This window comes from Thamnophis elegans, chromosome 8 (genome assembly GCF_009769535.1).
Source record: "Thamnophis elegans isolate rThaEle1 chromosome 8, rThaEle1.pri, whole genome shotgun sequence".
NCBI lineage: Eukaryota > Metazoa > Chordata > Lepidosauria > Squamata > Colubridae > Thamnophis > Thamnophis elegans.
This window is the reverse complement of record NC_045548.1, coordinates 19297214-19369302: the sequence shown is the minus strand read 5'-3', so window position 1 is coordinate 19369302 and position 72089 is coordinate 19297214. Positions and strand designations below refer to the sequence as shown.

Here is a 72089-nt window from a genome sequence, read left to right as displayed (position 1 = left end):
CACTCTAGGCTGCGTTTTGAATCCAGGTTTGGTGGAGTTCTCAGATGCCATGTGGCAAGTTGGGTAAAAGGGCCAATATTATCATGCCTTAATCCCATCACTCTGGAGCTGAAGGGGAAAACTCTTTATTATGTAAAGTGAACTAGCTCAGGCTTTAATGGCTCATTGACAAAGGGGGATGGGCAGGGCTGGGTGATAACTTCCTACACTAAGGTGACCAGATTTTCAGATTGGAAAAGAGGGACACCCTTGACCGGGGGGGGGGGGGGGCTTGATTAAAAAAATTTTTTTGTCAAAAGGTCACCCCAGGACACTGAAACCAGCATAAATACGAATCTGTTGCCAAACAAAATTTTGATCACGTGACCATGAGGATGCTGCAACGGTCGCTAAGTGTGAAAAATGGTCGCAACGGTCGCTAAGTGTGAAAAATGGTCGCAACGGTCGCTAACTGTGAAAAATGGTCATCAGTCACTTTTTTCAATGCCATTGTAACTTTGGTCACTAAATGTTTTCCCCCTCCTCGAGACTCCTCACTTCTTCCTTCATTCCTCTTGCTTATCTACCTTCACCTTATCTGTCTTCTGCTCTTTCCCTCTCTTCCTTCCTTCCTCCCTCCTTCCATCCTCTTCTTTCCTCACTCACTCCCTTCCTCCTTTTTTCTCTTCCTTCCTCCTTCCATTCTTTATACGATATAAAATTCAATGAGGGTGAAACACACCAAATCTGGCAAAGCTGCCTTGCACCAACCTGGCCTGCCCATAGAATAGCAGCCCCTTTGAGACACATAAACCTGGTCTGAACATATTGCATCACAAAGATTTGCAAAGATCACATTTGCAAAAAGGAACATTTCTTGTAGTAAATACATTTTATAAATGTTAAGTATTACACCAGCAATAATTTATACTGTCACCATTTCAAACTATCATCAGAAATACGAATCTGTTGCCAAACATCAACATTTTGATCGCGTAACCATGAGGATGCCACAATGGTCGCTAAGTGTGAAAATGGTCGCTAAGTGTGAAAAATGGTCATCAGTCACTTTTTTCAATGCCATTGTAATTTTGGTCACTAAACAGCCGTGTTCCTGACTTAACAACCACCATGATTCACTTAACGTGGCAATAAAAGGTCGCAAAATGAGGCAAAAATCATTTAACAAACGTCTCCCTTAGCAACAGAAATTGGGGGATCAATCCTGGTCGTAAGTCGAGGATTACCGGTAGCCAATTGCAAAAGGCAACTTTACTTGGAAGAGGTGAGATTGTGCCCGGATCCCTTTCATGCCAACATCCCATCCTGTCCATGGGGAGAACTCCACAGGCGGACAAAAGCCCCAATCCCCTCTCAACCTCCAGCTGACTCTGCCATCTGCCATAACCACACATGCCCCTCAAAGGCAAAACTCAGGGGCTGAATTCTACAGGGGGAGGAGTAAAGGGGGGATTTGAGGGGCAGCCCAAAGCACCATCTGTCTAAATTTGCATCAGGCAGGCAGTAACATTTTCATAGACCATGATCAGAGGAGCAGCTGATCCTATGGAGAGACTCCTCCTGCATTCAGTCCCAGGCCTACAAGTGGAAGTACCCTTCCTTCCTTCCTCCTTTCACCTTCCTTCCCTCCCTCCCTCCCTCCCTCCCTCCCTCTTTCTTCCTTCTAGCCTTCCTTCCTTTCCATTCTTTCTCCTTCCTTCCTTCCTCTTGCCTATCTGCCTTCTGTCTTTCTGCACTTTAGATCTCTCTTCCTCCTTCCTTCCTCTTTCCATCCTTTCACCAAAAATCAGGATGTTTTATTAGCATCAGCATCATTCTGCTGAAAATGCCAGATTCTGTGGTACTTCTGGATGAGATTTAGAAAATTACAGAGACATGAGGAACCATTATATAATTTCACTTGGCAAAACTCTGATTAAAATAATAGCAACAAAATGTAAGGTTTTTTAATTTTAAAACTCTAGCAAAACATAGATTTATTTCCAGTTTAGTTAATTAATGCCATTATAAACAGGAATACAATTGATTAAATAAAAATGACTATTTCTTTTATTAAGAATACTTATTCTACACTAAACTAGAAAATATTTCATAGGCCCTTCAACAAGTTTGTTACAAATTTTCAGGATTGCATGCATTCTTGAAACTGATACCATGTAATGTTAAAAAGCAGATCGCTAACTAAGTACACTAAAAACCATGTTTAATTATTTGCTACTTGAGGCCAATAGCAATGATGAAGAAATTTCTGTCATCCTCAGTGACAATATTTTTAGGGCCAAAAAATAAAACTCTGTATATTGGATCTGTTGAATGGAGAAAGGCCTGCCCCCCCTCCCCCAAATGAGACACCTTCCACGATAATAGGAGAGGAGAGCCTGGAGACAGCAATCACAAGGCAGAACGTAGCTAAGAGAACGGGGCGGGGGTTGGGAGAAGGCATGGGACGGGCTCCCAGCAGCGGCTGCTCGGATTTGCCATTTGAGAGAGAGAGAGAGGGAAGGAGGGAGGGAGGGAGGGAGGGGAGAACATGAGTAGGTGTATCCCTCCTTCCTTCAGCCCAACACTCTTGCTGGCATTCTGGCCAGACGAGAGGGACTGCAGAGGGTCTAGGGCAGCGAGTCATTCAATGGGAAACTTGCCTCTTGGAAGGAATGACCCGGTTTGGCTCCCACTTTCAACAATCGAACAGAGAAGCGAAGAGGCAGGAGAGACGAAGCGGGAGCCAAGCTGGGCTAGAGTGTTGGGCTGAAGGAAGGAGGGATACACACACTCGCGTTCTCCCCCTCCCTCCCTCCCTCCCTCTCTCTCTCTCTCTCTCAAATGGCAAATCCGAGCAGCCGCTGCTGGGAGCCCGGTCTCATTTGGGGGAGGGGGAGGAAGCAAGCCTTTTTCCATTTCAAGGAGCTGCCGCTCCTCCCCGCCAAGCTCTCCACGGAGACTCACCCAGAGTTTTCACCGCGATTTGCCTGGTGAGGGGAGGCGGCAGGTTGATGCAGACCAAATCCACAGTATAATAAATACAAGTATAATAAATACCTTCCTCCTCCTTCTCCTCGCTGCGATCTGGATGCCCGACGCGCCTTCCTTTCCTCCGCGTTCAGCCCTTTCGCGTGGAGCCTCAAGATTACGAGCAATGCAGGGTTGCTAAGTTAAGGGCGTCCGGTCCCAACTGGGAGCAGTGGCTGGCTCTGCTCACGGCCGCGGGCCCCTGCCCTGCTGCGTCCAGCGCGTCTTCAACAGCATGACCCGGCATCCCAAGCGGAGTCCCCCACCCCCCTGCATAGCTGCATTGCCCACACGCGCGGGGATTCAAAGTATCCAGCCGGATTTCTTGAATCCCCGCGTGTGTGGGCAACGCAGCTAGGCGGGCTCTGCTTGGGAGGACCAGGCTATGGAGGGCATAGCATGGTCATCTCAAGCGAAGCTCCCCTCCCCTGCCTAGCTGCGTTGCCCACACAGACGGGGATTCAAAGTATCCAGCCGGATTTCTTGAATCCCCGCGTGTGTGGGCAACACAGCTAGGCGGGCTCTGCTTGGGAGGACCAGGCTATGGAGGGCATAGCATGGTCATCTCAAGCGAAGCTCCCCTCCCCCGCCTAGCTGCGTTGCCCACACGCGCGGGGATTCAAAGTATCCAGCCGGATTTCTTGAATCCCCGCGCGTGTGGGCAATGCAGCTAGGCGGGTTCTGCTTGGGAGGACCAGGCTATGGAGGGCATAGCATGGTCATCTCAAGCGAAGCTCCCCTCCCCCGCCTAGCTGCATTGCCCACACGTGCGGGGATTCAAAGTATCCAGCCGGATTTCTTGAATCCCTGCGCGTGTGGGCAACGCAGCTAGGCGGGCTCTGCTTGGGAGGACCAGGCTATGGAGGGCATAGCATGGTCATCTCAAGTGAAGCTCCCCCCCCGCCTAGCTGCGTTGCCCACACGCGCGGGGATTCAAAGTATCCAGCCGGATTTCTTGAATCCCCGCGCGTGTGGGCAACGCAGCTAGGTGGGCTCTGCTTGGGAGGACCAGGCTATGGAGGGCATAGCATGGTCATCTCAAGTGAAGCTCCCCCCCCGCCTATCTGCGTTGCCCACACGCGCGGGGATTCAAAGTATCCAGCCGGATTTCTTGAATCCCCGCGCGTGTGGGCAACGCAGCTAGGCGGGCGGGCAACCTGCTTGCTGTTGAAGACACGCTGGACGCGGCAGGGCAGGGGCCCGCGGCCAGGAGCGGCTTCTGGCGGCTACCGGGCGGCGATCTCACACCATCCGCTCGCGGCTCTTAATACTCACCAGTCAGCGCAGCTGCAACCTCTTTCGTCTTTTGGCGAAAGGAAATGGAGACTCGCGCAGGCGTGCTGAAAATTTCCCATCCCAGCTAGCTCACTGATTGGCTGGAGTCCAGGCCAATCCAATCAGTGAGCGGCAGGCTGGGCTGGCTTAAATTTGTAGGTAGGTAAAAGCACGCTTTTTTTGGCGCTTGCAGCTCCCGCCCATCAGCTGCTAGCTTGCTGGGCTGGCTCATCGGTAGGATAGAGAACAGAACGATGAGCCAGCCCAGCAAGCTAGCAGCTGATGGGCGGGAGCTGCGAGCGCCAAAAAAAGCGTGCCTTTTAAAAAGGCGGGCGGGACGCGGGAAAATGCATTGAAAAGCGGGGTTGTCCCGCCAAAAGCGGGACGTCTGGTCACCTTATCCTACACAGAGAATATCAAACAGTTAACAATCTATCCATTTCAACTGCTGTGTTCATGCTGCACTTCCAGTTATACATAAAATAGCAAAAAGCTACTCATTTTCCTTAATAAAAGAATGTGAAAAAACATTTTCCTTAATAAAAGAAAAAACATTTTCCTTAATAAAAGAATGTGAAAAAGAAACCATGGTTCAGATAGCTGAATATACATTTTGATGTCTGTAGAGATTCTCAATCATCAAGGTCATGGTTGTCCCAAAGGTGCTTTTTCAGGAGACAACTGGACTTCTTTTTTCTTTTGAATATGTTTCACTTCTCATCCAAGAAGCTTCTGACAGGATAGGGAGAAATGGAAGGATTTATATTCTTTGCAGACAGCTGGTCATTTGCATCCTTTTAGAAGGTTGTTGAAGCACTTAGAGGCTTATCTGTGTCCTCAGGGTCACCTGAGTAGTGTTTCTGGTTCCTGTAGTCTGCAATCTTTTCCTCTGGAAATCCATTTCTATTCTCACATCATTCAAAGGGTGTTCATCCCAAATTGTATAGCTAAATGTCTGTACAAATTCTCAGTCATTCAGGTCATGGTTGTCCAAAGGTGCTTTTTCAGGAGGCAACTGGACTTTCTTGTTTTGTTTTCCTTTTGAAGACATTTTGCTTCTCATCCAAGAAGCTTCTTCAGCTTTGACAGGATAATGGGGAAGGATTTATAGTCCTTGCACACTGCTGGCTCATATTCACATGATCATCCACTAGGACTCCAAGGTCCCACAGTTACTGTTTTGAGCCAGGTTTCATCTAAATCTGTACTTGTACCTTTAGTTTTTCCTGCCTAAGTGTAAACCCTTGCTTTTCTCCACATTGAATTTCATTTTGTTGGATAGGGCTTTCCTTCTTTTTTGCTTCCCTTCTGATTAAATCAGGAGAAGGAAAGTTCCCCTGCAGTCATCATATGCACTCAAAATCTGCTGTGGGTGGGAGGTTGAGCATCTTGCTCAGAGTTAATGAGAGTGGAGTGAGTTGTAGCAGGATTCTCATGGCTATGTAACATCGTGGCACGACAAAACCGCGCTCGACTAAAGCGCGCCCGATTAAACCACGTCACTGACGTCATCAACAGGGCGACAACAGCGAGCGCGGAGAAAGAAGGGTGCTTTAAATAGTGCTTTGAAAGCAAGCCGATTCAACTTAAGGTAAGGGTTAGGTTTAGGATTAGCTTTAGGGTTAGGTTTAGGGTTAGGTTAAGGGTTAGGGTTAGGGTTAGGGTTAGGTTTAGGGTTAGGTTAAGGGTTAGGATTAAGTTTAGGGTTAGGGTTAGGTTAAGGGTTAGGTTTAGGGTTAGGTTTAAGGTTAGGTTAAGGGTTAGGTTTAGGGGGGTTAGGTTTAGGTTTAGGGGTTAATTTTAGGTTTAGCGTTTACAGCGTGCTTCTGTCTCCGCGCTGTTGTCTCCCTGTGATGACGTCAGCTACGCGGTTTCGTCGAGCGTGCTTTAGTCGAACACGGTTTTGTGGTGGAACCATATAACATTGGATTTCACAGAAATCCATAGAAATATGGCATTATTGCTATCCAGATACAGAAGGCAGAAAAATCTTAATGCAAAATTGTAAACACAAACAAATTGACTTTTCCTTTATTGTGTCAGAAAAAGAAATAGCAGTTGAATCAAATTTGTCATTATGTATGAAGATACTGTTTTCAAATTAATAAAACTGTGTACGGCTCTAATATGAAAAGAACTGCAGCTGCAGCTAATGATGAATTGTAAGAGCTTTGTTCAAACTAATTCGGGAGGAAATAGAAGGTTGTTATGAATCCAAGGTGTGCAAACTAAGCAGGCAGAGTGAAGCATTCATTTAATGCAGCATCATTTGATTCCTCCTGGGGCTCTTGACTGCAGCAAAAGGAGATGTTTTTAATTAAGAACATAAATTATAACCTCCCCCAGGAGAGTGATTGAAATGATCACCACTGTCAGAATATTAACATGTTCTGCATTTACTTCCTTTATATGCTCTCTCTTGCTGTTGGCTTTTGCCATTGTGAAGCTATACAGCCAACTGACCATCATTTTTTAAGGGCGAACGAATGGCAGTTACAAAGCAGATCATACTGTCCTCTTCTCCACTTTTTCATGCTTTCATATACATCTATTAAGTCACCATTGACGAGTGTTACTATATGTTTCAAGGGCCATAAGGGCAGAACAATGGCACAAAGAAGGTAAAACAACAGAAGCAGGATCAAGATTTTTGGGTGTCTTTTTTTCCAGTACTGTAGAGATTGAAAGTTTGAGTTTTCTTTTTTGCCTTTTTGATTCTATGATCAAAATTAAGCCTCTTTTGGGGGCTTAGAGTACATTTCATGCACTTCTCACTTGCCCAAAGTTTTTTTAAAAAAAAACCATGCCACAAAACAAATTTAGGAACTATATGAGTCTTTTAAGTTTCGGGTGATTACCCTGATTTAATCCCTGTTCAGGAATTACATTATGTGCAAGCGTGCGTGCATGCACGTGTGCGTGATCACATACACACACATGCACAAGGGTCAAATCTACCTTCAACATGTTGAGTGAAAAAGTCTTCAGGGAATTTCTGCTTATCTTTTATTTAACATGCTTAGAAACTGTTAGGAATATGATTCTAACGGTTGGGTTGGCAATATATAAATAATGTAACAATGTTGTACCTGTTGCTTTAAACATACTATAAAATGTGATTGGTTGCTGTATTTTTCTCAATCGGCCATAAGAGGGAGCCAGAATGTCTGTTAGCTCCCTCTGTTTCTTAGATGCTGGGCTGATCTGAACTGAGTGCCGTGAGCTATTGTAAATTTTGCAACTGTTAGCAAACCTTGATTACCGGACTGATTATATGTTACTGGACTATGTTATTTGGATTATCCCTTTACTGAGAGACGTTGATGACTGACTGAATTATCCATGTATGACTTGGACTGTTTGATGGACTCTGATACCTCTATTTCCATGAAAGTAAAAGCCTATTTAAACTGCAGTGTCTCTGTATGCTGGTTTGTGTGTTCTCCAACACAACTCTCACAACGCTTCGCTGAACATACTCGCTCTCCCAACAGGGAGCTTACCTAACAGAAACTTTCATATGAGCACAATCGTGCTTTAACTTGTTTTTGGTCCCTGAATAGATTATTTTGGTGTTTACGGAAATGCATATAGAAACTAGCCACTGTTGCTGTTTTTAGTATGGGAAGGACAGCAATTTAAGGAAATTTAAGACAGAGTGTTTTTGTTTAACTTTTCCTTTTGTGCCTTGGAGGCAGACAAATCCATTCAGCTTTCTGATCACAGTTTTGGAAGCAGTTTCCTTCCACTTACCTTCCTGCTGAGAAAGAGTAACTGAACAAAAGTCACCCAATTGTTTTCATGCCTAACACAGGACAACTATCTTCTGGTTTCTAGCCTGATGGCTATAACCACTACACCAAAGTTTCAGAATTTTTTAGAACCTATTCTGTAGGTGTGGCCTATTTTATCGGTGTGGCTTGGCAGTCATGTGACTGGGTGGGAGAGGGAGTGACCAACTTGTAAAATGTGGTGAAACTCATTTAACAATGCTCTTGCTTAGGAACCAAAATTTTGGGCTCAATTGTGATCATAAGTTCTCTTTCTTTTTCTTTTCTTTTCTTTCTTTTCTTTTCTTTCTTTTCTTTTCTTTCTTTTCTTTTCTTTCTTTTCTTTTCTTTCTTTCTGTCTCTTTTCTTTCTTGTCTGTCTCTCCTCTTTCTTTCCTTTCTTTTTCTTCCTTCCTTCCTTCTTTTCTTGTGTGTCTCTCTTTCTCCATCTCTTTCGTTCCTTCCTTTATCTTCCCCTTCCTTCCTTCCTTCCTCCCTTCCTTCTTTCTCTCTCTCTCCCTCTTTCTTTTTTCCTTCCTTCCTTCCTTCTTGTGTCTCTCTCTCCAATTTTCATTCTTTCTCTTTCCTTCTTTTTCCCTTTCTTTCTTTCTTTCTTTCTTTCTTTCTTTCTTTCTTTCTTTTTTTTCTTTCTTTCTTTCTCTTTCTTTTCTATCTTTCTCTCTCCTTTCTCTCTTCCTTTCTTCCTTTCTCTCTTACTCTTCCTTTCTCACTCTCCCCCTCCCTTACACACATACACATACCTTCCAGTTGGTGATAATTTATGTTTTGCCATAAAACATAAATTATGCCATATGTTTGTGCAGTGTGTGTGTGTGTGTGTGTGAGAGAGAGAGAGAGAGAGAGAGGGAGAGAGAGAGAGACAGCCGCCTCATGTCCAATGGGGGGGAATCGATGCAGACGGAGAAAAAATGCATGGATTCACCCCCCATTGGAAACGAGATGGCTGTCAAAGAGAAGGAAGCAGCGTGTGCCATGTGGGCTTGTCCAACAGCTGAAGAAGGAACAGGAGGTGAGGATTCGTCTGTAAAACAAGCCCATGTGGCATGTGCTGCTCCCTTCTCTTTGACAGCCACCTCATTTCCAATTGGGGGGCAGGGGAAATCCATGCAGAGGAAAGAAAAACACATGGATTCCCCCCATTGGAAATGAGGTGGCTGTCAAAGAGAAGAGAGCACGCGCCACGTGGACTTCTCCCAATCCTCTGCTCCGGCAAAGGAAGTGGGTGGGCAGGGCAAACCTGGTGCTGATAGGCAGTGCAAGTCGGTGGTGATTGGGCGGGCAAGTGGGCACAGGGAGTGAGTGAGCAGCAACTGGCCAGGCAGGGGGAGCGAGCCAGAGGGGCAGGCCAGGGAAGGGAGTGTTCTGGTATGGGGCCTCCAGAACAACAGGTATGGGAAGGCACGCTAAATTTCACCATCTGATATGGCCATACTGGTCCGTACTGGTTGAAACCCACCCCTGACCAAAGTGGCTCTTAGTTTCTAAAAGAGGACTTTAGAATTGCAGGCAAATGATCACAAGGATGCAAATTTTCCATGTATTAATTAGAATTAAAACATTTGTGTGGTTATTTCATATTGTGATATCATCATTTCCTTGCAAATTCAGTGTCATTGCATGTTCCTGGTAGACATGATAAAGTGATATAGCACCTTTCCCAGTGTATTTCTTTTCTTTTATGAAGACCTCCCCATGCTCATCATTTGGGTATTGATCTTAAGGATCAATAATTAAATGCTTCGGAAAAGATTTTTCCTAAACATTTATATAGAAATCTAAAGGAATCTGAGAGATGCTCAAGGTTGTTGGGGTTTTTTTTTACATTCAAAGGTAGATATTGATATTGCTATTCTTCACAGCCTTTTTAGAACAGGATCAGAACCAAAGAAAAACACACTGTTGTTTTAAAACCAAGACAAATTATCATTATGACAGATGAAAGAAGGCACAACCAAGCTGGTGAAGGAAGAAAAAAAATGGAAGTGTTCCAATATAAAATGAGAGATCGACTCTTCATCTAAATCTGCAGCAAAAACAATATATTGTGTCCTATTGTGAAAGCTTGATAGCTAAAGAGAGAAGATAAAATGCTTATAGTTAACAGTTTTATCAGCAAGCCCCAAGGCTAGTAATAGAAACTAAAAGCAGCCACTCCCCCTGCCAGCAATAATTGTGTTAGGTTTTTGTTAAGAAATAAACTATGGTGCAAATGCATAAATCACCTTGTTTAAATACCTGGAAAAAAATTGCCTTGAGCTTTAAATAAATAATACCTTTTTTTGCTTTTAAGGGGAGCCTTTATTTGGATAAAGCTTTGGAACCATTACTTCAAACTGCAGAATATCTGGATATTTAAAAAGACACACACACACACCACCAGACTCATTTTGACAGATTTGGTGGTACCACTTGGATATCAAACTGCTAGTAAACACAGATGCTTACTGTGCAAACATATTTATAACTTTTTTTAAATAGCGAAGTATGAGTTAGTTCAGAAACAAATTTGCACATATGTTTGCACAAATTTGCACAAATGCATATATGTGCAATTCACACAGTCTACCAATGAATATATTATTAATTTGCAACATCCGATTCATTTTATATACTCTGTATATTAATGATTTTGTATTTTCATCACTTTTGCATTTGTTCTAAGACTATTGAAGTTATATGTTTTAAGCCAATATTTTAAAAAATGAAAAAAAAACTTAAGTTGGAACCATACTATGGGAAATGACCAGAGAAGGCTTGACTAATCCTATTCTGACACAAACAAACATGAGTATTGAACTAATACAATAAAGACACTAACAGAATGCTGGCAACAAAAAGCATCACATCTAATTTCTACAAAAGATGAAAGAAAAAGTGGATAAAGATAAAAACTGGCAATGGCTTGCAACTAGAGCATTAAAAAAAGAAACTGAAGGCTCTTCTTTCAGCTGCACAAGAGCAAACTATTAGAACTAATGCAATCAAGGCCAGAACTGAAAATTTGTCAAATTATTCAAAGTACAGATGCTGCAAAAATCAGAAGAAAAAATACACCCTATAGTCAGCTTGTGCTAGAAGATTTCACAAATTGATTATAAACAATATAACACAGTTGGCAAAATGATTTGCTGGAGAATTTGTAAAAAATTATCATGTGTCAGTACACTAATGAAAAATTGATGGAAAGTTGAAGTTGAAAAAAATGAAGAGGTTAAAATATTGTGGAATTTCTGAATACAGAGTAATTAAGTCTTGGTTCATGGACAGTAGTTTAAACTGCAGTTGAAAAGAAAAACTATGGTGTTCCAATATTTGAGGAACTGCCACAAAGAAGTGTGGGTCAACCTGTTTTCCTAAGCACCAGAAAAAACAATGGATGGAAACTAATCAAGAAGAGAAGCAACCTAGAACTAAGGAGAAATTTTCTAACAGTGAGAAATTAACTAGTGGTTAGTTAATTGGGTGCTCTATCACCAGAGGCTTTTAAGAAGAGACTGGACAGTCAGGAATGGTATAGGCTCTCCTGCTTGAGTAGAGGGTTGGAATAGAAGGTCCCTTCCAGCTCTGTTATTCTGTTAAGAAAGTGTGGGTGATTGATATGGAAATATCAGGTGATAGTAAAACAAAAGAGAAAGAATTGGAGATCAGAAAGTATCAAGATATGAAAATCAAAATTGAGGTTTAGGGCCTAAACTGGGTGTGGTCATCCCAGTGGTCATCAACATGCTGGATGTCATAACAAAATTATTGAATGACACTTAGAAAATCTGCACATTGACAAAATTTCCATCTGTCAATAGTAAGAGACCAGTGTTTGGATCTGCACATATAATATGCTAAAACATCACACCATATTAGGAAGTACTCAATGCATATCAGTGGTGGGTTTCAAAATTTTTTAGAACCTCTTCTGTAGGTATGGCCTGCTTTGTGGGAATGGCTTGCCAGCCATGTGACCTAGTGGAAGTGGCTTGGCAGTCATGTGACTGGGTGGGCATGGCCAACTTGTAAAATGTGGTGAAACTCACTTAACAAGCTCTTGTTTAGCAACCAAAATGTTGGCTCAGAAACTCTGGCATTTGAAGCATGCAAGTCTTAAAGCTGTCAAGTTACAAGACCCTTGCACCCCTAACCATTTAGAAAAAAAAACCCAGGGGTGTTCAAATTTGACAGCTTTAAGACTTGTGGACTTCAACTCCCAGAATTCCTCCTTCAGTCATGTTGGCTCAGGAACTCTGGCATTGAAGTGTGCAAGTCTTAAAGCTGTCAAATTACACCCCTAACCCTTTAGAAACCCCGCCCCCTGGGGTGTTCAAACTTGATAGCTTTAAGACTTTAAGGTTTAGATAAGACTCTTAGAGGTGGGCGGGGCGCTGGTGAACCAGCCAATCAGTGAGTGGTGGGCAGAGCAAGCATGGTGCGGATGGGCGGGGGGAGCGAGCTGGAACCGGTTCCAAACAGCACGGTAGATTTGTGGAACCTCTTCTATAGAAGAGATTAGAACTGGCAGGAACCCACCCCTGATGCATATGAAGCCCAATGCTAGCTAAAGAACTGGGTGCTGCAATTTGACATTTTTGTACAAGCTGTTCTCAAAAAAAGCTGCCTTTTGAAAATCACCACCAGTACATCACAAAAGGCAGCTTAACTCAGAACAGGTTACATCCTGCAATGATATCTTTATTTTATTTATTTATTTGTTTGTTTGTTTGTTTGTCAAACATGTACAAGATAACAAGTATAGATATGAACATAATAAGAACAAAGGAAGTAAATACAGAAAAATGGGGACTGTAAGACAGGGTCGGTAGGCACGCTGGTGTGTTTATGAATGGATCACTTAAGAATGGGGTGAGGTCCACAATATACCATTTAAGATTGAAGCTGTGAGGATTTGAGGCTTTAACAATGGAATCGGGTAGAGCATTCCAGGCATTGACCACTCTGTTGCTGAAGTTGTATTTTCTGCAATCGAGTTTGAAGTGGTTTACCTTCAGTTTGTATCAATTGTTTGCTCATGTATTATTGTGGTTGAAGCTGAAGAAGTTGTTGACCAGCAAGCTGTTGTAGCAAATAATTTTGTGTACTATGCACAATTGGACTGCAGGCAATGGAGTTCCAGATTGTCCAAGTCCAAAATGTCAAGCCTGGTGGCATAGGGAATTCTATTGTGAGTAGAGGAGTGGAGTAGTCTTCTTGAGAAATACCTCTGAACCCGCTCAATCATATTAATGTACGATATACAGTGTGGGTTCCAGGTAGATGAGCTGTATTCAAGAATCAGCCTGGTGAAGGTTTAATACCGACAAAGAACAACATTTGCTTATCCCGAGTCCTTGGGAAGGACTCACTAGATGGATCAAAATGCCAATTCCAGTCTAAAAATTAGGCTGTCTGTGGAACCAACTATAATAATAAATGCATAATCCCTGCCTCTTAATTTCTGGTAACTACAGCTTTATAAATTGTTGAAAAATTAAAAATAAGAAAACCAGAAAAAAATAAAGAGTAAAGATAGAAAACATGGTGAAACTGGGTAGGCACAAAGAAAAACACCCCAACACAATCTAAAAGGCATTTCAGTTATCATAGCCAAAGTCTTGAGGCCATCAAGACCTTTCAAAACACTGATAAGGCAAAATATTGATGGGCAACAAGGGAAAAGGCCAAACTGGAAAAATTATGGTTGGAGTCCTCTTCTGCAGAAACATAAACATGGCACATATCTTACAGGTCAGCAAAGTAAGTAAGCTTTGTTTCTTGATAGCAGGAGGATTATGTAAAGCTAGATTTATTAAGCTGGGGAAGAGGCATAATAATGAATTAATTTCCTTGGGCCTAGGTGCAGCCAGGGAAATATTAAACTTCCTCAAGAATTCAGACTTGTTAAATTGGTTCTGAGGGAGAGTTCTTTAGAATTCTAATCTAGAAGCCTTTATATTTGCAAATTTATCCTACAGTTTTAAAATCCAACTTTAATAACATAGAGAAAAAGGCTGTTGGAAATGGGCTGAAGTCTGAATTCTGGCTTGCTTGTTGACCATATGATTTCTGCTATCTCAGTAGTAATACCTCTGAGAAATATTTTTATGCTCAATATAGCAAAACTGTCTACTAATTTTCACTTTCTTAAACCATTTTTATAGGTGTGATAAATTCTAATATTGTCCGCTTTCACTATTGTTTTATTACTCCATTCCCACTCCTCCAAATGTACTTTTTAGGTGATAAATATAGGTTCCTTCTTCCACATTTTACCATTAGTCATGATTTTAAGCCATTCTTCATCAGAAGATGCTGAAATGGATAGAACAAGGGCTCCAAGTAGTTATCTGCTTATAAAGTTATATAACAAAAGAAGGTGAAAGGCATTCATAAAATCACTTGTCCTTGAAGAATATGCAGAAGCTTCAAGTGATGCAGCATGCAGCAGTGCAAGTGTGTTTCCAGAAGATCACATCTCTGCTCCACAAGCTACTTTAGTTACCATTTTATTTTCAAGTCCAATTCAAGGTGTTGTTTTTGATCTTTAAAACTCTATGTAGCAGTGGGTTACTTGAGGGACTACCTTTCCTCAATTAGCAATAGCAATAGCAGTTAGACTTATATACCGCTTCATAGGGCTTTCAGCCCTCTCTAAGAGGTTTACAGAGTCAGCATATCGCTCCCACAGTCTGGGTCCTCATTTCACCCACCTCGGAAAGATGGAAGGCTGAGTCAACCTTGAGCCGGTGAGATTAGAACCGCTGAACTGCAGATAACAGTCAGCTGAAGTGGTCTGCAGTACTGCACCCTAACCACTGTGCCACCTCATACCCATCTAATCAGATCTACTTGAGGGGACATGCTACAGGCCCCATTGGCTAGAGAGCTTCATTTAGGTCCTAGGTCTTCTGCGCTTTGGCCTGGACTTTAAGGTACATCCTTAGTTTTTAGTTTTTTTTTAGTTTTATTAAACATTTATAGGCCGCCCTTTTCCCTGAGGGGACTCAGGGCGGCTTACAATAATAGGGGAGGGGAGTGCAGGACAAAACACAAAAAGAAAATGTGAGTAAAAATAATTAGCGGTAAAAACACAACATTCATTCAACATTCGGGAGGGGCGAGAGTAAAGTCTTATCCCCAGGCCTGACGGGATAGCCAGATCTTGAGAGCTGTGCGGAAGGCCTGGACAGTGGTGAGGGTGCGGATCTCCACGGGGAGATTGTTCCATAGCGTCGGAGCTGCAACTGAGAAGGATCTCCTCCGCGCAGCCGCCAGTCGGCACTGACTGGCGGATGGAATTCGGAGGAGGCCTACTCTATGTGATCTGATGGGACGGAGGGAGGTAATTGGCAGAAGGCGGTCTCTCAAATAGCCAGATCCACTACCATGGAGCGCTTTGTGAGTGGTAAGTAGGACCTTGAAGTGCACCCGGAGATCAACAGGTAGCCAGCGCAGCTCACGGAGGATCGGTGTTATGTGGGCGAACCGTGGTGCGCCCACAATCACTCGCGCGGCCGCGTTCTGGACTAGCTGAAGTCGCCGGATGCTCTTCAAGGGCAGCCCCATGTAGAGCACATTGCAGTATTCCAGCCTAGAGATCACAAGGGCTTGAGTGACTGTTGTGAGGGCCTCCCGGTTCAGGTAGGGCCGCAACTGGCGCACCAGGCGAACCTGGGCAAATGCCCCCCTGGTCACAGGTGACAAGTGATGGTCGAAACTCAGCTGTGGGTCCAGGAGGACTCCCAAGTTGCGGACCCTGTCTGAGGGGTATAAATTTTGACCCCCCAGCCTGAGCGATGGAACGTCGGCCAAATTGTTGGGAGGAAAACACAACAGCCACTCGGTCTTGTCCGGGTTGAGTACCAGTTTGTTAGCTCTCATCCAGTCTTTAACAGCCTCAAGGCCCCGGTTCATCACGTCCACCGCTTCATTGAGTTGGCACGGGGCGGACAGATACAACTGTGTATCGTCCGCGTATTGGTGGTATTTTATCCCGTGCCTCCGAATGATCTCGCCCAGCGGTTTCATGTATATGTTAAATAGTAGGGGGGATAAGACCGAACCCTGCGGCACCCCATAAGTTAGGGGCCTCGGGGACGATCTCTGCCCCCCCACCAACACCGACTGCGACCTGTCCGAGAGGTAGGAGGAGAACCACTGCAGAACAGTGCCGCCCACCCCCACCTCCCACAGTCGTCGCAGAAGGATACCATGGTCGATGGTATCGAAAGCCGCTGAGAGGTCAAGGAGAACCAGGATGGACGCATGGCCTCCATCTCTGGCTCTCCAGAGATCATCGGTCAATGCGACCAAAGCGGTTTCTGTGCTGTAACCGGGCCTGAAGCCGGACTGGAAGGGGTCAAGGTAGTTAGCTTCCTCCAAGGTACGCTGAAGCTGGAAGGCCACCACCTTCTCAACAACCTTCCCCACGAAGGGGAGGTTGGAGACTGGACGGTAGTTATTAAGAGCGGCTGGATCCAAGGATGGTTTCTTCAGGAGGGGTCTCACCACCGCCGCCTTGAGCGCGGCGGGGAAGTGCCCCTCCCGAAGAGAGGCGGCAACAACCGCCTGGATCCAGCCTCGTGTCACTTCGCTGCTGTTGGCAACCAGCCAGGAGGGACACGGGTCCAGTATACAGGTGGAGGCACTCACAGCTCGCATAGCCTTGTCCACATCCCCGGAGGCAACATCCTGAAACTCAACCCAGAGATGGTCTGCCAAGTCATTCCCCTGTGTCTCGGCTGGATCTGCGGGAGTGGAGTCCAGGTCCGACCGAAACCGAGCAACTTTGTCCGCCAAGAACTGAACATACTCCTCAGCCCTACCCTGCAAGGGGTCCCCCGTCTCCCTCCTATTTAGGAGGGAGCGGGTTATCCTAAACAGGGCGGCTGGGCGGGACTCGGCGGACGCTACCAAGGTGGCAATGTGTGTTCTTTTAGCTGTTCTTAATGCCCGGATGTATTCCTTGGTGCATGCTGTCAAAAGTGCCCGGTTCGGTTCGGACCTATCGGATCTCCACTGGTGCTCTAGGCGTCTCCTCCGGCGCTTTATCTCCCGGAGCTCCTCAGTGAACCAAGGAGGCCTCCGGGAGCCGCTGACCCGGAGGGGCCGTAGTGGCGCAATCCGGTCCAGAGACTCTGACGCTGCCGAGTGCCAGGCAGCAGCAAGAGTCTCCGCTGAACTTATCCCTAAAGAGAGGCCGATTTCTTTTTAAATTTCCAGAAGTCCCTCAAAATCTGGTCCTGTCATCAGGCCTGGAGACCCCAGGGGAATGGCAAAATATTAAGATACCTTCAATATAATTAACATGCTGTTCATCTAATTTTTTAAAATTGGTTTTAGTTTTATGATCTTTATAGTTTAAAATTCCCAAAAAATAATATTGCTTTGTATTTATCATTTTTATCTTTGTTGCATGCAGTCACTTGATTGTATAAATGTAATGAGTGAATATATAAATTTAAAGCATAGTCAAGTATAAACAACCTTAGATTACCATAATAATTTAAAACATGTAGACAGTATACATTTTTAAACTAGAAATCAAAAGTTTGTAACTTGCATGTCTGCAGAGAAAGTCTACCATTATCATATGCATAGTTCACATTTGCAGCAAACCTTGTCCAACTTCATCAGACTTCAGTTGATGATGATCCTAAATACAAAATGTATTTTTTTTAAAAAATTACCCGTTGACCTGTGAAGCTCTTCATAAAATCTAGTAAAAAATCCATCAAAAGTTAGTTACAAAATGCTGTAGTTAGTTAATAAAACACACATTGTCTAATTCCTGTTATCTCTAAGTAGAGATGAGCAAAACTGATGTCAAGAACAACAGAGAAATGTAATCATTTGCAGTTGGTACTTCTCCCCTGCCAATTATCCTACAGATGAGCTGAACTTCAATCACGGTAATCTTCATCTAGCTTTGTATATACCTGCATAGTACCTGGAGTTTAGGAGAGAACAGAGCAATGAAATGGTTTATTTCCTTGCCCAACATTACAATTTCAACAATCGCTTCTTTTTATAGATAGAAATAATTGGCACAGTTGCTTGTTTCAATGGATGGATCACTCATTAGGTGAAACTAGATAATGCACATAGCTGCAAGCAAAATATAAATGAGTATGCTTTCGTTCTCCTTGCTCGTGGTACAAATGGAATAATTCACATTCAGGAGGAGGAAAAAGATGCTTGGTGCATGTCTTGCAATCTTTAAACATTTTGCCTAAGTTGATCCTTTGGAATGCCTCCATGCTCCATGATCCATTACTCTAAAATATACTGCCTAAGAATTTGGCAATGCTGGGGAATCTGTTGCATTTAAGTTGCAGTTAAATTGCTCATTAAACCTCAAGCAATGCAATGTATTACTTGATACCATTTATAGCCAATGCTCTCCAAAGTGCAATTAAAAGAAGTATGATGACACAGAACAATGGAGACAATTATTTCTGAAGTTAGGAATGCTAATTAGCATATGGCATCTAAGACAGCTGCTGATGCTTCCTTGCTAAATATTGAGGGACTAATTAGGATTTCATGTTAATTAGCTTCTTCTCCATGCACATTGTTCTTAAATGTATATGCACTAATGCCACTGGGCTATTAAAAACTTGGCCTGCTGTAATATGATGTACTTTGGACTCTAGTTATTGCATATATTATGGTGATATTTGTATCTATAGCTGTACACATATATTTTATTTATTATTATACATTACTTGTGTATCACTCTCAATATGCAAGGTGTTTCAGTATACAAGGACAGGTTCTTGCCTCAAGGGATTTTCAATCTTAAACAGGCAAAATAATGGAGGAAGGAGCAGGAAATGGAGTCTGGATAGACAGGTAGGTAATAAACAATTGTTTCTATAATATGCTCTCAAATTCAATTACGTTCTTAGTTACAGCAAAATGGGGATGAGGGTTTTGTGTTATTATAGAGATTGCTATATTGCAACTATCACCTTGAATTACTATTTACCATAATGGTTGGATTCAGCAACATCTGGAAAGTCACAGTTTTCCCAATTCTCCAATGTAGCTCAAGAATTACATCACTTTAAACAATAGCTTTTTAAAAATGGAAAAAGAGATAGGATGGTAGGTATAAAGTGTAGTTCCAAGCATGTAAAAACGGTGGTGTATTACAAGGAGCAGGAGATGTTTGGACAGGAGAGATGTTTTTGAATTATTAAATATGATATCCTAATGGACCTCAGAAGCATGAAAGATTTCAAGGGCTATTGAAAATAATACTATCTTAAAATTATATATATATATATATAATTTATATATATATGCATGCGTGCGCGCACACACACACGCACGCACACACACATATATATATATATATATGTGTGTGTGTGTGTGTGTGTGTCATAACCCCTGGTATGCCCCAATTATGGGAGGAAGCTAACTGCTTCCATTATCTGTCAACCAGCTCGTCACAAGAGGCCATCATGACAGAAACCAAATATTATTACTGTTGTCTTTGTTACATTTGTGTTATATTTGTGCTGATAAATAAATAAAGGGAGACTAGTATAGATCTATTTCAAGCTATTTAGCTCTCATCAGCTAGCCATACCCTTACTGGGATTCGAACCTGTGCTATATTACATCTTAGGCAGACTATGGAGGCTGAATTCTCATGTTTCTCATTATTATGTGTGGATTTGATGTATTATAAACAACTCCTACTGTATATGGGAATTAATGTACAAGAACGTATTGTTTTTTATGAAGACAATCAAGCAGCAATTCAGATGGCATCCAATCTTGCTGTAAAAAGTAGGTCAAAACACACTGATCTAAGATATCTAAATGTAAGGCAAAGTGTGAATGCTAAATTAGTTTCACTGGAGTACTGCATGTCTGAAAATGACATTGCAGATCATTTTACTAAGGCCCAAGGTAATATAAAGCATAAACATTGTTGCGAGGAATATGGATTAAGACTGTAAGATTTATATATTGTCCTACCCAAAGGGGAGAATGTTAGGAATATAATCTAATAGTTGGGTTGACAATATATAAATCATGTAACAATGCTGTATCTGTTTCTTTAAATCATGCTGTGGATGTGATTGGTTGCTGTTTCCTCAATCAGCCATAAGATGGAGCCAGAATCACTGTTAGATGCTGATCTGAGCTGATCTGAGGGTTTTGGAAGCTGGCTGTTAGAAGTGCCATATTGTGATCAGCGTGAGCTATTTTAAGTTTTGCAACTGCTAGTAAACTTTGTGTACTGGACTGTTTATATGATTATGGACTATGTTATTTGGATTATCCCTTAACTGAAAGACATTGATGACTGACTATCTTAACTGTGTATGACTTGGACTGTTTGATGGACTCTGATACCTCTATTTCTACGAAAGTAAAAGCCTATTTAAACTGCAGTGTCTCTGTATGCTGGTTTGTGTGTTCTCCAACAACACTCTCACATCGCTTCTCTGAACGTACTCGCTCTCTCAACGGGGAGCTTACCTAACAAAAACCTTTCTTAACTTCTCAAAAAGCAAATGATACATGGGCCAAAAAGTTTCGGAAATGTTCACATTTACCCATTGCTTAAAGCTTTGAATATAGTTAGCTTGGAATCTAGTTAGCTTCATTGTGAAAGGCACAAGTAATTATTGAATTATTGATGTTTAAAAAACACAAGTCCATATTGCTGGTGCTGTAAAATGGCAACATTATGGAGCAGTCTGTCTATACAATTTAAAGACTCCTTGGGACAGTTTTATCAGTATAGTTTTAATGTCACAGTATAATTATGTTTAGCACCACACAGATAAACACTAGAATGTTTTCCATTAAATTCATGTAACACTACCTAGAAGGCAATATAAGGACATGTCTCTTTCTCATTCAATATGCAAACATTTCTTTCTGTAGATCAAACATCCACTTTTTACACTGCCAATTTGAAAAGACGTATGTTTCAGTCTCTGTTCCAAAAACAAATAAGTAAAATAAAAATAAAATTATGCTCTCAGATCTGTTATTTTAACATTTTCTACAACTGACATAGAGTGTAATAATGTAAGATTACTACTTTTGACAGCTATTCTACATTAGAGTACAATCCTCCTGTACTTCAGCTAATGCCTGATAGGTAACAAGATTGTTTAGGGATGAATCTTATGTCAAATCTCAGTCACGATTTGAAGTGTAAACAAGGGAGTTACGGGAAAGTTGGGGAAATGAATAAACCTGAAGTAAACTACTAAGGGTTCACTATAAGAAGTAAGGACATAAATGTAAGTACACATAGTTTGAATTATCAGGAATCCAAATATAGATGTGAATATATATGGAGAAAAGAAGGTAATTACATAATAGGGCGAGATAACGAGCTTCTTAGCAGACAACACAGAAACTGAAATGAATTGAGGATTTTCTTCAATGGTTCAGTGAAATGAAACTTAAAAGTTGGAAAAGATATCAAAGATGCAGAGTTGTTTCTGACTATATACAGACTTGGCACAAGAACAGATTTAGAAAAACCACCTGACATGACAGACTTTGCCCAAGAAAGCTAAGGAATGTCTAGGAATAAGAAAGAAAGTGATTAACTTTGTGAAACAACCAACAGAGATAAAAAGGACACAGAAAGATTATCTTTGAATAATAAAGAAGTTTCAAAGGTGAAAAGAAACATTATGCTGAGTAAAAGATAATAGGAGAAAACAGAAAATGGTGCCTTTTTCTGTTGGGACTGCCTGCGACTTGCGTTCAAGGGGCATTGACCAATGGGCAAGTTCAACTCCTGAAGAGAAGCACTCAGTGTATCTTCTAGATGGAAAATTGAGACAAAGAGAATAAGGAATGTCCAGTTTGTGATCAGAATGGGACAACTTACCACAGCCAACTCATCATGGCCAATTTGCTGAAATACAACTCGGTACAGGACAATTTAACGATTCAATTATATTGTTTTTTTAAAAAGAAAAAATATTTTAATTTTAGTCATTGACATTTCATTTTGTCCCTCCTTTTGCATCCTTTCTTTAATGACTCTATTCCACAATTTCTTCAATATTAGGATCTTGTACCACAGTCAGTTGTTCCATAGAGAGTTTACCATGGTGAGTTATCCCATGGCAATTTGGCCATGGCAGGTTGGCTGTGGGAAGTTAGCTATGGTGAATTGGCTTTGACAGCTGAGAGAACTAGATTGGCCCTCACTAGAGTTCCTCTCTGATTGGAGACTTAGCAGCAACCTTATTTGGAATATTTTAGAGGAAAAAGATAATAAAATAGATAATCCCCTTATCCCTTTCTATTACTCCCTCTCTTTACCTCTATATGCTCTTTCCTGTTTTCACTCTAAGCCTAATTGGACCTCCAATTGGGCATCCAATTTCTTTGCAACCAAATTCTTTCCTTTTACTTGCTCAAACCATTACCAATTTACACTAGATTTATTCATTTTCCCAATTTTGTTACAACCCCCTAGTTAGAGAATTGTTGCTCTTGACAAGCCCTCCTAAGACCAGTTGGTTTGAAGAGGAGCATGCATTCATGAAGAAGGCTCTAATCTTTGATCATATACACACTTTTTCATATTTCTCTTTATCTTCTTTCCAGATATGCACCTTTTCTGCTGGCCCCAGCTACCATCTTTGGTACCACAATCATATGGGAAATCCCCAAATTTAATTGCAGATGTTTCAACATAAAAATGTAACCATGTATAATATGAAAGAATTCTCCTTAGCACCTTGGATACAGCAGCAACAGCAGCAACAGCAGTTAGACTTATATACCGTTTCATAGGGCTTTCAGCCCTCTCTAAGCGGTTTACAGAGTCAGCATATTGCCCCCAACAACAATCCGGGTCCTCATTTTACCCACCTCGGAAGGATGGAAGGCTGAGTCAACCCTGAGCCGGTGAGATTTGAACAGCCGAACTGCAGAACTGCAGTCAGCTGAAGTAGCCTGCAGTGCTGCATTTAACCACTGCGCCACCTCGGCTCTTTTTAGCTCCTTGATGATGTTGTTTAGAATAGCCTTTCAATCTGAATACCCTCCAGATGTGTGTACATGTCCTACCAGATCTCCTTCTCATTTGCTCATCTTACTTTCTTATTATTGATAGAATCAACTACAAAACCTTCTGGGTTCCAATATGAATCCCTTGAACATAACATTTGATGAAGTAACAGGGAGTTCTTCCATGTAGGGATGACATGAGTTCAGCACTACATTCTATTTGTGCTCATTTATGCAAACACTATCTAATACACCTGTGTCTTTAACATATGGTGAAATGTAACATACATTACACCAAATCTAAATCCATTGTAAAATATGATCACTGGGGTCGGTCTTGTCCCCCCTCCTATTTAACATATACATGAAACCGCTGGGCGAGATCATTCGGAGGCACGGGATAAAGTATCACCAATATGCGGACGATACACAATTGTATCTGTCCGCCCCGTGCCAACTCAATGAAGCGGTGGACGTGATGAACCAGGGTCTGGAAGCTGTTAAAGACTGGATGAGAGCAAACAAACTGGTGCTCAACCCAGACAAGACCGAGTGGCTGTTGTGTTTTCCTCCCAATAATTTGACCACCGTACCATCAATCAGGCTGGGGGGACAAAACTTATACCCCTCAGATAGGGTCCGCAACTTGGGAGTCCTCCTGGATCCACAGCTGAGTTTTGATCACCATCTATCAGCTGTGACCAGGGGGGCATTTGCCCAGGTTCGCCTGGTGCGCCAGTTGCGGCCCTACCTGAATCGGGAGGCTCTCACGACAGTCACTCGAGCCCTTGTGATCTCTAAGCTGGAATACTGCAATGTGCTCTACATGGGGCTGCCCTTGAAGAGCACCCGGAGACTTCAGCTAGTACAGAACGCGGCCGCGCGAGTGATCGTGGGCGCACCTCGGTTCGCCCACATAACACCTATCCTCCGCGAGCTGCGCTGGCTGCCTGTGGATCTCCGGGTGCAATTCAAGGTCTTACTTACCACCCATAAAGCGCTCCATGGTAGTGGATCTGACTATCTGAGAGACCGCCTTCTGCCAATAACCTCCCTGCGTCCCATCAGATCGCATAGAGCGGGCCTCCTCCGTATTCCATCCGCCAGTCAGTGCCGACTGGCGACCACCCGGAGGAGAGCCTTCTCAGTTGCTGCTCCGACGCTATGGAACAATCTCCCCGTGGAGATTCGTACCCTGACCACAGTCCAGGCCTTCCGTACAGCACTCAAGATCTGGCTAGCCCGTCAGGCCTGGGGATAAATTTTATTGCCCCTCCCGAATGCTGAGTGAATGTTGTGTTTTAGTACTTTTTAGTTATCTCACATTTTTTTTTCTCTGTAATTTGTCTTTCACCCCCTTTCCCTTACTATTGTAAGCCGCCCTGAGTCCCCTCAGGGAAAAGGGCGGCCTATAAATGCTAAATAAATACGAAATACGAAAAAATACGAATACACTGACCTCTCCTTAAAACAATAAGTAGATATGATTAGCTTGTGCTGATGCATATTTATGCAAAATGAAGCAAACATGGCTATGGTAACTCTGATAATACCTCCAACTGTGAAATGCCACACAGGCAGATCTGAATCTGTCCTGAGCAGAAGGCAAAAATTCACTCTGAATGACTGGATTGGTGATTGCCACCAGCGGGGAGAAATACACTCTAGCCAAAAGAGCAGAAAGTATTGTTAGCTAAGACAAGGAACAGATTCTGCTTTAGAAGCATTTTTCTCACCTGTCTTTGCAGCTGGATAATACGATAATGGCAATGGAAGCAAAAATCAAGACTTTAGGGATTTAAATGCTGACAAAAAATAATTTATTAGCAGACAACTTGCAAAACAAGGCATTTGTACTAACAAAGCTGTTGTGGCCCAGCAGGAGCTGTTGGAGCTGCCACCAGTTTCTGACAGCGAGAGACCCTATGAGTGGGCTCTGGAGGATGTGGAGGACCCTGGACAGGGTTCCGACCCTGAGCAGGGCACAGAGATGCTGGTTGGCCACCAGGAGGTGCCTGAGCCTTGTACCAGTGGGGAGGAGACAAGGGAGTGTGCTCCGGACATCATGCATTGGAGCAGTGGGGAGGAGACAAGGGAGTTGGTCTTGGATGCCCGACAATGGAGAGTTAATAGGCGTAAGGAACAATTACGCAGTTGCAGGAGATAATTGCACTCAGCTGGTGGTAAGTAGGCTCCTCTCAAGACTATAAAAGAATGATTATACACACGCTCATTGCAGGAGTCAACGTATTCACTAGAGTTGGAGAACTTTTGTGGTTAGCTTGGCAGGCTGGATTGCTGCCAAGGTTAGTCTGTGCTGGATTGCCACCAAGGCCTGGACTGTGCTGGATTGCTGCCAGGGTCTGGACTGTGCTGGATTGCTGCCAAGGCCTGGACTTTCCTGGATTGCTGCCAGGGTCTGGACTGTGTGTTAATAAATCCTTGAAGTATCTTTGTCTCGACGTGCTTTGGTGTAGGACGAAGAGGGTCAGAACACAAAGCTATAGCACGGAATACACTGTTGGCACCGTGAACATGTTATCAAAATAATCAGGCCTACAGGTCTTTCTTTTTTCAGATGGATGGAAAGTTGTATTTAATCAGTAGATATGTGCTGGTAGAATAAGAGTATGGGGAGGAGAGGAGAAGCTCTTTGTTTCTTATTTTAAAAAATCAGGAACAGAAATGTTCCATATTCTTATTTAAGTTAAACCACAACAGTCAACCCCAACTGTAATACTCTTTTGACAGTCTAGAAATATGTCTTTATGTATATATGGAAAAATTTGGAGGAAGCTTTACTGCTTTCAATTAACCCCTTGGCTTCCTTTCCAAGTTGCAGTTCAAATGCTTTCTTTTCAGATTTTATCTTTACATCAAACCATTTTATTGATGGTAACCAATGAACCGTAGCAAACATTTATTCAACTGCTAGACCTCCACAGCAAGGAGAAGCATGCAACTTCATGCAACTGCATATGTGTTTAGTAATAGTCCCAGTCACCTTCCTTGTTAACAAGTGATAACCAGAAACAAATTGTTGTAACATGTATTAAACAGAAGTAGCAAATCTGTTTCAGAGAACAGAATAATAAATATAAATAAAACTTTTTTCCATAAAACATGGACACATGAGGTATTTCTATCTCAACAAAAGTATCTTCTTATTGGTTATGAAACTTTACCTATAAAATCCCCTTCTCCATGGGATTTTACATCATGCCACTGGACAATGCATTGTTCTCTCGCTATTTTACCAAAAACTTTCTAGAACACATTGTTTCTTCCCTGTTTCATATAATTTTTAATATATTTCAAAACAGTTCTGTATGTTTGATGTCAAATGGGCTCCTTTTAAATCAATTATATCTTTCTGGAGTTAATAATTTATTACATTTTCTTGGCCATATAGATTTTCAGAACTAATGATCTTCATCATTAAAATGCAAAAGATCCGGTTTTTATCCCGATGATTTGCATTTTCTGCCAGGTGAGTCCCTTTAAGGCATCTCATATTGGATGTCTCTGAAGTCTAGCATTTTAGATCAGTCATTCTGGAATAAATAGGCCTGATTGTCTACAGCCTCTTTCTACAGCTTGAAACAGTACTTTGGTTCATCTGACTGGATTTGCTCTCTGCGGCAAGGAGATCAACGGATAATTCCTTCTTCGATGCCTGGATGCTGCCTATTAAGTTCCTTTTGGTGAGTTTTGATAGCATTCTTTTGTATTTCAATTTCTGCCGCGGTTAGTCTTCCCATTCACAATGAAGTTGCAATGTGTTCTTTTCTAATGTGAATCCAGTCTTCCTTATTGCTATGTGAAGCATTCTAAAATTAAGAACTAACCGACAGGGAGAGAGAGACTGTCTGTTGAAAGAAATGGAATTTCATGCATTGCTCTAACTGCAAGAGGGGTAAAATATGGACGAAATTCTAACAAATCTGGTTGTGCCAAATCTGAGCTATATTGCGCAAATGTGATGGATGATTGCTGTGGAAATTTTATATAGCCTTTATTTCAATCATCTCTCTTGCATTGATGGCAGAGAGAGAGAGAGAAAGAAAAGGCATAAGAAGGGGAAAAAATGACATTTTCATAAAAATACATAGAGCCATAAAGTTTTTTACTCAAGGCAAAGGTAACACTCATAAAAGCAGTGATGAAATAAAATGGCTTAGCCTACTCTTTTGCTTCCCCGTTTCTTTGATGTAAATCCCCAGATGACCTTTCCCTCCTCCTAACATTTCCTCATGTCCTCTGGTGCTTAATGACTTTCGTTCCTATGACTCTGAAACAAAGGTTGCTCCCAGGTGGATCTTTTTATGTGAAATTTGTGGATCTTATTACTACAGTTTCAAGGAACACCTAGAAAACTTTACCACTCTTGTTTTCTTGTTTGACCATTACTGCAGCCCATGTTTCAACTTCCATTTGTCTACCTTGTCTAGCAAGACAAGCTATTTGCATAGCAAAACCTAGAACAAATCTTCTGAAGTTTGGTTGTTCCATGGTGCTCTTCACTTGAATATATTTTGAGACAATACTTTTGAAGTGGGCAGTGATGTTCACCACTCTTTCCCCCCCATCCCACAGTTCACTTCTGGAAGCACCTCAATATTGTAAGCTTAGATACAGGTGTGCATACCTATTTTGCATTGTCTTGTTTTTACACTTGAAATCTAGGATTTCCAAATAGTTTAACACTGCCAGTTGAATGTCAGATCTGCTTTAAGTTTTTTAATGCTTAGCCTTGACTAATTTACCAGTCTATAGGATGGTCGTCATCATCGTCGTCGTCGTCGTCCATCATCATCATCATCATCATCATCATCATCATCATCATCATCATCCATCTATATGGAATTATCTCAATGAGAAAACTGTTTTTGAAGAAGTTGTTATTATTATGGTTCATTGCACAGTGAGCCAGATGTTCAGGCATGATTATTATTAATAATAACAACAGTTAAATTTATTTGCTGCTCATCTCACTGCAAGGCAACTCTGGATGACTCCATGGCTCATGGTGCAATCACCAATATTCTAACATGTGAAGTTTGAATTCTGGCTCTTTTTTAAATCTTAAATTGCCTTCTCTTATTACTAAATGTTTTGTTTAAAATAACTTCAATAATTATATCACTGTATTGGTTATGTTAAATGACTAACTGTTCTTTATAAATGTGTTAGATCTTTCTGGTAAGCAATAAGGCTTTCATTGGGACTATCACATTCAGCAGTCATCATAAAGTTGTGACTTTTCCATCTCTCTCTCTCTCCCTTCCTCCCTCCCTCTCTCCCTCTCCCCCCCTCTCTCTGAAGCCCTTCTCTTCTATGCTTTCAGTGTTTGTTGATGATGCATGTCTTTTTTTCAGGGTTTCTTTTGTTATCTAATACCATTTTGTTTTCAATCTATATTTATTGCTTTTCTATTAGCAGTTGTTTTGCAGTTTTATTACAATGGTTTATGTTTTATTGTCCATATTGTTTTATTTATATTTCACTTAAGAGTGACTTGAATAAGTAATTTAGAAATATTGTAAAGTAAGGAAATGTTGTATGACAAGATTTAGTAGAAGACATCTGTACCTGGAACATTCTGTAACTTTTGATTGTGTGTGTGTGTGTTTGTGTGTGTGTGTGTGTTTGTGTGTGTAGAATTATTGAACAGACACTATGCACACACTCAAAACTAGTGTGTTTAGCAAAGCAAAAGGGGAGGAACTAGGAGGAAAAAACAGGTTGAAATGCTCGAAATAAATATGAATATCTCAGAAATGTCTATCTACTGATATAACTGGCATGCAGTGAATTTCCTGGCATATTAAAAAAAAACCTATTAGACTATAATACAGTAAGCAAACAATGTCAATATGAAAGAAGACCCATGTCTAGACAGAGACAAGATAATCCAAATTGTCATCAACCTTTTGTTAAGAAGGGGGCCACATGAGTGTTTGTGAGTTAAATTGTTTGTTACATCAAGTTACCTGAAGGATTAAGTTCTGCATTATTCCTTTGTCATAATCTTGCTAAAATAACTATTACATAGCTCTCTGTTGAGTTTTTGCAGAAACCCACTAAATTTTAAGTGTCAGCATGTAGCTTTGCCGAACCAGGAGACAAAAAACATTAGAAATGTAATGGGGCAATACATTTTAATGTCTTGTAAAGCATAGAGGGGTGATGAACCATGTTAATGCAGGCTTCATTTATTGCTGGTATGGCATCATTGAAGTCAGTGGAATTTATGATAGTCAAGACCTCTGATTTTTTTATTAATACCATATTGAAAGATTAAATTAAGTACATATGAACATTATGCTAGGTAGAGTTTCATGATGAGATTTCTCTTATCCATGAAAAAAATATTGTGAGAATTCTGGGAGAAAGAGAGATTGAAAAATATGATTTCCCAAACTAAGACTGACATTTACATTATATATACTCATGAAGTTCCTCTAAGCTTCACTTGTAGACCAAGACTAAGAGAAAATGTATTTGGGCCTAGCACTGTATGTATCCATATCTATGTTTTCCATTCAAATTTAAAAATAACCTCACAAAATTTAACACCATCAGAATTTATCCTCTCATATTGTCCAGCACATACGGTATGTCCTGTAGTGTGCATTAATGCTTGAGATGATCTATCAAACAGATATAATTTTTCATTGCACATGAAATGTTTCAGACTGAAACAGAAACTGGAGAATAGAAGTTGGGAAATGACCAGCTAGATTGAAATGTGATTTTTATACCCAAATATGTGACCTGAATTTCAGTGTTTAAATGTGAAAAAAATGAAGGGGCTCATGAAGATCCTATTCCTCAGATATCTCTGACTCAAAGTAGAATTTTCTTATGCTGTAATATTAACATCCCAAAGTATAATGGATGTTAAATGGATACTTCTTTCTCTTTTCTCTTTAACATTTTAAGTTATCTAGAATGTTAATAATATTGTATCAATATCATTGCACTGAAACAGTATAATGTATTAAGATTTACAACAGCATAACTTAAAAAAATACTCTATGAATCCAAAGAACCAATGTTTCTAGCACTTTTGAAATAGCTATTTGCTTTTTCCCCCCACTGACATTAAAGCCATCATATTAAAGCTTTAGCTAAACAAGTTCCTCTATTTAAAAAATCAAGGATTGTTATATTACAAGTAAGGTAAAGGTAAAGGTTCCCCCGCACAGGCATGCTAGTCATTTCTGACTCTGGGGCAGTGCTCAACTCCGTTTCTAAGCCGAAGAGTCAGTGCTGTCCAAAGACGTCTCTGTGAACATGTGGTCAGCATGAGCCAACGCCAAAGATGCATGAAGCGCTGTCATCTTCCCACCAAAGTGGTTCCTATTTTTCTGCTTGCATTTTTATGTGCTTTCGAACTGCTAGGTTGGCAGAAGCTGGGACAAGTAATGGGAGCTCACCCTATTATGCAACACTACATGGGGCAGCCCTTGAAGAGTGTTCGGAGACTCCAGCTGGTCCAGAATGCAGGCGCGCGAGCGATTGTGGGTGCACCCCGGTACACCCACGTTACACCTATCCTCCGCGAGCTGCACTGGCTACCTATTGGTCTCCGGATATGCTTCAGGGTGCTAGTTATTACTTATAAAGCCCTACATGGTATTGGACCTGGGTACTTGAGAGACCACCTTCTGCCGATTACCTCCCACAGACCCATTCGATCCCACAGATTAGGCCTCCTCTGTATTCCATCTGCCAGCCAATGTCGGCTGGCGACTACTCAGAGGAGGGCCTTCTCTGTGGCTGCCCCGGCCCTTGGGAACGAGCTCCCCGTGGAGATTCGGACCCTCTCCACCCTTCAGGCCTTCCGGATGGCCGTGAAGACCTGGCTGTCCCAGCAAGCCTGGGGTTGAGTTCCCCCCCCACTCGAATTTGCTGTGTCTGTTGTGCTTTTAAACTGTTTGTATTGTCTGATTGTCTTTGTCTTATTTTTTGTAATTTCCCCTCCCTTGGCTTTATTCAGCCACCCTGAGTCCCTTCGGGGAATAGGGCAGCCTACAAATTGAATAAAATCCAAATCCAAATCCAATCCATTAGGGATTTGAACTGCCAACCTTCTGATCGACAAGCTCAGTGTCTTAGCCACCGAGCCACCACGTCCGCTTATATTACAAGTACCATAGACTATATTTTCAAAAAAAAAATAACGCTAAGAATATCAAAGTGTTTTGGTATGTGTATAAATGCTGTTAAGGGAAATCTTGCTTTTTCACTCTACTGTATTTCATGATAAAATGAACACTACTTGCTAATGTCCAAACTTTTAAAAAATGCTTTCCAAAGTGCTTTAGTGTGAATAAAGCACACACCTTTTATGCATTAGACTGAGTACATCTTTTCCAAGGCTGTCATGGCTGCTTTGAAATTTATCTCTGGATTCCTATACGTTGCTTGTGTATATATCAAACTTCTGCTAGGTCTGCTAGCAAACCAGAATGGCTGTGCAGAGATATGCATATGGAAGCAACCAGGAACAGCCACTGAAAGTCCAAAGCAACCTTTGTAAAGAGGTGACTTACACTTCAGCTGAAGCACTTTATGAAGCCCTTATTTCATTGCACAGCCTTATTTATATAAAAGTAACATACTTTGCTCTTTCCTAAAAATTGTATAGGGTCACTGGGAATTGACTTTAGTAAATGAGTGAGGTAGCCAAATAAATCCAGTCCCTAGATCTGGGGTGTCAAGCTTGATTTCTTTGAGGGCCGCATCAGGGTTATGTTTGACTATGGAGGGTTGTGGGGCATGGTTAGGGGGCATGGCCAGCTCAATGTCACTTGTCAAGGCTCTGTTTTGGACCTTGCTGGCCTCCTGAAGTCCTCTGCCAGCAAAAACAGAGCTTGGTGAGGCTGCACACTCAATTTTTGCTGGCAGAGAACTGCAGGAGGATGTCACAGCCTAAAACGGAGTGCAGGTGGGCTGCACGTAGTGCCCACAAGCTAGGTTATCACTGGCAGAGGGCTGTAGGAGGCCATTGAAGCCAAAAACAGAGCCTGGGAGGCCTGCATGTGAACCTCTCGAGCTCTGTTTTCACTGGCAGAGGCACCATGGATAAGGTGACCAGATTTTCAGATTGGTAAAGAGGGACATCTTTGACCGGGGGGGGGGGGGGCTTGATTAAAAATTTTATACGGAGCAACAAAAATGTTCATATAACGCAAAAATAGTATTGTAATATTTTTTTTATTTCTACATAACTACAATTTACAAATATAAATTGTAACTGTTGCCAAACATCAAAATTTTGATCACGTGACCATGAGGATGCTGCAACGGTCGCTAAGTGTGAAAATGGTCGCTAAGTGTGAAAAATGGTCATCAGTCACTTTTTACAATGCCATTGTAACTTTGGTCACTAAGCCCATTATACCACCTTTCTTGCCACAGTTCTTAAGTGAATAACTGCAGCTGATAAGTTAGTAACATAAGTGATCTGTGATAAGAGCCTGGAGGAAACACTTTGTGGCTTTGAGGTGGATAGAAGCTACTTGAGATCGACCAATCAATCAGTCTCAAGACGTGGAGACTCTGGAAAGAGTGCAGAGAAAAGCAAGAAAGATAATTAGGGGACCAGAGGATAAAATATATGAAGAACAGTTGCAGGAATTGTGGATTTCTAGTCTATAGAAAAGAAGATCTAGGAGTGACATGATGGCAGTCTTCCAATATTTGAGGGGCTGCCCAAAAGAAGAAGGGGTCAACCTATTCTCCAAAGCCCCTGAAGGACAAGAAGCAATTGATGGAAACTACCCAGGGAGAGAAGCAACCTAGAACTAAGGAGAAATTTCCTGACAGTGAGGACAATTAACCAGTGGAATGGCTTCCCTCCAGAAGTTGTGGGTGATCCATCACAGGAGGTTTTGAAAAAGATAATGTACAACAGTTTGCCTGAAATGGTATCAGGTCTCCTGCTTGAGCAGGGGGTTGGACTAGATGACCTCCAGCTCCGGTATTCTGCATTCTTCTCTAAGAAAGACAACAGGGGCTGGAAAGTCCATTTAGTGGCTTGCAATGGCCATTGCAACCCTCATTCCACAATGTCGGTGTTGCAACTGTTGACCAGGGCTCTGGTCAAATCAGAATTGAGCTGGAGGGGACCTTAGAGGTCTTCTAGTCCTTCCCCCCCTCAAGCAGGAGATCCTATCCATTTTAGACAAGCGGCTGTCCGGTGCCTCTTCTTAAAATTTGCTGACCGACTCTGCGGCTGAGCTGAAGCCGGCAAAGCCCAGCACCCCTGCCTGCCCAGCTGAGGTGTTCCTAGCGGGGGAGGGGGAGGGGGAGGCACTGCCGCTATAACTCATTAATACATCATAAATTCTCAAGCACGGGGGCTATAACCACCACAAACCCCACAAATCAAGCCCTCCAAGATACAAACCCACATGAGTTATTACTTTGTACATTCATTCTCAGGACGCTACCCTAATGCCCCAGACTATCAGCTGTTAAATTATGGGACGGGCAGATCCATGGATGGATCCTATAGAGATCCAGGCAACATGCATGCCGGCTCTTACAGGGGATACAAATACAATGGAATGGATCTGAGCATCAGCAGATCAGCCACCACCACCTCCTCCTCCTCCTCCAGCCAATTTGGAGCGGTTGGCAAGAGCTCTCGTGTCTTTTCTGCCCAGGCAGCGCTCGAAAGCAGGTTAAGAGAGGCGTTCAGCTGCTCCTTGTCCTGTCCCGAATCCCTCCCTTGCACAAGCAGCACCAGTAGTGGCGGTGTCAACGAAAGCCATGGAGGCAAGACAGCCGGGTCCTCCCATGCCAACCAGTAGCTTCTGTCGGCGCAGTTAGCGTCACCGCGTTTGCTGAAATAGACGAAACCAGTGCGTCCTCGCGAACCGAAGAGAGAGGTGTTTCGCTGAATGGCGGCCGAGTTCTAAACTGCCGGCATGACTTTGAAGTGCTGGATTGCCTTCTGCGCGGGCCGACGTGGAAGGCAAGTGGCAAGCTGCATCTGTCCGCCCCGTGCCAACTCAAGGAAGCGATTGACGTGATGTGCCAGGGCCTCGAGGCTGTTAGGGACTGGATGGGGGTTAACAAGCTTGTACTCAATCCAGATAAGACCGAGTGGCTGCTGTGCTTCCCTCCTACTAATTGGCCAGGTGTTCCATCTCTCAGGCTGGGGGGTCAAACAGTATGCCCCTCAGACAGGGTCCGCAACTTGGGAGTCCTCCTGGACCCACAGCTGACTTTTGAACACCACTTGTCAGCTGTGATCAGGGGGGCATTTGCCCAGGTTCGCCTGGTGCACCAGTTGCGTCCCTACCTGAACCGGGAGGCTCTCACAACAGTCACTCGCGCCCTTGTGACCTCCAGACTGGACTACTGCAACGTGCTCTACATGGGGCAGCCCTTGAAGAGTATTCGGTGACTTCAGCTTGTCCAGAATGCAGCCGCGCGAGTGATTGTGGGTGCACCTCGGTTCACCCACGTAACACCTATCCTCCGCGAGCTGCACTGGCTGCCTATTGGTCTCCGGATACGCTTCAAGGCGCTAGTCGTCACTTATAAAGCCCTTCATGGTATTGGACCTGGGTACTTGAGAGACCGCCTACTGCCAATTACCTCCACTAGACCAATTAGATCCCACAGACTAGGCCTCCTCCGAATTCCATCCGCCGACCAGTGTCGACTGGCGACTACTCGGAGGAGAACCTTCTCTGTGGCTGCTCCGACCCTTTGGAACGAACTCCCCGTGGAGATTCGTACCCTCACCACCCTCCAGGCCTTCCGCATAGCCCTTAAAACCTGGCTGTTCCGACAGGCCTGGGGCTAAAGATTCGCTGCCCCTATTTCGAATGGTATGACTGTTGTGCTTTTGAATTATGTATTGTTTTGTGTTGTTACTAAACTGTCTGTATCCCCCCTTCCCTTTTTGAGCTGTGAGCCGCCCTGAGTCCCCTTAGGGAAAAGGGCGGCATACAAATGAAATAAACTCAAACTCAAACTCAACTCAAGCCAGCACTTCAAAGTCATGCTGGTACTTTAGCGTGCCAGCAGGCAGGGCTGGAGCAAGCGAGCGAACATGCTCCGTCCCCGTGGGTGCATGAGCAGAGCACTTTTCCAGCGCTCCTGTGCCTGGAGAGCTCCCACCACCCACCTTCCCTATCTAGGGGCTCCTCCAGCAGAAGTAGCAGAGTTGCATCGAGCGCCGCTCTGCCTTCCTCCGCGCTCTTCCCGCCCAGACACCCAAAGCCTCCCAGCCCGCCCAGCGCGGGGCGAGTCAGCTGCAGTGCAGCGGGCGCGATCCCACCACCATCCGCCCGCTCACTCACCCCGCCTGTCACTTACTCTGAGTTCGGAGAAGAAGCGGCGGCCCCAGGTGGTTCTTTTCACGGAGGCTTTCCCACGGCTTGTCTGGAAGTGGGGCTGGAAAGGCGAGCCCATTCCCCTGCCCAACCACCTGCTCACTCGCTATGCTACCCCGCCCATGCAAGCGGCAGCGGATGGGCAGGGGAGCGAGTCGAAGAAGGCGCCAAAATTAAGTGGGATCTTTTGGGAATGGCCCGGGACACAGGAAAAAATATGAGAAGGCGTGCCTGTCCCACCAAATGCGGGACGTCTGGTCACCTTAACCATGGACTGGGCCTTCACTGTTTCCAGGGCACTCACGGCTAGATCTAAGCAGACCTGGGCTGCGGGCCTTGAGTGTAACACCCCTGCCCTAGATAGTTTGGTAACTTTTGCCCAGTTGGTGCTCTCTACGCTTGGTTGCTTTATTGCAGACATTTTATTGTCTAAACTAGGTAACATCATCAGTGTTTGGAATTCATGCATTAATTCACTAAGCATCTATTGCAAACCTGGGCGAACTGTTCCAGGTAATCTATAAAATGTGATCTTCTGGACAGAATCCTAATGCAATTTATAGAGGGCTTTCAAAATGGAATGGAAAAACTGACTGTGGCACTCAGCCCACAGTCACCTACATCTTCTATAGCATATTTAAAAAATATTTGTGCCTCTGAAAGTAGTTGCACAAGTAAATTAACATAATTATATTTAGTCTCATTTTTCTCACATCATTCTTCAGTGCAAAGGTGTAAAATATATATCTGTTGATTTAGCTGTATTTACAGTGAATGCATTTGGGACTGCAGCACGCAAAGTTTTCATACTGGCTATGATATAGTCAACATGATTTCCTTGATTATACTGCCCTCACATTTTCAAATTTTGAGGATTAGGGTTAAATAGAATGTCTGTACTCTACTCTTTCCTTTGCTACTTGGATTTACAGGCAGAGCCAAAGGAAATTTACCAGGGAGGTAAAGATAAGAAAAGCTTCCTGGACAAAAATCATTAAGTGAGTTTCAATTAGTATTATTTCTAGGGTAATTGGCGTATCAGATCATTTATTGTTCTTTTTCTTCTTCAATGAGCATCCAGTAACTAAAATCCCTATTCTTAATAGAGGCTAATTAAAAATCCAAAGCAACTAGCTCAAAGAAGAGTCACAGATAAATTTAGGCAAGTAGATAAAAGCCATCAACAATCAATCTGAATTTGGGAACATTGACAAATTTTATCGAGGTTCATCTTTCAAGAAAGCCACAGGAATACAGAAAAAGTTTTAAGCTAAATTCCTCCAGCTTTGAGCTTCCAGATATGTAGTATTTCTATTCAGGAAACAGCATGATTGCATACATTCACTTCTTTTTGTGTTCAATAGGAGCCGATGGGCCCTGGTGGGTAAAGACACCATGCAAACTGTGTAATGCAGAAGTGTAAAACTTGTGGTCTATGGCCTGGATACATCATGCTCTGGCCACCCCCACTCCCATTTTAGCGAAAGGGGAAAAAGTTATGATATTATGGTAATGTGATGCCGTGAGTTTGACACCGTTTATGTAATGCATGTAGATCAGTGGTGGGATTCAATTTTTTTTACTACTGGTTCTGTGGGTTGGTGGCAGGGCTGGATTTCAACCGGTTCGTGGCGGTCCCTGCGAACCGGTTGTTCGCCGAACCTGGAAGTAAGTAACTTCCGGGAACGGCGAAGGGCGCGCCCGCCCGTGGTCCTTACCCGGTTTTGACGAGTTCTGCCCTTCCACGCATGCGCAGGATGCATACAGCGCCTGCGCGATCATCCAGGAGCAGCTGGAGCGTCGCGCAGATGCTAGTACGCGTGCGTGCACCGTGCGCGTGCATGAGGACGCCGCCAGCCCCGTTCCAACCGAACCGGTTGGAACGGGGCGAGAAACCCACCCCTGGTTGGTGGGCATGCCTTGGTGGGTATGACAGGGGAAGGATACTGCAAAATCTCCATTCCCTCCCCAATCCAGGGGAAGGTTACTACAAAATCTCTATTTCCTCCTGCTGAGACTCAGGGGACAGAGAATAGATGGGGGCAGGGCCAGTCAGCAATGATATTTACCAGTTCTCTGAACTACTCAAAATTTCTGCTACCAGTTCTCCAAAACTGGTCAGAACCTGCTAAATATCACCTCTGATGTAGATCACATTGGGATTTGATGTTTTCTGCATTTGCATGAAGGTTTCTCTTCCTTTTTAAAAGTATTAAACCTAGGTGAGGATTGATATTGCTATTTTTACTTTTCTTTGGCCCAGAAATGGGAACTGGAGATTCCACCTAGGGCTGGCATCAACGTCTGCCAAATTTAGCAATATAGTTAGAGGTTCTCACTACATAGTTTGCATTTGTAATATTTGCTTGGTAGCAATGTGCAGCTCTTGGGCTATGGAAATTCCCATCCTATTCAATGATATTTTGGCGCTCTGTGGATTGACAACATTTTAGAAGTCCTGCCTTCCTGGGTAAATAATCTACTGGAGTGGAGGTTTCTTTTTTAAATGCTAAAGAAAATATACTTTGTTATTAAAGCCTAGCATTTTTTTCCTGTTGAAATGTTTCCCATGGGGTCTTTCAAGCTTAATATTCTGCATTGAGAAATTGATACCTGAAGCTGGCATAAACTTAGGGATGCCTGGGAGAATATTTTTGGACAGGTGATTAATGCTCAGAGCTGGAATGAGGTTATAAAAGCAATTCCTAGAATCTCTGTCATAGATGATATAGGACAGGGAGAGTGCGAAATATACATAAATTCTGCATTTTTCTGACATAGTCCTAAGCAAACATGTTTCTCCCCAGTTTAACAGTTTGAAGTGTAGCTTGCATATAATGAGTCAAGATCTTGGCAGAGAGAGAATGACATTTCTGTGGCTACCAATAAGACCATATTTTCTAGCTTCCTTCAGATTTTAGCTCCGTTGAAGGAAATTATTAGACTTGTATATCATCCTAATCTTGCCAACTATTGGTCAGCCTCAGGCTTGCTGTTTTTGACAAGATATTTGAGTGATAGTAACTTCAATTATAATCTCATGACATGGATAATTAATATCCTCTCCCCCCCCCCCCCACAAAAAATCAGATTTGATTTGGTTTCAAGATTAAAATGGCATCTTTTGTGGATGGGAAAATAATGTTATATGTTTAAAAACATTCTTATGTACGTGCTATGGCAGGAGGCATAAATGCATCAAGAAGATGTATGTATGGTGCTATTTTGGTGTCACCATGGTTTGTTGTAGATGCTACCACATACTTATATCAATAGTTCTGAGTCAGAGGCTATTAATCCACTGGAGGAAAGGCTTGCTATTTTATGAGATGTAGACATCAAAGGTGGTATTCAGGAGGTTCTGTCCAGTTCTGGAGAACTGGTAGCAGAAATTTTGAGAAGTTCAGAGAACCAGTAAATACCATCTCTGACTGGCCCCACCCCATCTATTCTCTGCCTCCTGAGTCCTAGCTGATTGGGAGGGAATTGGAATTTTGCAGTATCGTTCCCCTGCCATGCCCACCAAGCCACACCCACAGAACCAGTAGTAAAAAAATGTGAATCCCACCACTCATAGACATGGCAACATACAGTATTTGGTTTCTCCCTTGTCAGGAGACAATTGATGCAGACTGCTGTGGCCAAATCTTGGTAATGATAAATGCAAAATGTAAAAACAAAAAACAAAAAACCCAACCTTAATGATTGGATACAGATAGAGGGGTTGTTTTTTTTTTTTTGGAGAGCATTCCTTATTTTAACATTTTCAGAATATAAATCCAGTACATTCCTTGTGGTGTGGCTTTGATTCCAATTCTTGGTAGTACAGTTTTCTTCTTTGTGTTTAACATTTTATCGGTCTTTAGAAGTTAAAAGTATGACTGCATTATAGCAGCAATCAAACTGACTATATAAATAAATATTTGGGGGGAAAAAGCCACTTTCCCAGAATGAATACAAAGGAGTCCTGTTTTCACTGAAAGTAACATTAAAACTTAGTTAAAGTCTAGGAATATGCATTTTTTGAAAACAGTATTTATTCTATTGGTATTTTTATAATTAGTTCTAAAAATGGCATTGCTCTTGGCTTAGTCACCCCCAACGCAAAATATTTTCTGAGTCCTAATTAAAGATTTTTTTCCTTGAAGTATACAGTTAGAAAAGCACAGCTTGCATTTCAGGCTTCACACTGAGTTTGCAGGCCTGACAATTACAGGAATGGTCTTTTGATGTAAGAAATAAGCAGATTTATTATGAAAGTGAAGAAGGGAATAAATATGGGATCTCATTATGCCACTGTCACAAACTCTTTTTATTTAGCTAAACAGAAAATAAATACATATTATTTTGCTGGATGGGAAACATATGTAATGCCATTTTAATTTTGGGATAATAATCTCTACTAGGCTTGCATATATTATATACCATGAAAACATGAATAACAGGATTAATTGTTTCAAGGAGGTGTCTTTTGGAAGATAACATTACTTTGTAGTTTGTTCTCCCATAGAAAAATGAATCTAAGACATTTCAAGTATCTCTACATTTGCATTTCCATATTTATGCAACCTTAAAGGAAATTTCACTAAACTCAATAGGGCATTGTGTGGAATTTGAATATATAATTAATTCCCTTCTCATCCCTATAAGTGATATATGTCTTCCAGAAGCCTGGAATTTTGAGAGTTCAGTACAATATCTTAGCTGCCCCTAGAATTGCACTCATATAGACACATATGTTGTTCTAGGATCTGTTGGAGCCACTCTCCCAATTTAGGAGTTACAACCCTGAGTGCTCCTACCATTACAAGGACTATTTTGACCTTTACTTCCCACCTCCCTTCAGGTCCTATTACTTCTCCAGCTTCTCATACTCCTTCCTGATATTGCTGTTACTGGGTACTGCTACATGTATCATTTCTATCTTCTGCTCCTTGTCTACCACTATGCTATATGGTTAATTGGATGGTACCTGCTTGTTTCTCTGGAGCTGAAAGTTCCAGAGGATCTTAGCCCTGATATTTGCCAGAAGCTACTTTGGCATCTCCCATATAGTAATAGCAAAAACACTTAGTCTTATATATCACTTCATAATGCTTTTACAGCCCTCTCTAAGCGGTTTATAGAGTCAGCATATTGCCCCCAACAATCTGGGTCAGCAATCTTGAGCTGGTGAGATTTGAACTACTGAACTGCAGCTAGCCTGTAGTACTGCACTCTAACCACTGTGCCACCTTGACTTTGCGAGTCAGGATGGACTTGGGCAGATCTAACCCAAGGTTCTATGGATTTGGTATTTAGTGCTGCTATGATCAATGCTTTTAGTTTAGTCTGTGTACATGCAATAAATTGGAACATTTAGATATAGACCTGATTGTTCATGCCTGAACAATCTTCTCAGACTAATGGCTTGCACCTGGGTAAAACTAGATAAGGTTCAATGGCATTCAAAGGAGGTTAGGGTTTGTTCTCTTGGGACTAGTACTCTAAATTAATTCCCCATTTGACTCCTCCCCCTGACTCTGCCTCTGTCTCTGACACAGAAAAAGTTACATCTCTAAATAATGTCATTCATATATTTTCCTGTAATAAACATATCTTGGTGTGTGTTTATTGGTGAGGATGGACAGACACAGTGCAAGGAGGCTAAATGCTTGGTAATAAGTCCTCTCTACCATGAATTATATCAGTCATAACTGACATTTATTTTTTGCAACTATGTGTTCATTCACTGGAAGAAGAGATAAAATATCCACAGCTGACAATTTACACATTATTATAAATCATCTGTGAATTTTCTGCATAGAGCTGTGATGAGTAACACAGGACCACAGGCTCCTGAAAACAGAGACTATGTGGATTTTTCATCATAGGAATTAACTGCTGATAACCCTTTTAAGACTATTACCAGAATAAGCTGTGATCCTTCAGGGTGCTACTTTTATAGTTGTTCTGGTAATCAGGTTGATATTTATACAATATAGTATTTTACTATTAGAAAAAATAGATTTATTCCTCTTAGTTAGTTTCTACATTTACCACAACAATGTGGAGAATTGGAAGGCTAGGATACTTGCCCTTTCATCCCACAACAACCCAGACTCTCCTCATGCATTACATGCCAAAATATATTAACATATCCACAATAATGGAATTTAGGGCTACAACACAGAAAGAACAGTATGATGTAGTTGTTAGAGTAGCTCTGGGCAGATCCAAATTCTGGTTCATTGTTAGATATGGAAATCCCCTCGCGGCTTTGGGTCTCTCAGTCTCCCTTAGCCCAATCCACTTCACAGGATTATTATTACCGAGAGATTCAGAAAGAAGGAGAAAATTCCTGATCTAATGAATAAAAGGGCAATTTTGTCCTTTTAATTGTTTTATTTAAAAACATTTAAATATCGAAGATTTTCCTTGAAAGGAATTATTTTTCAACTGTTCCTTGCAGTTTCCCCTTTCCCCCTCATTGGCACAATGCTTACATGGGTATTTGAATTTTAAAATGCAGAAGACCAACAACTTGCATACTTAGGCATTACATGTGATTTTAGTGAATAAGGCAAGGATATGATCCAGAGAAAGAAGAGGGAATTGCTCACACTTTTTAAAGATGAATGGTCAGAAACTGCAAACAATGCAATCGGTACTGACATTTAGTTATTTAAGTGGTATTCTGCTTTTTCTGCTCAAAGAGTTTTTCAGCAGTAAAGGATGGTCCAGAAGATGTAATGATGACCAAGACTAATTGTTTTCAAAAGAGATGATTGAATTTACCGTAGTAGATTTCTGCTTCTCATTCTGCTTGATATAAATTACCTCTGATATCACAAATAATGTCCTTAATAGTAATTGGCTAGGGTCAAAATGGGAAGATACTGAAATTTCTGTAGAAATCCAGTTAGCCACAGTGGGAACGGGATGCTAGACTAGGCAAATCTATGGTTTATGCCAACTCCCAAATTTCAACTGAAACTGAAAAATTATGTTATAAGTAAAAGGAGTGGAAGAAACTGCCTATCTTTCTGAGTTGATCAGACAGGGTCAACCATTATTTAATATCAACATTCATAAGTACATCAGTGGCTGAATTTGTTTTGCTCTTGTTGATCAATAATAATGAATAACATTGGTCAGAATCTATGACTGAATTTAGATTTAGTGTTCATGCATTTGAGTCCTTCTTATGAATTAAATAAAGTAATTGGGTTTATTCATTTTTTAATTTTTTTTTATTAACCCAGTATCTCTGTTTAAGCACACTTAATTAATGTCCATCTCACTTCCTTTATAATTCTAATTTGCATAAATGATATTGATGCATTTTAAAAACAAAACAAAAACTTCAAGAAAAGAAGGAAATAAAAATTGTGAATATATTAAATAAGTGCCAACATATATCATGATTTTCTGTTCGTACAAATTCTGATTTTTAACTGGAGATGTGGGGAATAAATGTTAATGTTTTTGGAATATATCAAAGGGACTAAACCTTCTGCCTTGATATCATCTTAATCTCTCATATAAAGCTTCTATGCCCTGTTTACTATTTAATTACTCCGTGGAAATGATTTGCTATGCTGTTCTGAAGCACTTTGGTTAATTTAGTAGCACTGTGGGGTGTAAGGGACTGTTGTAACTTTGTAATGTTCATCTGAGAACTAACTGGTGATATCAGTGCATATTTGCATAATTTTATAAAACTGTATTAAGGCTTACACTTTCCTCACTGCTGGAAACTGCCCAGAGGTTTGTCTAATAGCTAAATGTAGGCTATCACCTGCTGATAAAAGGGGAAACATTTTAATATATTTTGATGTCATTTGCCTAATTTGGGAGAAGGGAGGTAGCTGTTATTTTTTTTTATTAATATAACAACTTTAATAGAAGATTCTACATAATTCCAGAAGTATTAGAGTACTTTTTGATTAACATCGTTGTAAATCCTTTTATATTTCTTCTGATTACTCTCAGATGGTGAGCACATGCTGATTCTATTCAATAGATAAGGAAAAGGTAAAGGTTCTCCTTGCACATATGTGCTAGTCGTTCCCGACTCTAGGGGGCGATGCTCATCTCCATTTGAAATCCGAAGAGCCAATGCTGCCTGAAGACGTCTCTGTGGTCGTGTGGTTGGCATGACTAAACACCGAAGGCGCACGGAGCCCTGTTACCTTCCCACCAAAGTGGTCTCTATTTTTCTACTTGCATTTTTATGTGCTTTCGAACTGCTAGGTTGACAGAAGCTGGGGCAAGTAATGGGAGCTCACTCCATTATGCGGCACTAGAGATTCGAACCACTGAACTGCTGACCTTTCTGATCAACAAGTTCAGCATCTTAGCCACTGAGCCACTGCGTCTCATTATTCAATAGATGCTATGTGGTTATGCTATGTTATTTTCCTTATTGAATTTGGTTACATGGTGGGGAAAAACCTAGAAAAAATGATTAAGAAAAAAGAGGATTATAAATGGGCAACACTATGTACACATTCCATGAAATTATGTCAATCAGAAAAGTGAATTTCAGGGCAAAATTTAATTTCCAGTATCTGAAACTTCTTACCTACTGGAAGTTCAAAACCATCTCTTCTAACCTACAATAACTTTGTTTCCTTTTTTATTTGCATGTTTATAAGGCTGTTCCCTAAACCAAGTGTCCTTATTCATTTCAGAAATAAAGTAGTTGTTATGGGAATATTAGTAATTGTAGCATTAGAGTAGTCCTAAGAGAAACAACAACATAATTAAATTATTAACAACAGCAGAAGTAGTAGGTAGTATGCTCAAATACAACCATTTAGAAACAAACTTGTGCAATAATTGTCCTACTTCTCAAATTCTTGGTTGGAAAATGCAGACAATATTTATCTACTATTGAGATCGATCAAAGTTATCCAAGTCCATCAATGATATATCAGTGGTATCTTCGTATGTTTTGTGGGTATATTAAGGAGTCTTAAATACATTCCTATGCACGCATACACATTTTCTCTGTCTCTAGTGTTCTTATTAATTTCTCTCTCTCTTCCATCTTTCCAGTGTTTTCCATTTCTCTTATTTTTCTCCCATGTTCTACAGAAAACAGTACTTCTATATCTTTCTTTTTTTCCCTTTGATACCTTTTGCTGAGCAATACAAATATTGGGCTCAATTGTGGTCATTAGTCAAGGACTACTTTTAGAAGGAAACAATAGGTTGGATCTCTTGATTAAATAAAACAAAATCAATTGGGGTGGAGGCCAGACTGTAGATATTATACAGCAATAGCAGTAGCAATAGCAGTTAGACTTATATACCGCTTCATAGGGCTTTCAGCCCTCTCTAAGCGGTTTACAAAGTCAGCATATTGCCCCCAACAACAATCCGGGTCCTCATTTTACCCACCTCGGAAGAATGGAAGGCTGAGTCAACCCTGAGCCGGTGAGATTTGAACAGCCGACCTGCAGAACTGCAGTCAGCTGAAGTAGCCTGCAGTGCTGAATTTAACCACTGCGCCACCTTGGCTCTTGGTATATATAATTATATGGCCATCATTACAGCCTTAATGATGCTACTATACCCATTCAGGAATTACTATGATGTAATGGTTAAAATATTGGACTGAAATCCACTCGGAACTTCAGACGCACACTGCACAACTTTGGGTGAGTCTCCCTCTTTCAGACCTATCTCAAAGAGTTATTATTTTGGGGTGAAAAAAATGGAATACGGATGTTGATGCCAACTTGAGTACCTTATAAAAGATAGGATATAAATTAACTCATAAGCTAAGTAATGATCATAAATACTTAAATGAGAAATTATGAGAACTTTAGAAATGCAGATACAAGTATTATTGGGATGAAGGAACCTAGCTTGTCATTATTCTTATATCTCTTTCAAGCTAGCTGGTAAACAAGTAAAAACTAATAGTAGAACTTTGCATGGTTATCTGAGTTGTTGAATTCTAGCGGGACACTTGGTGAATAGCAATAGCAATAGAACTTAGACTTATATACTGCTTCAGAGTGCTTTACAGCCCTCTTTAAGCAGTTTACAGAGTCAGCATCTTTCCCCCAATAATCTGGGTCTTTATTAGTGACCTTTGTCCAAGTATAAGATGGTCAGAAAGGAAGAAGCTAATTACAGTGCCTTTTATAAGAATTATCATAGAGTTCATGATTATAGTATCAAATGAGCCATTTTTTAAAGTATTAGCCATATGTCTTTTCACAATATTAACCCTTCCTGCTTTCAGCCCTGATATTGATATCATGACCTTGAATTCAGTTACTAGCTGGCAAATTGCAGGGATGCTTCCCAGCTAATTCTACATGTGACAACATTTTCAGGCAAAGAGAAACAAAAGAGAACTGAATGAAGCAACACTCTACTGTCAATATTAGCTTTCTGATATACAATTCTAATCTCAGATGGATTCAGAACTGAAACTTGTGTGAGCTATATAATCATCATCACCACCACCACCACCATCATCATCCTAGACATTGTCTATCCGTTCCAGGATCAAGACCTCTTCTGCATGTTTCCAACCAATGCAGTCTTGAGCTTTCCTTTGTCAGTGGGCCCACAATACTTGCTGATGTTGTTGCTCCATATTGTTTTAGGTCTTTTCATTGATGTTTTTTATCAAGTGAGGATCCAGTGCACTACAATTGAACATTGAACATGTGTGTTTATTCTTCATGACTTCTTTGAAAGCATTTATAAGAAAGTAATTAAGTGTTTACAACTAATTTGAAAAGTACCACATTTCTGTTATGTGTTTCATAAGTTGGCATTTCCCTGGCAAAAACCTAATAATGTGATCAAAAGTACTTAAGTAAATGTAAAATATGTGGAGAAAGGAATATTAACTCAACTTAATAGTTAAATCAGGAAAGTTGGCAGAGTAATTGATCTCAAATTAATTCGCCTGCTTTTCTACAAAATGTGCAACTGAGCAGAAACTTTTTATTTTATCTGAAGTAGCCATTGGAAGAAAGGTGAACAGGCAAGCAAATTGTCCCTGTTCTTAATAACTGAACTGATATTTTCCAGATTACATTAAAGAGAAAGAAGGACTTAAGGTTAATTATAGACCAGCAGGCTACTGAGGAAATGTTACCAGTCTCCTTTGCAGTATCCCACAGTGTTGGCGGGTGGTTGTGGCACTAGATTAAAAACATCTAGCCTTTATTTATAAAGCTTGCATTTGTGCAGCTAAAATAAACTCACATGGATTAATTGATTGCCCATATTACAAACTTAAATGGCAGCCAATCCCCCCTCCCCCCACAAAAAACCCCAGTAAACATGGGGCAGTCATTAGCTTCACTGTCTCTGGAATCACTTCACTTATAATTGGACCAGAATACGTTATGTAAGGCTATGCAAATCTTCAAAGAGGTGCTTTGCTTTGAGTAAGGTTCAAGCATGTCATTGAAGCTCTACAAGAAGAACAATGGTCACTTTGCTTTTCAGAGCAAAGTGAAATAACATTATTTTACTTTGCTCTGCAGTTCTCCAAACTTGTCTTTCAGTCTTGGCCACATGACTATGCTTGAAAAAGCATTGCTTAGCAACTTTCAGGCCACAAGCCAAAAGACAACTGATTCAGAGAAGATATTTCTTCCCAGAATTTTCTAAAGCAGGGCTGGATGCATCACACACTGGTCACGCCCACCTCCATTTTAGAGAAGCAGAAAAAAGTCATGCTACATCATATGAAGATGTGATGAGAGGTTGAGACCCTTGCTTTAAAGCATTCAGTAAAACATGTGGAGGATATGTCACTCATCTCTTGAAGTGTAGCTCTTCAAAACTTTGCAAGCCATTTCAGAAAACTCTGGAATTTATCATTGGATATACGAAGCTTCCTTTTTTTTAAAAAAAAAATTAGGTCTTCTCCAAATTCCTGTTTAGCTTCTTCTAGGGCGTAATTCATGTGACAAAGTTTTGGAAAATTATTCAGCCAGAGATTTGTGTAAACTTCAGGTTTTATTGAAGGCCCTAAAACATCAAGCCATTTTGTATTCCAAGTTAAGGTATTAAACATCTATTTTTTTCTTTGAAATTATGTAATCTAAATAACACTAAGCCACTAGATTTTGACTATTTTAGAGGAGGAAAAAAGGAGAGAGTGCCTGCAGTGCTAATTTAGTTAAGATATAGGTACCATATTTTTACGACTATAAGACACACTGGAGTATAAGATGCATCATGAATTTGAAGAGGTAATTTTTTAAAAACAAGTTTTTGCTCTCTGCATGCCTCCCAAACTCTCTGCACACCTCGTTGTTGTTGGTTTTTTTTGCAAAAAAGAGGGGGGACAGGAAGAGCTTTGGGAGGCTTGTAGAGTGTTCCTGAGGGCTAGCCCCCCCAAAAAAACAAGCAAAAAATGCCCCCCCTTTTGCAAAAAACTGCCCATTTTTGCTCATTTCTGCCCTTCCCAGCCCCAGTAGCACTTTGAAAGCCTCCCAAAGGCTATGCACATCCATTTTAGTTAAATGGGCAGGGTTTCAGGAGGCCAAAAATGCTATATTCAGTATATAAGATGCACCCAGATTTTTACCCTCTTTTTTGAGGGGAAAAGGGGTGTCTTATGCTCTGAAAAATATGGTAGTTGTTATTTAATGACTGTAATTGGTACTGGTAATTTATTCATTAAGTAATATGGTCATTGTGAAACACACTGGATTTAAGACCTCAGTTCTGCTGCAGTCATTAAATGAATTGCTCATAGTCATTAAGTACATTGTAATGTGACTATAATCCGTGACAATAATTATTACTGGCTTCTCCATTGACTTTGCTTTTTGGAAGCCAGCTGTAAAGTTCACAAAGGATGAATACTTGATTACAGGCTGTTGGGACTGTTATTAAGTTCAAAGAATTGTTGTAAAACTATTTTTCAGTGCGGTTGTAAGTTTGAACAGTGGCTAAACAGGGCAGCCATTATGTGAGGCCTACCTGTAGTCAAAAAAGGCAAGTAGTTTAACAATACTGCAAAAAATTATTTATTTATTTTTATTTATTTATAAAATTTATATGCTGCCCAATCCCGAAGGACTCCGGGCGGCTTACAAAAAAGAGGGAAAAAAAAGGTTTAAAATCGCAACACCACATACATTCATTCTAATCGGGCTGGACCTCAACAGTGAGGTCAACAGCCCAAGGCCTGCCAGAACAGCCAGGTTTTTACAGCTTTCCTGAAGGCCATGAGAGTGGGTATGGTCCGGATCTCTGGGGGTAGCTGATTCCAAAGAGTCGGAGCAGCCACAGAGAAGGCTCTCCTCCAGGGGACCACCAGCCGACACTGTCTGGCTGACAGCATATGAAGGAGGCCCAATCTGTGGGATCTTACTGGCCGCTGGGAGGTATGTGGCAGTAGGCGGTCTCGAAGGTACACTGGCCCTAAGCCATGTAGGGTTTTAAAGGTAATAACCAACACCTTGAATTGCATCCGGAGACCAATTGGTAGCCAGTGCAGCTTGCGGAGGAATAACTGGAGAAATGAGTAAAATGTGAAATGAAGTGCCTATGAAAACATGTCCATAGATACAATTGGGAACAGTTTCTAAAGCCACCACAATGAAACTGAAGGAAGACATGGCAGCTTTAATGAGTCTGAAATAGGAGATTAGTAACATGATTCTTTTTCACAGAATATAATAGATATAATAGAATTCTTTATTGGCCAAGTGTGATTGGACACACAAGGAATTTTTCTTTGGTGCATATACTCTCAGTGTATATAAAGAAAAATAAAATAGAATACATTCATCAAGAATCATAAGATACAACACTTAGTGATAGTTATAGGTTACTAATAAGCAATCAAATCATACTAGGAAACAAATAAAACAATATAAAGTGTAAAGATACAAGTAACAGGGTTATAGTCATAAGAGGGAAGAGATAGGCACTAGGAAGGATAAGAAGAAGAATAGTAATACAGTCTCAGTAAATAATTTGACAGTGTTGTGGGAATTAGTTGTTTAGCAGAGTGATGGCTTTCGGAGAAAAACTGTCCTTGTGTCTAGTTGTTCTGGTGTGCAGTGCCCTAAGTATACAGGTCCTCAATGGAAGACAGATTAGTAGCAATTGTTTTTTTTTCTGAAGTTCTAATTATCTGTTGAAGTCTGTGCCTATCTTGTTGGTTGCAGAGCCATCTGCAGAGGTACAAATGACAAACTCAATAATTCCTCTGTAGAACAGAATCAGCAGCTCTTTGGGTTTTGAATTTGGAGGCAATTCCTCAAAAACTTTTCCACAGGTTTACAAAGTATTGATAAATGTTATTTATTCTTCATTGTACAATTCAGGATAACTTTCTCATAGGACAGATAGGCGTGGCTGTTTGGAACAGCTTCATGAAGTATTGAAATACTAGTTTTTCACCTGACCGACTCAGTTGCTTAATGAAAAAAATCTTCTAACAATGGGATTTACTTCTCTCTAAACATACATATGGAAAATTAAATGTTACATTCTTAGAACTTGGAAACAATTTTCATCAAATTTTGAAAGTTTTTTTCAAAGAAAACAAATCTCTGATATAACATGTTTTCATACAGTCTGGTTTGGTTTATTCACTTTTTGAGGATTTCATTTATTTGGTACTTGAGATGAACTCTTATTTTTTGGGGTGGGATGGGGTGAGGGAATAAAAATGGTAACATTTTTTAATTCTGACATGTATCCCTGGATGAATATGAGCAAATGGCACCAATGCTGATCAAGTAACCTTTTCCATCTGTCCATAATTTAGGAAGCCTCTAAGTCATCGTTTCACACACAGCTTTGCATGCACATATTTCATAAGTGTCCTTGATAATATCTATCTATCTATCTATCTATCTATCTATCTATCTATCTATCTATCTATCTATCTATCTATCTATCTATCTATCATATTTGTATAACTACTCATCTCAGATAGTGACTCTGGATGGTTTACACAGTAAAACAAAATACATAAAAATAAAACACTTAGCTAACAAATAACAAATATCCAATAGGCTCCACTCAATCATGGGATTCCCAAGCTCATTGAGAAAACCATGTTTTGAGAACCTTCCAAAAGATCAACACAGCTGGCTCAGCCTCATTCAGGGGGAATTATGTTCCACAGGGTGGGGGGTATGGCAGAAAAGTCCCTCCTCTCAGAGTCCACCAAACCCTAGCAGATGGAGTTTAGAACAAGCCTCTCCTTCTGGACCTGATTGGTCAGGTAAATGTCATTGGGGAGAGGCAATCCTTCAAATAACCTGGTCCTCTGCAGTACCTGCTTAGTTTACCCATCACCTACTTACCTGTGGTTCTTACTTCCAGCTGTTGCTTTCCAATCTGTTGCCTGAGATTCCTGCTTCTTTGCGCTTAATGATCTAAAAATCTTGTGGTTATGACATCAACTGGAACTGTGGTATTGCTGTTGCTTACTGATGCAGTCATGTGCTATTCAATTTTAAGATCACAGTAGAAATTCAGGACCAACTGTCATCATAACCTAAGGGCTACCTATCTGTATGTCACATTGTGACAAATGTCCAGAAAAAAAATAGAATGTGTTATAAATTCCTTAAACGGATGGCTAAATTCTGTTTATATGTTTCTATAAGCTGTGAAAAATAAAAATCAATGTCTTAGAATATAAAAGAGAGATCTACCAAGATTTAGTAAGATGAAAATAGGCATAATCCAGTCTAGAATGACAAAAATGTGTGATTCATACAATTACTTTATGCATGGCCAGTTTCCCTTTTGGTTCAATCCAAAAACTCTATATTATCAGTTCATGTAGCATAGTAAACCTTTACAAAATCATAAACCAAGCACATTTTTGTATCTATGATGAAGCCACATCATTGTATCCAAATCAGCCTTAAGCTCTGTTAAAAAGAGTCAAAACTTCATGGTATTGCTCATATATCTGCTATGGTACATGATTTGAAATCTGAGGTTGATGTTCTACTCTTCAGAGTTTTAAATACTCCTTATTTTCATCCTACTCTTCCAAAATAGAGGAAAGCAAATGTGTTATGCCTGAAGGACACACCTGCATTAGTTTTGAAATGAGAGTGGCAGAGTTTTATTGTGATAGTGATGATGCCAAGCAGGAGGTAGAGCTGGATTTCGCAGTCTCTCTTTTATATATATTTGGGGTGAGGGCATTTACTAAAGTTAGTATATGGAACATCAAAGGATTTAAGGTACCTATTCTAGAAGTTGCTTGCAATTCCTGTACTAAAGTGTGAGTTTAACCCTGGGAGATAGGAGAAAGAGCTGCAAATTAGACAATGGTCTCATCAACAAATTTTAAATTCAAAGGAGGAGGACTGGTAAAAGCACTTCAGAAAGGAATCCTCTCAAGTATTCAGAAAAGTATGAGTGAAGTAGAGAAAGGATTCTTTTAGATTTGTAAGATTATGTTAATGTAACCTTGCAATAAGGAAAGAATTAGCACTTCTGGTTGTGTTTTTCAACTGGATTACTTCTCAAAGCTAAGAAATTCCAAACTGAAAAATTGTGCTTCTGAATTTTCATAGTGAAATCTTTTGAGGGTTCCAGGGGCAAAAAGGAGCTGTCAAATGCATACAAACAATAAGTTATGCACAAGAGACTGACCATCCCTCTTCTTAAAGGATAATGTAAAAGTGGGCCAGTTGATTCTATAAATGTTTTCAGCTCTGTAGCCAGATATGTTTAGACTCTGGAATTAATAATTTGTGTGATGAGATAAGGGCTGCTTCAAAATATTGCAAGACATTCCTGCTACATTTAGGATTCTCCCATTCTTTCTAAGCAAGACAGTGGGTTTCTAATCAAAGTCCCATCCCGAATGTAAGGCTAATATGGACTTGTATGTAATATGATAGGAATTGTATACATTTTAAGATGAATTGGTTTAGATCTTTAGATCAAGAGTGGATAATCTTCTAGGTGTTGTTGGCTATGCCAATGAAGACTGTGGTAAAGTGAAATGCAATAATATCTGGAAGATGACATATTACTCATTTCTACCTCATTTGTTCCTTGATCTATTCAGTGAAGAACATTTCCATGGTTACATTGTCCATTGCAATGTGTAGCATGTAACAGAAATCTGCATGAAACCTCTTGTGCACTATCCATCTCTATGTATTCCGGAGCCAAGAAAACTGTTTACCGCCTTCACTTTTTTTGTCTGCTTTATCACAATGAATTTTCACAGCACTAAAAGTAGTAAACACATTATGGAAGAAAGCCAGGTGTTGTTTAAGTGTTGTTTTTGAAAACACTCCCATTGATCAGCTAGATTGATCTCCAGTTGGGTTTTGCAGCCTTTTAAAATTGGCTGCCATGAAAGGTGATCTGAAAATATATCAAAACTCTTGGAAGAGAAAAGAATAGTTGCATGGAAGAGATCTGTGTTAAATATAGGAGTTCTTTGTGTCTCTGTATTTTCAAGAAATTCTTCTTCATGAATATTTCATGAACATTCGTCAGAGAGGAGATCAAGTGGCAGACATTTTTTTAGAAAGTATGAGGCTAGACTGTAGAATCTCATGCCCCCCCTCTATTAAGGACTGCAGCAGTCAGGATTTTACAGGAAAAGGGGGTTCAGAATGCACAGAGCATGTGCACAGTGCTTGCTGAAACCTCTGATAGAAATTGTGTATGTTCTTGGGGCCATGTGGCTGTGGCCCATATGTTCTCTAAATCTCTTTCCCTCTTCAGTTCCAGATTATTGTACTGTACTATTCTCAGTGCATCCTAGCAGCTCATAAAGATATACTGGCCATTGTTGCAAGATCATCTTCAAGGTAAAAAGGCGGGAATCTTTCACTAGATCACATACTTTTTATGTTGAGACAATTGTATCATCTGGAAAACTTGCTTTATCCTGGATTTCTTTAGCACCTATGAACATTACAGAATTTGTTGAGAGGTGTGACTGAGTTTATTACAGAGTTAATGCTAACGCTCATTGCCAGCAATGAATTGCTTGTGATGTGAACTCTTTGGTTCTATTTATTCTCTTCTATATTTGCAAATGTTAAGTCATACTAAAATATTCTTGAGTTGTCCTTGAGAATTGCAGGGAAGTGAGATTTATGATTCCCCCCCTTTTTTTTCCATGTCTACTTTCAGTTTTCACCATTCTCATTGAGAAAAATATAAAATTTGCAAATAGCTACAGTACTATTATCTGAGATCAACACGAATGTTCTGTTTCCTGCTCTGTTTTTACATGTTGAAAATGTTCATTCACAATGAAACAAGGTTAGGAAACTGCAGCACACATATCCTAAAAACGGTATCTCTTAGTTCCATTTTCTATCTCCCTTTACCAGCTGTGGTTACACTTTTTCTAATCCCCTGATTCCACTGTCCATCTGTCACTAATATCCATATAATTTCTAGTCTCCAGTCTCAGTGCTCTTGTTGCTTATGTTCATCTCTATTTCAAGCTGTCATGGAACACTGCCAGAAGGTGCTTAGCAGAAGACAGGAACCTTTACATTTTGAACTGGTTTTGGACATCTAGACTGAATGAAAATCTGTAATGCAAAGTGCGTGATTATTCTATCCCAAAGGCAGGGGTGTCTGCAGGGGGGGGGGGGCTCAACAACATCAAAATGGCAGGCATGATGAAATAGTCAAAACAGTCATTTGTTTTTAAAGAACATCACATATATGCATACATATATACACACACAGAAGGCTTTGATTCCCCTCGTTGCACCACTGTTTTGACATCATTAATACCTCCCCACGACCCCCTGTCCCTGGCCAAAGGGTTACCAATATGACTTTACAATGCCTAATAGCTAAGATCTGCCAATTTTTGGATAAGGATTAGTTATTATTATTTTGTCTAAAATGTTTCTATTTAATCAATCAATCAATCATTGTTGAACTTTGGTTTTGTCACATTTTCAGGCTGATTCACATATTACTGAGAAGTTATATCTGTATATTCAGATCTTGCTTAATATTGTTTGGAGTTTTTTTCAATTTATAGATTATTGGTCAATGTTCAAACTAAGAAACATAAAATAATGTAAAAATATTTTAGAGTGTAAGTTTAAGGCATCTTAGGGAAAATTGATTATTTTGACAAGTTGTGATTATAGCAGATCCAGACATGAAGGATTGACAATGAGCTAAGTGACACATTATTTGGCTAAAGACAGATTGGGGGTTTCTTATATTTGAAGTCTGAAAGTCACGAAGATTGTAATGGAAAAAGGGGTCTTCAAATGGAGCTCATCTACATGATTGCTTGGTTGGGATTTGACTGTATAACTGATATTTAGCCTAGTAGGGAGCTAGATAATAGGATTTTAGCCCTAGTTAGAGGTATTGAAAAACCAACCAGAGAATGATAGATATTATGGGAAAAGAGAAGTCAACTTGGTTCAATTTTTACATTTGTCTGATATTTGGATCCTGATAGTTGGATTGTTGGTGATTAAAAATATTTATTCATCATTTATTTATTTATTTATTATTATTTATTATTAAATTTGTATACCATAGCTCCAAATGATCTTTGGACTAGCTTTGGGTGTCTCTCATTTTCATATTTTGGATGTCTTCAATCTCCATTTCTTGGGGCTGGGTGGAAAGAATTCAGAAGTTCATAACCTTTATTTGTTCAAGACAACCTTGGATACAATACACATAAGTGGCTTCTCTCTGGACCTTGTCTTTGCATCAGTGCACTTATTTACTAATCCAGATGTGAAGAACATTTCTTTTAGCTCTTCATCTTGGCCACAGCACTTCCTTGTCATTCAATATGTCTTGGGGGAGGGAGTCAACTGAGATACTGGATATGCAATGATATCAATAGTCTCTTGAGAAGTTTTCCAGAAATCATGGGGGCAATTCCACTGAGCACTTAATTGCCTAATGGCAACAAGAAATGATGCAGGGTGATTATAATTGTTAATGAGTGACTTCTTTTGGCTGATTTATTAAGAGCTCCAGGAACTGACTTTTTGCATGCCAATAGAGAAAGATGAGAATTAAGCTCAAATCCAAGCTTCTGCTATGATGTTAAGAGACATGAATTATCACTGCTTCTCCCTTATTGCATTGATGGAATCTTGGCCAATGGTCTTGTTTAGGATAGATAACTCTCTTTTAGTAAATTTTCTATCTGGCTGTTCTGACTAATTTGCACAAGGCTTTCCAAGTTACTAAGATTCACCAATCTTATGTTTCTTTGTGAGTAAAGTTTAATGTGACAACTTGAACTACATCTTGCCAGATTGTCTAAGATTTGTTTGGCCTGTGAAGTTTAAATAAGTAGACAGTTCAATCATTAGAGCTTTGCTTCTCTTGACTTCTACATGAGGACTGTGTGTGTGTGGGAGGGGGAGAAGGATAGTGATGACCTGGATTTAATTGCTCAACTTTTCTCATCTCCTTTTCAATTAAAATATATACAATGCCAATGCAAGTGGACACCGTAATTTCAAGGAAGACTAGAGCTTCTCTGAAATTAGCTCTTTGAACTACATAGCTACCTGGTAGCCAATGGGGTGTTTCAGGTACAAATGCAATAAACTTAAAGCAGGATAGAACGTCAGAAACATTTATTACTGAATAACTATTCAGTAATTAGAGTTTCTGATAAAGAGAGACATAGAAATGTATGTCTCTACAGCTCTCCAGAACCCCCCCCCCCAAACCCAAGAAACATCCTCCAAGGACTTAAGATCTATGTATGCTGAGGTTCAGTATCGGGGGGAAGGGTTGCCACATTTTTATATTTTCCCGATAAGCATGGAGTTAGCAATAGCACTTGGAAATGACTTGGTAACACATCTCATCCTACATGTGGTGGCTTGGTCATAATGCCAGATAGCTAACTCTCTGCAAGTGATATTGTAAGTAAGGCAAAGCCTCAAGCAGATAGCATCAGGGAATGCTAATATTTATTGTTCATAACTTCAGAATTCAGAAAGTTGACACTTTGCTAAGAAAAATTTGATGGGAAACATTTCTAAATATACACTCATTCATCTCCACACACCCCCAAGCAACCATGTGCTAAAGTATGGTTTTCATGGGAGAGTGGTTTACAATGCTGCAATCCTCAATGCCTTCTAAATTCTTTCAAGTGCATATGTGGATGAATTTATAATGCAAAGTTTGCTAAGTTGCATGCCAATTGCCTCAGCTAGCTAAGTGTACACACACACACACACACACACACACACACACACACACACACACACAAACACTCTTCGGTGTATCTTTCATATGTAAATGGATAAAGAGGTCCAGTCTATATCTACATTAAAAAACATGGAGAATGACATTACTTTTCAGGATCACCTGAATTTGGAACAGTAAGTAAGTAAAAACTTTATTATGGTCAAAGACCAGCAATACACATTAGTTTTTACACTATATTAAAAAATACTAACATTAAAATATAATTAAAAAGTATTGACATTAAAAGTGAATAATAACATAATGGTCCAAAGATTGTTAGAGGTATGTCCAGATAATTGGTACAAGATGGTGCTATACTTCTGCAGCCAATTTTTTTTCTTATGGACATTGCAGCAGCACAGAACTTTGCCACTGCATATGTGGTAACCGGGTTAGTGTCCTGGAGGAGAAAGCCTAGATAAAAATTGTCTGCACTCCCTGGCAATCTCTCTAATAAGGGGAGAATATGTGCAGACCTACAAGCTCTGTATAGCTCGCAGTGTAATAGAACATGTGAATTATCTTCCACTTTTCCTTTACCACATATACAAACCCGTTCTGCTATAGGTGTTCTCTTATACCTGCCCTGGAGGAGTGCTGAAGAAAGAATGTTAAATCTGACTCTGAAGAAAGCTATTCTTTGTTTTGGGGAGATCAGGTCATTTAGATATCTTGCCGATTCCCACACACCCTGTTTGATTCTGTCCCTACTGTGGAGAGGCAACTTATTTAGTTCTTCTTGGAACTCCATGTCCCTCATTCTATTAATTACTACTTGCTTTGCTTGCTCAAAGCCTAGGGACATTAAGAATAATGGTGAGAGCCCATAACATCCCAGCTTGTGATCAATTGCCTGTTTCCAGGGGGGAAGAGAAATTGTCAGTCAACACTAGTGGGGACAGTCCCTCTGGAAAGAAATGCATTTTAAACCAATAAATGATCATCATCTTCCAGGCATGCCTGTCTCAATTCTTAACTGGGCATTTGGAGTTCCATTGGGTGGAATTTGGAACAGAGATTTTGTTCCCAAATTCGTTTCTTTAAATTGTATTCGACCTGGTGTGGAAATAAAAATGTAAGGAATATAATTTTTTTTTGAATTTTTTTTAAAAATATTACAAGTAGCCAACTGAGTATAGTATAGCACAAGGATTCTTTTAACAATTTTTTACTTTGGATGTGATTATTTTCAGATATGGAGGCACATGAAATTGTACTGGTGCATGCATGTGTAGCATCTGTAGCTGAAAATGTCAACTGTGTACTAAACTACAATGATGCAAATTGTACGATGTGTGGGTTTTTTTAAATAAAAATTTGAACTATTAAAAATTAAGCTGCTTCTTCAAGATAAAGATTACATAGCAATGAACACAATCATATATTTTCCCCCAAAAGTTATAATAGTATTTTTTAAAAAGAAAACTGAAATTTCCAACAGTCTAAGGAAATAATGTAGTGATTTTAAAGACACATAGGAATCTGCACATATACTGTCTAATCAGGACAGATCAAACTTCCAGATAAAAATGATGTTGTAATGATGAAGAGAATGAAATATAAATGTATGTTGGCTGATTACAATTAATGTTACACAGATAATTGTGACATGAATAAGAGGGCAAAATTCAATGAATAAGAATTGGAATAAGGAAGATATTTAAAGAAAAATACTAAGAGAGAGCAAGAGAGAAAGAGAGAGAGACAGAAAGAAAACAAGGAAAGAAAGGAATAAAGAAACAGAGAGAGAGAGAGAGAGAGAAAGAAAGAAAGAAAGAAAGAAAGAAAGAAAGAAAGAAAGAAAGAAAGAAAGAGATAGAGAGAGAAATATACTGGGATGTTCAAGTAAACAGTAACTGTAATTAGATATTTCTTGTCAGGTGCACTAAAACTATTTTGGAAATAAGGTGCTGATGCAATATACAAGGAAGTCTAAATATAAAATTGTCATGCTATCATTTTGCTAATGGGAAGCACTGAATAATTCAACTCTAGTAATATAAGGCAAAATCTATCCTATATCTGTACTTATGATGTTAATTTTCTCCTAGCCTCAAGGATGTGTCTGTGTGTGCATAAAATCCCTTTATTTTTGCTTCATCTGTTTCTTCATGTAGCATGAAAAATGTAGAGACTGCAAGCTGGTGTGTTATAGCAATAGGAAATTGCTGTTCACAAGCTCTCTAGGCGTGGTTTCTTAGGAGAGAACTAAGAAATGATCTTCACTTCAAAAACTGGCAAATACATACCAAACAGTAAAAAAGAGAAAAGTTAATAAAATAAAAAGATATGCCTGCTACCAAAATGAAAAAATGATTCCTTTTGCTTTCACCTGTACCTTACATCGAACAATTGCTGGTCTATCATATCTTCTCCCCACCATCTGCCTCCCCCAAAACATGAAAATATCTTCAGGCACTTGACAGAGATGTTCCAACAAACCAGTTCCCTTGAATAAGGTGACCAGACGTCCTGCATTTGGTGGGACAGGCATGCTTTTTGATAATTTTTCACGCGTCTCGGGCCACTCTCAAAAGATCCTGCGCCTTTGGCATCTTCGAGATTGCTCGCTCCCCCGCCCATCCGCTGCAGCTTGCATGGGCAGGGTAGCGTAGCGAGTGAGCAGGCGGATGGCAGTGGGATCGCCACCCGGGCAAAAAAAAACCCGAGCCTCCGTCATTGTCCAATGCTCGCGTTTCCTGGCAAAAAATCCATCCCCCATTGTGACAAGGTACGCCGGCTTCCCCATCTCCTCTCCTATGGGGAGACGTGCATCATAATGTTGTAAGCCACCCGGAGTTAACTGTGTGTGAGGTGGGCTGCCCTATGCATTTGCATGTGTGCGCTGGAGAGAAAGTGAAAAAGAGAGGGAGAAATAAATATATTAATTAGATAGATCAGTGTTTCTCCACCTTGGAGACTTGAAAGTGTGTGGACTTCAACTCCCAGAAAGGGAGTTGGGAGAAAGGGAGAAAGGAGGAGAGAATGAAAGGAAGATGGGGGAAAGAAGAAAGAGGTAAGGAGAGGAGGATGGAAAGGAGAGAAAGAGGAGAGGGTAGAAAGGGGAAGAGGAAGAGCAGGAGTAGGAGAAAGGTACAGGAAGAAGGAAGGGAAAGGAGAGCAGGAAGGAAGAAAGTAGAGAAGGGAGGAAGGGAGAAAAGAAAGGGAAAATAAAGTGGTGTTATAACAGGAGGAAGGGATAAACAAAGCAACCCAAACTGTATATTATAACCTATTAAATGAAATAATAAATGTATAAGAATGATAAAGAGAGAGAGAGAGAGAGAGGGAGAGAGAGAGAGACCATAACTAGATAGACAGATAGACAGGCAGATAGATGGATAGATAGAGAGAAAGAGAGAGAGATAGGTAGATAGGCAGGCAGATAGATGATGGAGAAAGAGAGGGGGAAAGAGGGAGAGGGATACCATAACTAGATAGGCAGGCAGATAGACAGACAGACAGATGGATGGATAGAGAGAGAGAGGATGTGTATAATTAAGGTGACCAGATGTCCCTAGCGAGGCCGTGGGCTGGAAGTAACTGCCGCGGCCTAGCTCCCCCCCCCGGTCAATGGTGTCCCTCTTTACCAATCTGAAAATCTGGTCACCTTACCCTTGAACATCCTGTCAGTCACGCTTTACTGAGGAGATCAAAGTTTCCAGAACATGTCAGGCACTCTCATAATAAGATACATTCAGATTGAGCTTTGTGTCTTTACAGAAAAACAATTCAATTCTTGAGAAATTGCTTACATTCAATTAATGCAGGCCTGCTTGACATTGCTCAGTCCAACATACAGATTGTCCTGCTTCAGATTACTTCCTGGTAGCTTTAAGGCCAGATTTTGATTAAGGTAAAGGTAAAGGTTTCCCTCGCACATATGTGCTAGTCGTTCCCAACTAGGTGCTCATCTTGGTTACAAAGTCGAAGAGCCATTGCTGTCTGAAGATGCCTCTGTGGTCATGTGGCTGGCATGACTAAACACCGAAGACACATGTTACCCTTCCCACGAAAGGTAGTTCCTAGTATTTTTCTACTTGCATTTTAACATGCTTTTGAATGGTTAGGTTGGCAGAAGCTGGGACAAGTAATGGGAGCTCACTCCATTACACAGTGCTAGGGATTCGAACAGCCAAACTGCTGACCTTTCTGATCAACAAGCTCAGCATCTTCGCCACTGAGCCACCGCATCCCTTAGAACTTGATTAGTACCCAGAAATTTCTCCAATTTAATACCCTTTCTATGTGTTGGACTGTAATTGAATCCCAAGGGTGAGTGGTCTTCTAAAGCACATGACTTTGCAAAATCTTAATTGTTTTTGTGATATATCAAGTTTTATTGCATATTACTTTTTTTCATTGTTGCAGCAGCCTTGCTATTGCTTTTGTATAACACGGGTGGTAAAATGTAAAGAAAAAAAATCTGCATAACAGAGATTTTTTTAGAGGGGGGAGAGGTCAAGGTGGGGAAATACATTGGAAGTATTGTGACAAACTATATCAAAATATATAGAAAAATGCAAAAGCTACATGGTAACTCAGTTATAAGTAACACATGACCTTGAATGGTGTAGAGCTGGATACTTGCTCTAGTGCTCTAGAACCTCCCACGGGAAGGTTCACAATACTAATTTTTTCAAGTATCCTCCATATGACCCACAGAGCTACAAGTGGAAAGAGAGAAAAAAAGAAGAGCAACAAAATAATACATTAAGCTGGACTACTCTGCAAAATATGAGTTTGAGAAGAGGTGTCTATCTAATGCTATAGAAGTCCCAAAAGAGATAAACTGGAGAACCTATTGTCGTTTCAAAGCCATCCATGATGTTCCAGAAAGTGATTTTTGAATAAAAATATATGCTTTCTGTTATTGAGATGTCTTTGTTTTCTACATGAAACTGAGTGAGCTTTCATTCTGTAGTAGGGAAAATGAACCAATCACTTGATTAGCAATAATTGTGATTAAGGGTAGAACTTAAACTGGAACTATTTTTCTAATTGGCTTGAACTATATTAGTGCTTGTGATTCCATCCTTCTTTTAGAAATGTCCTTATTTATTTCCCTTGCTTAGTTCTCTACATATGCTTCTATTATTGCTTTGCCCTAGTTACCATTTTTCTTCCAAAATGACGAATTCCCCATATAACAATATAGCTGGCTATAAACAAAACAAAACAAAAACAGTATCTCAAAGTGAAAATAGTTGGATTGCATTATGCATAAATATACATTTGGACTAAAATAAAATATTCTTCTATTTCAGTTTTCAGGCACAAAGCAGTGTTTGGAGAATATATATTTCCCCATAACTTTTTAATCATTTAAATATGATATTTTCCAGTTTTGTTTGTTGCTACAGCCATTTATTTCTACTGGTACTTTTTTTTTCTCCGCTAGTTATTATTCTTTCTATTTTCTACTTATTCACATGGCTGATTTTAGCTAGTTAGGGATTTATGCAATAGACAGAAAGAAAACAGGCTACATTGCTGCCAATGAAATCTAGTTAGATGATAATAGCAAACTTGACTGACAGTGCAAATAACATGTTTTAAATTGGACAGAGGGTAATCCCACCAAGCAAAGATCACATATCCATGTCTAGATCTGGAAGCATTTGTGTGCTGTCAAAAATGTTCCTAAATACAATGACAAAACTCAGTATATTGTATCTCTGAATCAAGAAAGGTTCAGTGGGTCATACAAGCTAACTGAAGAATAGGTAGCTAGAACCGAATGAATATCTTCACAATTCCTATCAAATACCTGTATTAGCATTTGTTGAGAGTCAGTGACATATAAATTCACTAAATTATTATGGTTGGTTGCTCAGTCAACCACATGTTTAGATTAGAAGTGGCATTTTATCTACTTATTGAATATTTCCCAAGTGCTTATCTGTTTGAATTCTAAAGTTCCAGAGCACCTTCCTTCTTCATTTTCTATTACTTCATCAATTTTGAGACCCAGTTCTTGCTTGCAAGCAAGTGGTATTTCTTGCAGCTATTCCAATGCACCATTGTTGCTAGTTTGTCATGTCATTGCTTATAATCTTCTTGTAGCCGCCAACTAGGTGGTCCACTGTTTCTTGAGTTGCTTCTCAGAGATGGCATTTTCTGTCTGTTGCTGTTTTCTCTATTCTGGCTTTGTACCAAAGGAAGAATTAAAAACAGACATGGCAAGACAAAGTACTACATGGCCAATACATACACAGAATAATATATGTAGCAAGCAATGCAGATAATACCTAAGAGCGCAGAGTTGAAGAAAAAGACAAAAGAGCTAATTCTGGCTACACAAGTCTAAATCTTAAGAATAAATTATTTTTGTTGTTGCTGTTGTTGTATTTTACAATATACATATAACATGTAGATATAATTGACACATGCAGTTTTCATATGATACCCACAAAATAATTTCATGTGTGTCTGTGTTCTAAGATTTTAAATAAATGTGTCTATTGGACAATATTGGCTTTATCATTTATTGATGATGGTCTAGACCACTGTTGGCAAACCTTTTCAGCACTGAGTGCTGAAACGGGAGTGCATGCATGGAGGCAGGGGAGTGCTGGAAACTGGAAGAACAGCTTTCTGGCTGGAAATCGGAATAGCAGTTGAGCTTAGCTTTTGGTTTCTGGTGTGCGCATGCGCACCTGTCACATGGTCTTCCAGTTTCTGGTGCTCCTGTGCATATGAAGACCAGCTGTCCAGTGAGCATGTGTACATTGGAATCTGGAAGAGAAATGGGCAATGGCTGGCATACCCAGAGAGATGGTTCTGTGTGCCACTTCCGGCATGTGTGCCATAGGTTCACCATCATGGGTCTAGACAATAACTTTCCTGACATTATGCCACAACTCTGACTGGCCTCTTCAGAGGCAAAGAAATCCATTATGCAGATTACAGGAAACAAAGCAGGGAGTGGCTGGATACAGACAGGACACCTATACCCAGGTGTCCTGACTAACTTTTAAATTATCTTATTTCTGAAGATAGCACCTAGACTTATATACCACTTTATAGTGCTTTACAGCCCTCTCTAAGTGGTTTACAGAGCCAGCATATTGCCCCCAACAATCTGTGTCCTCATTTTACCCACTTCAGAAGGATGCAAGGCTGAATCAACCTTGAGCTTGGTGAGATTTGATCTGCCAAATTGCAGGCAGCCACCAGTCAGCCGAAGTAGCCTGCAGTACTGCACTCTAACACTGCACCATCAATGCCAGTCTATAGATCATATTTACTAAATCCTGAAGCCGCACACTGCCAAACAGATAATGGCATGAAAGCTTACACCAGTATAAATGTGTTGACTTTCTAAGAATTCCAAGCCTTGTGTCATGGGCAGATGATTAGATACTTCCATTAGGCCTGAAAGACTAAGGCTAAAATCCTTAATCCCAAAGAAGCTGGGGCTGGAGACTTGAAGAGGCCCAGTCTTTCAAAGGCTTCCTCCTGTTTGGGAAGAATGAATGTCCCAATTTGGCAGGGTCCTTCCTGTCCCGGGACTCTGTAGAGGTCCTTGACTTTGTGGCCAATATTTAGGAGTGGACTTAGCCCCAAAGAGCTATCCCCAAATATTGCAGAGTGGGGTGATCAAATCAGGATCTCAAAAAACCTCTCCCTAAAAAAGATGATTAGGGGGCTGGAGACTAAAACATAGGAAGAATGGTGGAAGGAATTGAGGATGTCTAGTCCAGTGAAAAGAAACATTAAGGGAGACATTATAGCAATGTTCCAGTATTTGAGGGGCTGCCACAAAGAAGAGGGGGGTCACCTTATTTTCCAAAGCACCTGAAGGCAGGACGAGAAATAAGAGATGGAAACTAGGAGACAAGCAACCTGGAATTATGGAGAAACTTCCTAAGAGTGAGAACGATTAACCAATGGAACGAGTTGCCTTCAGTAGTTGTGGATGCTTCATCACTGCAAGTTTTCAAGAAGAAATTGGACAGTCATTTTTCTGGAATGGTATACTTGTGCAGTGGGTGGACTAGAAGACCTCCAAGGTCTAACTTCTAACTCTGTTCTTCTGTAAGGAGGAATTTCTTGACAATGAGAACAGAAAGCAGTGGAGTTGACCTTTCATTTTCCCTCAGACAACTATCCCCAAAATTATTGCAAGAATACATTGAGGAGGGAGCACCATCTATGCTGTTTGAGGGGATGTGGAATAAAAAGAGTAATCAGCCAATAATGAAGATGAACCCTAGATATAAGAATCTAAGACCTTTGTATTTGTACAATAGGAAATGGGATCTTATTTTATATGCCCCATATAAATGGCTTTACTGCTGCTTCTGCTGCTATTGCTGTCACCACTTTTGCCTTTGAACTGCAACTCTCCAGCCATTTCCCTTTTCATTAAGGTAGTAAAAGCACTTGTGCAGCATCATTTAGTTACTCTTATTTCACCCACCATAAACTGCATTTTCTGCTTCCAGGATTACAATAGTATTTTCCATTTTTTAAAGTGCTTAGTCTAATTTTTTTTCTTCAGTTTGGAATAAGCATGTTGTCCATAAATGCATGTTAAGACTATTGCACAGTCTTGAATGTATCGAATAAGCAGCTGACTAAGCAACTGAAGCTACTGTTAAGTTTCCACTTTTAATGATGCGGCAAATTTGACACGGGGTCTCCGTTCTGCTCTGACTGTCGAAGAGCATAGTTCATAACCCCTATGGAAACATGAAATCCTCTCACAGAGATTTCCAACTTTTAATATTTAATGCTTAACAGCTTAACAGTAATAGAGTTGGAAGGGTCTTGGAGGTCATCTAGTCCAACCCCCTGCTCATGCACAAGACCTATAGTAGGGCTTTAGTAATATGCCACCTATATCTATACCTTTATGTAAAGTTAGAGGAGAGGAAATCAAATGAAAGGGTAATTATAAAAACTTTCACCTATAGTTGCAGTACAAGATTATGGGGAAAAAATAATAAAATATTAAAAACATGTTTATTTTCCATTTGCTGTTCAAATGCCAGGTATTGCAAAAATACCGTATATACTCGAGTATAGGCCGACCCGAATATAAGCCGAGGCACCTAATTTTACCACAAAAAACTGGAAAAGTTATTGACTCGAGTATAAGCCTAGGGTGGGAAATGCAGCAGCTACCAGTAAATTTCAAAAATAAAAATAGATACCAATAATGTTTTTGAATATTTATTTCAAAGAAAAACAGTAAACTAGCGGTGTATTCAATGAAATACTTCACTCACCTCATGATGCTGATGTCCCGCTGTGATGATGATGTCCCGTGCAGCTGCGGGAGCGATGTCCCGCCTCCTATGACACACGGCACAGTGATTCCTATCATTGGATCACTGTACCAGAGGAGGTGGGACATCGCTATGTGGCTGCTTGCCATAACAAGGAGGAGGTGGGACATCGTTGCAGAGCGGCAGGAGGGGGAGGAAGGGGAATCGTAAGACAGCCCTGCATTACATTAGAACGTGAGGAGGGGGGATGGTGCGGTGCGCGCTGCGCGGCAAACTGACACAGAGGGAGGGGAAACTCACAGGGGCGCCGGGCCATTCACGAGTGTCACCCAGCGGCATGGCCCCGCCCCTTTTTCTCCTCCATTTCGGGCAAATTTTTCACTGACTCGAGTATAAGCCGAGGCGGCTTTTTTTAGCCCAAAAAGTGGGCTGAAAAACTAGGCTTATACTCGAGTATATACAGTAACATAGATCAGTATTTTCATTCCTAGCATTTTTGAATGAGGTAAATAGGAAGTGGTTTTCTGGTGATTAAAGGGGGGGAAATTGCAATCATTGCAAATCTGATTCATTTTCTTATAATTAGCTCCATTCTTCTGATAGTGAAAAATCAAATACATCTGTCAATCCCACTAATAAACACTGACAGGTACAAATGTTACAGTGATGAGAAGCATCTAATGCTGTGTTCAGTGATGCCCTCAGCTAGTTTATGACAAAAAGTATGCTTTACTCTACCAAGTTTTTCCTTGCTGCTTATAATTTTTTCTTACTTAGTTTACATTCTGTCCAAAGTTTAGAAATCTATATCAAGAGATCTAATTATGAAAAAAAATGTAATTAGCACATACCCAAAAATGTTTGGTCAGAGTTATTACTGTGATTAGAAAAAAGTTATAGGGTTAATAATAACATACACGGATCCTCTCATTTTTCTGCTACATTTTGTATGAATGTATAACCCACAAGATGAAATTGTTGCTATAGCTCCTATGATGATAGAAGACTATTAACTATAGTTAATATGTATGATAACTGTGTGGCCCTGTTTTGCATAATTTAACCATCTCAAATGGAAGAAGATATTTTGTGATTGTAAGTGACATCATTTCCTTAGAAAATGGCAACATCACAAAATAATTTCCAATTGTAGTGTGAAAGAAGTAAAATCTCTGGCCAATAGCAATAGCACTTAGACTTATATACAACTTCATAATGCTTTTACAGCTCTCTCTAACTGATTTTACAGAGTCACCATATTGCCCCCAACAATATGGGTCCTCATTTTACTGACCTCAGAAGGATGGAAGGCTGTGTCGACCTTAAGCAGGTGTAACTTGAACCGCTGAACTCCTGGCAATCAGCAGAAGTAGCCTGCAGTACTGCGCTCTAACCACTGCACCATTGCTAAAAATGATGTCATACGCACAAAGATTTCACAAGTGTGTAGATTTCAAAACTGGTACTAAGGGTTATAAGTTTGTCAAGAGATGAATACAATTACTTTTTTTAAAGGATGTTTCCCCTTTAAAATAAAAAAAAGAATCTTAAATTTTATTTGGTGTCTAGTTACAAGCAGCTTCATATACTCAGTGAACTTGTAAAGAGGGTTAAAAAGTCACATAGCCATTTGGGTGATTTTCTCCTTCTTTCCTGATGAATACTCAGTAGGCATTTGTGAGAAAGTGTTCTTAATAAATACAGTTATATTCATAAACAGATCCTTCCTGGAAGGAAATATTGAAATGCAGAAAAAATTGAACATTGAAATTGAATACACTAACTGTCAAATAGACTAGCAACCACCTTCTATAAAGCTTTGCCATATTTTAGTAGCTAGGATGGTGAAGAGAATGCATTAAGCTTGAAATCTCCAAGCTTAGTAGTATTTGTTTTTTTCCCCTACTAGTTGTACATGCTAAAATAGATTAATGTACTGTTGTCCCAATAGTTCTAGGGATTTTTTAAAATTATGTTAATCAGAATATATACAGAAAATCAGTGATGTGCGGTGAGGTTTATGGTTGGTGAGGCAACTGCCCTATGTCGGACACAGCGGCAGGGCGTTCGGATGCCCCGGTGCTGTGTCTGCCATAGACGCGAGATGCAGGGAGTAGGTCAGGCAGGGGTGTGTGGGCTGGCTGGCTGGGAAGGGGAGATCATGGCTGCTCAGGTGGCCCCCACAGCCAGAAGCTTGGGTGTCCGAGCTGAATAAAGCAGAGGATTGTTCGTCAGAGGAGGCAGGGGGCAAGGCGGGGGAGCACGGCGGCGGTGAGAAGCAGCATCCCCACCGCTATGTCCGACAGAGGTGTCTCGTGTCTATGGCCTCACCGCTCTCCTCCTCCTCCTCCTCCTCCTCCTCCTCCCCGCTCAAGCGGTGGCGGGCTCTGCAGGACAACGGGGTCTCATTCCTCCTCCGGCGCGGTGAACTCCAGTGGGCTGGATGCGGGTGCAAGGGGCCTGGCCCTGCGGTGTTTCCTCGCTCAGTTGCAGCCAGCAAAGAAAGGGGAGAGGAGGAGGAGGAGAAAAGGGGGAGGGGAGTAGGATGGGGCTCCCGGTGGGGGGAGAGGAGAAAGGAAAGGGGGACACAGCGGGCAAAAGAAAGAAAGCGCCAGCCCGCCAGCAGAGGTGGGTAAAAGATCCACCTCTGTTCGAGGGCTGCCCCTCTCTTCTCAAACAAGGCTGCCCCTCTCTTCTCAAACAAACTCTCTCTCAAATTGAGAGAGAGTTTGTTTGAGTGAAGTGAAGAAACAAACACACGCACACATACACACACACACAAATTACTTACAATAAAAATACTTACAAATTACATTAATTTTGAACTCCTCCCCCTCTCTCCAACCCAGATACCTTTTCCAGCTGTTTCACAATCACAGAGGATTTCAACTCTGCTCTTGTCTGACATGATGAAAATGTAAAAAATGTAAAAAGTAAAAGGCAAGAGCTGTTGAGGTCAGGCTGGGTTAGCTGCTGCCAGAGCCTCCAATAGATGACTCTGGTTAACTGTTTTAAAAAAGCCTCTAAAAAAAGTGCCCTCTACAGGAGGAGTGCGAGAGAACCAAGTGCCTCATCTACATAAGGAATTTTTCGCCTTTTAACCCTTGCTTAATTCTGCTCGAGTGATCATAAAGATAGACTAAATGAGACACGTGGTTCTCTTACCTCCTCCTGCAGAGGGCACTTTTTAAAGAGGCTTTTTTAAACAGTTAAGCACTAAGCAGAGTCATCCACTGTGACTCTGGCAGCAACTACCTCAGCCTTTTTCCTTTTATTTTTTTTCTTTTCATGATGACAGTGGTGAGGCCCTGCCTCCCCTGCCTCCCCTGACTGCATGTCCCTGCAGAAAATCCCTTCTTTGGTGGTGGGGAATGTAAATGACAGACATTTTAGGATTACTATAGACTAATATACACAATTAATAACAGTAATGTAAAATTAAAACAGACACTTGTACAGTTGACCAAATATATTCCAAAAATATGCCTTTTTTGTGTAAAGTGGAAAGCCAATGTGGAATAGCAGTTAACATGCTGGACTAGGAGCAAGGAAACCCAATTCTAATTCTCCCTTAGGGATGAAAACTGGTTGGGTGACCTAAGGCCAGTTATACCCCTCAGCCATGATCAGCATCAGGTTGACAAGCTGGCTGAAAAATAAAATCCTTTGAGACATTGTACTTTGCTAACTTTGCTACATGAACAGAACTGAAGGCGATGTAAAATAAATGTTCTCTGTAATCAAGAAGGACAGACATTAATAACAATAACAACTTCCTTGAATATACTTGATGGAAGAATGGACATAAACATGAGAAATCCAATGTCTTAAGATTTTCTGTCACGGAAACTCAGAATCATGTTAAAGTTTAATCAGGTAAATTCTTTATTCCTAAATGTATAAATAGCTTAAGTTTTGAACCACTGAATTTAAATCATTTTCATGGTTTTATTTTTGCTTGTGTACAATCAGCTTGATTAAAGAGTTCATCTCCTCCATTCCTGTTCTTATTTTGGTTGCTGAAATCTTTGATTTTTCCACAGAACTGGAAAAAAAAGTTATGTTCAAGGGAAGATGAGAGATGCGGTAAATTCAATAGTTTTAGCCATGAAGCACCTGGCTTCTGATATTTTGCAAAAAGGAGTTAAGGGTTTGTGATTTTTTTTTAAAAAAAATGATTTTGCAGTAAGAATAACTCAGAGGATTGTACTTAAAAGTAACTCTGATTTCACAGTATATTTTACAGAGCATTCTGTTCTTGCCTATATGATAATTCTGGGGTTGATTTGCTTTTGTCTTCCCTTAAAATCTAGATTCCTTAAGAGTGGCCAACAGAATCTATATAATGCTGTTCAGTGCAGATCTGATTGTGGCATAGTGAGAGAGAAACATTTATAGTCTAAGTGGAAATGATAGACAAATGGAGTCAACTCAGAAATTCCAGAAATCTGTGCATTTGTCTCATTTTGAGCTGATGATGAATTCAGACATCATTTTCAAGTCTCTCTGTTTGAAGTTCTTTTCCCAGAAATGACATTTCTCACTTTTAAAACATGTTAAATAGGGATGGAAGATAAATTTAGCATAGCTAACATTATAAACTGGATGAAAGAAGTCAGGCTGTAGTTTGGCAGTGTAGCATTTGGATTTTAACTAAAGGAAATGGTTCACATAGCAGCAGCAGCAAAAAGAAAAGAAAAATAAAAAATAGAAAGAAAGAAAGGGAAATGAGGTTTTAAACTGCATGTGTAATGCTGTCTATATAGATCAGTAAATCTGGGAATTATTTCAGTTACTCTATTAGGCAAGACATATCGGTGTTAATCAGACTGATTTGTCAAAGTCTACCTACTACTGAGATAGATAGTACTCTATGGAAGGCATTTCAACATTTCTGTATTCTGAATTGGCAGAGAACATTTATTAAGAAAAATTTCTTCTCCATTCATTTGGCCTCTGAGCTTAGATTGAATATGTTAAATAGCCAAGGAGTGTGTGTCTTAGTTTCTGTGCATATGTATAGGTGTTTAATTTTCTTATTTCTTTTGTGCTGTGCAATCGCCTGGAAAACTCCACACAATTTTCTTGGCAATGCTTTTTAAATTGGTCATGGTTGCTTCTATCCTAGGGCTGCGAGAAATGACTGGCCCAAAGTCACTCACCTGGATAGGCGCCAAAGGCAGAACTAAAACTTCCATTCTCTGGGTCTCTAGCCTGGTATTCTAAGCCATCACATCAAATTAGCGTTTGTTTTTAACAGAATAACAGTGTCAACTTTGAATCGAACCTGGCTGAAGCTACCTTGTGCTGCTTCATAGTTGCCATGCACTGTGGAGGAGAGGATGAGGGGAAAATAGCTAGACCGTTTCGTAGACAAAATAAAGAGCTCTCCCATGGAAACCAAGGTCATCCCAACAGGAGGCAGAATTGGTCAAGGGAGCCTGCCACAGCTTTTATTGGACAATGTGACCTGTGACACCTGGGGAGGAAACCTTTGCTCTTTTAGTTACATGGTAACCACGGGAAACTTTCAGAGTTGGTTTTTACTGGCTGTGCTGATATGATGTGTCCAATAAACATGTTCTCTGAAGAACATTCCTGCCTTGGAGTTCTGATTTCTTTGGATGCATTACTCAGAATGCTGACAGAGTTGCGAGGGATATTTGTTAGTTTGATTTTCACTGGTATTTGGACTCATTGCTGATTCTCTCTATTATTGAACAATCCTGGTCCTCTTACCACCAGCAACTCCCAGGATGTAATCAAAGCATATGCAGGTTTGATTGAGCATCTTCTGTTCCAACCCCCTGCTCAAACAGGAAACCTTATACCACTTCAGACAAATCTGAATCTCTGATCTCTTCTTAACATTTTAAATAACTTAGTAGCTGTGTGGTATTATAGAGTTTCCCAAAGCAAGACCAACAAATTGCCACTACCATTGACTACCCTTCCTCAGTATGTTCTCTGATATCTCAGGTTAGATTTTTGGTCATAGTCATGCTTTCCCTAAAAATATTGTTTCAAAAGATAAAATAAAATGATGACATTTTCATTAATTCCAAATCAAGATTGTAGGAGGTGAGGAGGAACCCATTTCAATCTTTTGTTGTTAATGTTTTAAAGGTTATTGTTAAAATATGTTTTGACATTAGAAGAGGAAAAGACCTAAAAGCAGACCATATTTTTTTCATTTCTCTTCTGCATTAATTTAATTAATTTATA

General features: G+C 40.5%; 1 protein-coding gene across 1 annotated transcript; it reads left to right on the top strand.

Moving 5' to 3' along the window:
* The first annotated feature begins 33492 nt into the window (after positions 1-33492).
* Positions 33493-53898, top strand: LOC116512405 (homeobox protein Hox-B5-like). Its single transcript, XM_032222875.1, is given in 5 exon segments — positions 33493-33876; positions 33879-33972; positions 51439-51536; positions 53134-53219; positions 53868-53898. Coding segments are annotated over 5 exon segments (693 nt in total).
* Positions 53899-72089: the final 18191 nt, after the last annotated feature.